Raw genomic sequence first — 72089 nt, forward strand, 5'->3', positions numbered from 1 at the left:
TCATGTGAATGTCGAACCAACTGTTTCTTGATCAATACAGACGGATATCTCACGTATGAACACCGTGTGCTTTGAGGGTCATTAACTTTTGTAATTGTCGCTTGAGGTCAAGCAACGGTTTAAGTTTGGGGGAGTTTGATCAATGGTTTTCACACATATATTTACCGTTGTTTTTAAGTATGTTTAAGTTATGCTATTGAGTGCTTTATTTCTTTATTCGACATTTTATGCTTTGGTTGTGTATTTTACTGTTTGCAGGCTTAAAGGAATAAATCGAGACAAATCAATGCCAAAAAGTACAAAAAGGGGAGTTTCGAAGGAAGTGAAAAGTCAAGCTACATGAGGTCTGACACGACCACCTGTGTCACCTGAAACTGGCCATGTTAGGATGAAGCGTGGCAAAGAAAATGCAAAAGAGATGAAAGTCACGGGGCTGACACAGCTCGTTTTAGCAACTGTGAGATATGGAAATTTTCAGCATGTTTCTCATCGTGATATGCGTGTAGTATTTTGATCATAACTAGAGCTTCTTAACTCGGAATGATGCGGTTCCGGTGGCAAAATTTCGCTAACGAAAAGGGCTACAACTTTGATGAAGTTAAGGGCTCACATGGACCGTGTTAATCAACACGTTCACGCGTGTTGAAATGTGGCTGGAAATGCGAGTTTGAACAAAAGTCAGAGGATCAGCACGGGCGCCCGTTTGCAGAAACACGGCCCGTGTTGATGAGCGCGGGCTGAATATGTGTTTATAAGCTTCCTCACTCAAATGGGATCATTAAGGGTATTCTTGGCATTTGGTTTCAACCGGAATGGAAGATTGATTTTAAAAACAACTTTAGGGCAAGAGAGAGGGGACTTTTTGACAGATTAGAGAAAAGAATACAAGAGAAGATTGGAGAAAGCAAGGGTTTGGAAGAGAAGAAGATCTTCATGACCGGAAGCAATTGAAGATTCAATCTCCTCCAATTTCTTGTAATGTCTTTATTCATTATTATGTTTTCTTTGAATACTATGAATAGCTAAACCCCCCAATGCTAGGGGGTGGCTCCGATTTAACTTTGTAATGACTTTGAGTTTGCAATTGCAATAAAAATCATTTTTTTCGTTGTTGATTTATTCTCTTGATGTTTCTAATGCTTTTCCTTTCGGACAAATCAGAATTGATTTATGATTATCATTTAGGTTGGACAACCATTGATAATGCTTTCATGAGAATATGCTATAATAGATATTACATAGGATTAGGAATACCTTATAGTAACCGGATATTCTTGATAACTTAATTGCTTGATTTCATTGTAAATGTCTAAGGACTTAGGGTTTAGGATGAAGGATCAAAGGTTTTTTCACTAAAGACTTAGGATCAAACAACCTTAAGAACCGGTAATTGATTATTGAAAATAAGTTGTTGCAATAGAAATTTCAGAGTTGTTACATTGTCAATCATCCACTATCCCTAGCATGTTACTCACATTTGTTACAAAGTCAATTTCATTTACTGCTTATTCTATTTTTCGTTAAGTTATAATTACCAAACAAAACCCCATTGAAGTTTTTGTTTAAATGAACCTTGAATTGAACTCATTATTCCTGCGCAACCCCTGAGATTGACATTCGGGGAATTTTCCCTATTATTACTACAGTGGCAAAATAGTACACTTGCTATTTTTCCGATCAGTAAACCCTAATTTACATTTTATAAGGTAAAAATAAATAATATTTAAAATAATAATTAAATAGAGACTTAGCTTTTTTGATTGGCATGGCGCGTAGTCGGAAAATTTTCGATTAACCCTGAAAAAATTAAGAATGAAGAAAAGAAAAAGGTTGGTGCATTGACTGATCTAAACCCTAATTGATTACAAACCCTAAAAGTTTACAAACCCTAAAAAGTTTACAAACCATAAAAAGTTTACAAACCATACCCCTAAACCTAACAGGTTTACTCAAGAAAATTATTGTGACCTATAGGGTTTTTAATGCTAAAAATGCGTTAATAGATAATACCTACCAATAGCAGTGATTAGTGATCATGATGAAAAGAAATATTAAAAATCAGGGTTTTAAACATTAAAAATATTAAATATAAAAAGTGAATATGTTTGAGAATTTAAAAATAAAATCGAAAGTTCGATTAAATAAATCAAAGAGTCATGAAAAATATTTATTTAACAAATAAAATATTTAATTAAAAAAAAAATTTACCAATAAAAATAACATAGAAAGAAAGAAACAAAAGGTATTATGTAATTAAAATAAATAAATAAATTGAAAAATACTTAGCCGGGATTCAGTGTGGTGGGCTTATGGGATTCCATGGTGGGCTTGCATTGTGGTCCCTCAGATTTGAAAGCATTGGAGATCCATTGGTCATTACTGGAGGGCGTATTATGTTCATCCAAACTTGAGGTGCGTGTGATCTGTAAATAGAAATTATGAAAACAAAAGATTACAAAGACCAGGGATCGAACCTGAGACACCATGGTCATGGGGCACACTAACCACTAGGGCATTTTGATTCTGCTGTTGTTGAAACGCATTCGTCGCATCAAATACCAACGTTGCTTCTACTTTTCCTTTCAACGCTGAACACACGTGGGCCCTTCTTCTTGCAGCGAACCAATAGAAATCAGAGGCAGGGGTGAGACTTATTGACCACCCAGTGGCGTGATTCCACGCGTAATGGGAGTGAGAGAGAGAAGTCAAACACACTGACTAGCGAATGGGATCCGTCCACGCGCGCGAAGAGAGAGAGTCATGGGGCCAGATTACTGTTCATCTTCTTCTCCATATTACCTGCGAAATTCTTTGTGGAAATCGCTGCAGATTTACCTGCGTTTTTCCATGGCTAAATTTTGGAAATTTCAAACTCATAAAAAAGCACGTTAGTAACCAATAAAACTTGCCCAGATACCCTAATTGGCACCTTACAAATTCAATGGTGCCATTAACTTGTTCTAAAAAGGGCCGGAAGTATGTGAATGAAAGCTCCGCGAATCCAAGCCCTAGCTGTCGCACCCCAATTTTTGACCCACGCATTCTCATTTATTTTTGATTTGTCGCATTTCATTTTGTATTCATCGTTCATACATTGCATCGTTGCATATTTTGAAAAAATTAGACTTTTATTAAAGTCGGAAAAAAAAAACATATTTTAGTTGGTTTAGTTTAGATTAATTTTAGTTTTAATAATATTTTGTTTTAGTTTAGATTTATTTTAGTTTTATTTTGAGTTTTTTTGGTATCATTTTATTTCAGATTTATTTATTTATTGTTATTATTTTGTATTATTATTATTATTATTATTATTATTATTACTATTATTATTACTATTATTATTATTATTATTTTTAAGTGTGTATTTTTTTTAGTTAATTCTTATTAAAAAGTCTTTAAAAAAATGATTAATTTTAGATTTTAGTTTAAACTTTGTTTATTTATTTTATTTTTATATCAATTTAGATTAAATTCTTTTTCTTCTTTTTTTTTTAGTCAAAATGTATAACAAAAATATTAGAATTTTGTGTATTTTGGGTTAGGCCCATTTCATCAGCCCATTTGATATTTTCTCAAGCCATTTTTTACAATAGAACTAATAAGACAAAAAAAAAAGCTCTTCATCTCTAAGGCATGCTCTCACGTTTCACCATCAGCCTGCAAAAAAATATCCTGCTTCACTATGCTGCACATAACAGTCCAAAATGTTCACCAAAATGATCATACCAAATCTGCTCAAGAAAAGTTCAATAAAACAGAAGATCAAAGTGGGAAACTTAGGCTATGTTTGGGAGTTTGGAGGGGAAGGGAGGGGAGGGCTTTAAAAAATAGGAAGAATTGGGTGAAAAGGCTAAAAAGATTTTGGGTAGGAGGGTTTTGGAGGATTTGAGTTTATTCATAACACCAAAAACCCCATAAAATGGGGGAACTCAAAAATTGTATTGTAGGAGGGTTTTGGAGGGTTTTGAAGGGCTTACATAAATTTTCCAAATATGTTATAGGTTGTTATAATATTATGAAAATTAAAAATTTATTAATTATAATGACTCTTTTATCATTCTAAACAAAATCATTTTTTCAAAAAATATCAAATATTTTCCTATATATTTTTAAAATTTTATTTTTGGAAGCCTTCCCCTCCCCTCCCCTCCAAACTCCCAAACATAGCCTAATTCTAGTGAACAAGGAGAGAATTTGAAATTCCCCCTCAATACATTTGAGGTGTATCTTAGTTCTATATAACAGGGCTTATTGCAACAATTGAAGAGGGGGACGAATACACAGCAGAGAAAAAACGCAAGAGGAAAGGTCACACAAATCAAACCTCTGCTAAATCTCCCACCACAACCATTCACCCATCAAACCTTCAACCTGCAACTGATTCACAGGTCCGATACACCCACACTTTTCGTAACGCACCATACTCAAACCATTAACACACAGACAGCCACCAACATTCATCCACAACAACTCAGAAGCAGCTGAAGCGGAAAAAGAAGAAAACCCAACGAAAACCTCTGCAGAAATCTCTCTTTAATCTTCAACCTTTACCCTCATAACTCAAATCCGATACAGTCACAAACAACACCACAAAACAACACTAGAATAACATTACCCCAAACAACTCTCAATACAGAACTACAATCAGCCACACAAACCTCACTCAATCCTCACCTTAAACTTCCTCCAAGTTCACCTCTCAGCTCACTGAGTACACAAAAAACCTCTTCATTCATAAACCTCTTCCTCTCTATCTTTCACGACACCCACACTCATTCAACAGCCTTTCACCATTCACTCTTCCTCAATTTCAGATCTAAACAATAAGCAACGGTTCGTTTTCATCAATAACGACCTTCATCGTGTCATCATCTTCAATCAACGACGCACCGCAAGAGAAGAAGGCGAGGCCGAAATACAGAGCAAAGAATCAGAAAGTCTACCAGTGTGCCATTGTTACCACAGCTTCTGTGTGGGCTATCTTTTTCTTCCCTGATATTGATTTTTATGTATTTTTTGATCATGCTTATTCCTTCCTTGTGATTCCCGAGTTTGTTTGTTTGAACCATGAGAGCAAAGCAACGCGAGAGAGAACGAGAGAGAAACCGAGCGTGATCGAGATTAACGGAGAGATTGAGTCGGGCCTTTCGGGAGTTGTTGTTGAACATCGAGAGACAACGAGCAAGAGAGTGAGATGTCGAGATAGAAGGAGAATTGAGAGGAAGAGAACGCGTTTGTTCTTCTCAGAATTGAGAGCTGTTTTGGCTCTTTAGGGTTTTTTAACCCGCTAAGCATTTAGTAGCTGGTATGGATCCTGGGTCTATTTGGCCCGACCCAGGTCTATCATTTTTTTTCATTTCATTTCGTTGGGCCTCATACTCACAGATCCGACCCAATGCATCATGTTTTCTTTTTTATTTTTATTATTGTCATTTAGGCCTTGTAATTAAAACTGACCCAGCACCTCTTTTATTTCCATGCACCCATGGTTATATTTTAGCTCATATTTTTTTATTGTTTTAGTTTTATTTTAATTATTGTTTAACTGTTGCTTTATTGTTATAAACAAAAATACAAAAAAACTTTTTTTTTTAGGTTAGATTTTATTTTTTATATAAAAATACCAAAAATATTAGATTAATTTTTCGATCCAATTAAATAAACCTTGGTCCAACGCCAAGTCGTCAAATAATTTCTCGATCCAACGTCGAGTTCCTTCTTTTAAAACTTTCTTAACCATACCGAGGGATCCTGTGACAAGGGGTGAACACCTCTTGAATACCTTGATCCTTTGAATCTAAAATACATTAACAAAACCGAAAGATCCTGTGACAAGGGGTGAACACCTCTTGAATAGCTTGATCTTTTGAATCAAAATACATTAATCAAACCAAGAGATTAAGTGACAAGGGGTGCACACCTCTTGAATACCTTGACCTTTTGAATCAAAACACATTAATCAAACCGAAAGATCCTGTGACAAGAAGTGCACACCTCTTGAATACCTTGATCTTTTGAATTAAAATACATTAATTAACTTGGACAACAAGTGACAATGGGGCTCGCACCTGTTCAATACCTTGGGTAAAGACGGGCTAGGTGCACACCTATGCTCAATCCTTTGCTAAACGTCCATAAACAAAACAACCTCAATTTCAATCAAACCTTTTTGCCTTATGGCTTTTAAAACTCTTTTCATAAACGAGACACTTATCCAATTTTCAATACGAACATACTTCCACGTGTGAAGATCGAATATCTTCCACTTGAATGCGATGATGGCCAAAATCATGTCCTATCTTGATTTAGTCATCCATTCTTGTAGTGATATCATATCCATGTGCGCGTAGTATTTCCATTTGAAAGCGATCGAGTACCTCTAGCTAAAATCAACCAACAAAATTTTCGTGGTTCTTAGCCTGAACTACGATTGCTCTGACTTTCCCATTGCACTAGGGAATACGTAGGCACAAGATATAAACGTCTTGGCGAGCATAATAATAAAAAATCTTTTCTTTTTCTCAATAATAATAAGACCCCTAAAAATATTTCTTTTATATTTTCTCGATTAATAAGCTAAAGAACACAAACATTGCCTAACACTCAAACACGAAACTAACTAAATGGGTCCCATCGAGTACGATGGAGGTGAGGGATGCTAATACCTTCCCCTTGCTTAACCGACTCCCGAACCCTAATTTGGTTGCGATGACCAACTTATCTGTTTCTTTTCTCTTCTTGGGTTTTATCGATATTTCCCCTTTCCTTTTGGAATAAATAAAGTTCGGTGGTGACTCCGTTGTACTTCGAGCGCGCGATAAACGCTCGAGTCACATTTTTACCGCTACACTAGCCATGGTAGAACTCGAACCAGGTATCAAACCCTAATCCCAGTGTCTCCAACCTGTCCTTTTCATCATGGTGAACTCATGTATGCCATTAGATTTCGCTTAAATCGATTCCATACGCAAAAACGATAACTTGAGAACAACATGAATATGAAGCAATTGATATGCATGTTATGAATAGCATGGACGTTAAGTAACACAACAAACCTGTTCAGTATTACCTTGTGGACGAGATTCAATGACTCAGAGACTTTGAGATCCCCCCAAGCTAAGCTACGAAAGTTGCTCTTTTCTTGATGTTTTTTGCATTCAAAACCCTAGTCTTTCTCTCCTCCTTTTTTTCGTCCCCCTCTGGCTGCACTTGTAGGATATATATATTATGAGCGATTAGGGTTGAAAGTTTGGAGAAAACTCAAATCTTTGATTGGAGAAAATATTGAGAAAAGGTTTGATTGAATTTTGCACAAAATCATACTAGATTTGGTTCAATCTCTTTCCAATCAATATATTTGATTTTCTTGAGCCCCAAGGATAATTTTATGATTGAGAGAAACCAAATCCTATATTAATTTGATTTTATTTTATTTTTCCTTGATTTAAAATGAATAAAAATAAATAAAATAAAAGTCCAAACTCTTCACCAACGAAATTCAATGGTTCTCTTGGTAGTTCTTGGGCTTTTATATGATCCAAAATAAACCCCCATGATTTAATTCATTATTTTTGGTATTTTACTTGATTTATTTGCTATTTAAATGAATAAACTTCAAATAAACATAAATAAAAATTCCAAAAACATGATAATGGTTTTATAGGTCCTTATTTGGGTCATGCAAATGTTGGAAGTCCAAAACCTAGGCCCATTAGCTTAAAAATCCAAAATTGGCCATTTTGCCTTTTGTGCATCTTCTCAAAAATCGCCCAGCTTGGACAAGCCATAACTCATTCAATAATTATCATATGGAGATGATATAGGACTTTTTGGAAAGCCCAAGATCTCCTCCGCAAGCCACTTTGTAAGCTTTTTTGCATTTTAGGATTTTATCTTGATGATATAGCTCTTGACAAAAAACAGCTTTTTGCGAACTCCTAGAAGGACCTGTAATGTTTTAGCTCATATCGCTTAATTGAAGCATTTTTAGCCTTGGCTTGTGAGTGACAAAGTTGTTGAGAATTCAATTTCCTTTAAATTGAGCTTTGGATGGAAAATTTCTGATGTTCCACGTAGGAGTTATGGCTGGTCAAAGTTCAGTTGACATTCTCCTATAAAAACCCTAATTTAGAAACTTTTGAATTTGTTGATTTCTGATCTTTCCTTGATGAACCATGATAAATTCTTTATCAAATGGTGAATGATACTTCAAAATAAGGATGTTGACAAAAAATCAGGATTTTTTACTATACTTTGACTACATTTGACTTTTAGGTTAGATCAGTCGACTGTTGACTTTTTGAGCAATTGAGTGATCAACTCTTTGAATCGAGCCCTGAATTTTGTCATGGACGTAGTTTGAAACATCATAAACAATATGAGATGCCTTGGATCCTTTGATTCATTGATTCTCTTCAGGAAGCCACAAACCCTAGTTTCTAGAGCCTTTGTTTAGGAGGGATGTCTCCGAGTTATTGTACCTTGATGTGAGTTTGAACAAGAGGAATGAAATGGGCAAATTTTGGGGTATGACAGACGTAAATGTGGATTATGACGAAGGAGGATTCATGAGCATTGTCCATTGCAATTTTAGCAAAGGAAATCACATATTATTCTGGTCTAGTTTATGGTGTGGATATCAATCTTTCCTATTGAGATTTTCGGATTTATTTGATATGTCATCTAATAAATTGTGTTTTGTTTATGGAGATTTTTCATGGACCAACGGTGCTGTTTGCTGGCAGAGTCACTGTTTCATGGGGACTGCCGATGCTGCACATTCAATTTTGTCCAGCACTGTTAACATGGGTGGGAGAAACTCAGTATCTTGCTGGCAGCGGCCAGGCCCATTAATGCCACTATTTATGCCGCTGCTGACTCTTTTATGTGGTCTCCGAACAGCAGAGGAGTCTTCTCCGTGGCGAGCGTTTCAACAATGGTTTCTAAGGCTAAGGATTGCGCCTGGTAGCCTCCGACGATATGGATGCTAAATGTTATGGGAAGCTATCGATCCCACCAAAGATTCAGATTTTCTCTTGGAAGCTTTTCACCGCTAGACTTCCATTAAAAGACTTGTTGTTATCAAGAGGATTTGTTCATATCACCTCTAATCCGCTTTGCGTGTTTTGTGGGAATCATACGGAGACATTGATTGATTTGTCTTTCTCTGTCATGTTTCCAAGACGACGTGCAGTAGGATTTTCTCGTGGTTGGGGGAAGATATTTCTTTCTCGTTGGAGGAGTTTATGGATTTTGGAACTTTGCAAATCAAGGTGAAGTCTCATAATGAAAGGATGAAGATTAATACTATTTGGATTGCAACAACTTGGAGTATATGGCTTATGCGTAATGCTATCATTTTCGAGCAAGTCCCTTATAGTTTTGATGTCGTGTCTTATAATGTAATGTTCTTTTCTAGGAGTTGGTTTGCTAGCAGGGAACCATTTTCTTCTTCATCTAGCTTTTTTGATTGGAACATGTTACCTTTAGTATGCTTTAAAGCCTTGTAGTCTCGTTGTAAGGGTTGCACCCCTAGTGCGATTTCTTAATATAATTGCTTATTGAAAAAAAATTCATTTGCAGCATCATAGTTTTATACAAAATATAGGATCATAGGATTTTTTACATGGTGGGCAAAAAAGTAACATACTTTACAGTCAAATCTACTATCTATCCATTACTATTAAATTGACCAATCTACCTAATTTACCCTTTCATCAAAATAATTTTACACTATAAAAAGGACAATTTCGTAACCTACTATGGCTTATGGCTTATGGTGGAATTGGTCTCCCTCAGCAATTCGTTACGTTGATTATGGCTTATGTAACAACGGTTTCATACAAATTTCTATTAACGGTGTTCCTCCTAGAACTCTTGAAGCCAAACCATGGCTGCTTCAGGGAGACCTTGTATCTCTGTTATTGTTTGTCCTCGTCAAGGAGTATTTTCACTGGGTATAGCGAAGGTTGATCCATAATCCCAACTTTAATTCATCCTAAATGTGAAAAACTAAAGATTCTCAATCTTTGTTTTGCGGACGATATTCTCATCTTCTTAAGACATGATATGATATCAATGCAGCTAATCATGGATAAGTTAAAAATTTTCTCTGCCTATGCCAGTCTCACCATGAACATCCAAAAATAGTTAGATTTTATGTGGAGGATTTGATAACAACATTCAAGAAATTCTCCGGAATGCGATTTGCTTTGTAATAGAATCGCTGCCGATTAAATACCTCAGAGTTCTGTTTGCTATTAGAAAATTATTGATTCATGATTATAACCCTCTGATTGATAAAATGTTGCAGTGGCTCAATCATTGGAGCATCAGGTTGTTGTCGTATGTGGGAAGACTCCAATTGATGAAGAGCGTAATGTTTGCGATTGCGAACTATTGGATGCAAATTTTTCCATTCCAAAAAATGATCAATTCTTATATTCATAGAATTTGCAAAGAATTCTTATGGACAGGAAAGAAAACCCGCTCTCTTAAGGCGTTGATATCGTGGGATCACATTTGTGATCTAGTTTTTGCTAGGGGTCTAAATTTAATCCCTCTGCGAGAATGGAGTAAAGCCTTTCTTGAAAAAATTGCTATGGAATGTTTATGCAAAAAAGGATAGACTATGGATCAATTGGATACACGCCTACTAATTGAAAAAAGAGACCACAATACCTTCATTCCATCGGGGCAGTGTTCGTGGATCATTAAGGATATGTTCAAGAACTAGGACATGCTAGTACAATCTACTATAGGGTGTGAGTTTCTAACCAAAGGGAGGTATGTAATCAAGCAAATATACAAATTATTTAGAGGTTTAAGCCAAAAGTTTGCTGGAGGAAATTGTTTTTTAGTAATTTAGCTAGACCAATAGCGAAGTTCAGGATGTGGCTAGCTTGTCATAATGGACTCTCCACGAAAGATCGGTTGGCTAATTTTGGAGTAGTCATGGATTGAAAATGTGTGTCATGTGGGATGCAGGAAAGTGGAGGCACCTGTTCTTTTCGTACGACACAACAAATGAAATTTGGGGTCAAATCTCGGCGTGACTGAAATATAATCATTAGTCGGGTGATAGGGACAAGGAAATGAATACTATATATCGGTGAACTCGTGGAAAAGGTGCAGTAGGCTTATCCTAAAAAAATGCTCTTACGGAGACAATCTATGCCATTTAAAAATGCGCAATAATAACGTTTTCCAACACACCAATATGAATTGTCTTCGAGCAAGCTTTATTATTGAGAGGATATTATGTATAGCGGAAACTAGAAAAAGATTAGTAACTTAATGTAATAAGCTAAGAGTAGTTCCAAGTAAGGGTGAAAATAGGCCAGGCCAAAAACAGGGGTCTACAGTCTAGCCTATACAGGCTCATGTCAGACCACAATTATTATTTTTAAATAGAAAAGCATAGGTTTTTTATAAGCCTATTTAGTTAAAAAGGCTAGGCCTTAGACTAAAAAAAACTCTTTTAAGCCTATCAGGCCTGCCTATTTAAATAAATATGAATAACTTTTTAGGGTTAATAGTAATTCACCCCTTGTAATGTTAGCGAATTTTGCTTTCCCCCATCCCTACCTTTTGGCAACGGTTTTTTCAAAAAAATCGTTGCCAAAACCTGCCTTTGAAACGGTGGGGGGGAGGGGGTAAACCGAAAGACGCTCATATTACAGGGAGTAAATTACTATTAACCCATTTTTTTTAGTATCATTATGTTATGTTTTGTACTTTGAATTAAAATACATAAATAAAACTTAGTTATCTTGAAGAACTTGTGTTGAAGAACTGAATGTCTGGATCTTCGGATCGGCTCTATACTTATTGGTTCTTGGATTACATAAATATTTATTCTTCTTCCAAAAAAAATATCATAGCAGATTTTTAAAACAGAATTTAAAGCGATAAATATCTCTATGCAAAAAGTATATTGACAAATTAAAAATGTGCTGTATTTTAGTTAATTTTAAAAATGATAAATAAAATTAAATAAAAAACTATTTTCGAATTCAATTTAAAACAAGCATCTAAAGTACAATCTATAAAGTGAAAAATAACAATACAAAAGAAAATAGAAAAGACAATCCAATAAAGCTAGAGTTCAACTAAAAACTATAAATAAAGCATAAAGAAACCTAGAAAATCAAAAACTAAAGACTCACCGTCCATATATATCAATTAATTGTTAATTATATAGTTTTTCAAATTTAATTTAATAAACACATTTATATTTTTTTGACTTGTTTGTTTTAATTTATATTAAAACCTGTCTAGATAAACACAACATTAAAATTGAAAATAGTGAATAAAATTAATTGTATTGTGTTAACATTTGCCTCTATATAACTCTAAAGCCTAAGGAGAAAATTTGTATAAAACAAGAGTGAGACTAAAATACCAACCAACAACTATGGCTAAATTAGTTTATGCATTTCTTCTAATGGCTGTCACAGCTTTTGTGATCCAAGATGTTTATGTGAGTGCTTTGATTTTTTCTATTTATTTAGTTTAAAAAATAATAATATCTACTTTCATTCTAGATATATGTTTTATAATTCTGAGTTTATTCATACTAACATCTGTTTATTAATTTTTTAAATAAAAATCTACAGGCTGGTGGAGAAGGATCTCTTCATCCTAATGGTATGAACTCTAGCTATTTTTTTTAACAATACTCTTTTAGTAATCATACGAGAAACACAACATTGCTCACCATTAAAATCTTGTTTTAATTTTTCAGAGTGTGCGGGAGCATGTAATGTGCGATGTTCAGCAACTTCAAATAAGGAGAGATGTTTAGAGTATTGTAACATTTGTTGTGCAAAATGTTTATGTGTTCCATCTGGAACATCTGGTAACAAGGAAGAATGTCCATGCTATAATGACTTGAAAAATGATAAAGGAGGACCCAAGTGTCCCTAGTTTTTTTTATGGTTTATGCATCCATAGATCTCTATGAATGTATTTCTCTGAAATATGATTATTAATAAAAATGTCCCTAATCTCTGAAATATAATTATTAATAAAAAGTTTCCTAATTTATATTGTGTGTATATTATTAGTCATGCGCTAATATTTCTATTTGATTATTAATGTTCAATGGAGCCATATGAAAATAAGAATGACAAATAAGTGATGACCATAAAACTAAAACAATGAAATAAAATTTATTAAACTATAATAATCCTTCAAAGTATTATCGTTTGTATTGTAAAAATATTTTGGTGGGTAATATTGGTCACCTAATAGTAGTGTATGATAGTATTTTTTGTCTGATTAACTTATTAAAAAAACTATTCTAGAATTTACAATAATTCGTTTTTTTAAGACTATTTTATTAATGATAAATATTTTTTAAGAAAAATCAACCTTAAATGCTACAAGGAGGAGAAAAGTACTACAAGTGCTCTAGTGACCTGAAAACAATTAATCAACTAAAAAAAATAAAATGAGAAATAATGAGAAATAGAGAAAATGCCACACACAAAAATGTCCACAACATCAACTAATTGAGAACAAAAAATACAAAGTTCACAACAACAACTAATGGAAGACCGAGGAAAAAACACCAACAAACATTTCAAAAGAAAAAAAAAACACCCATACTATATAAAGACCCTTTCACTACAGTTGGAAAATTGATATCAACATGGCTGATCAACCGTGATAAGGTACGGAGTGATAATAAGTATGATGTTTTTTACCACAGGTGTGTGACTCTCATGATAAACTAAGTAACATGCTACCTATCACAATGGTTATATTAAACAACCGTTGTAAAATATACATAAAGGTCATGAGTTCGATTCCCACTCATAGGCTCAACTGACCCATCAAACTTAGTTTTGATCTTGTATATCCAGTGAGACCCAATAACACGTTTTCCAGGAGAAAGAAGTACTAATTTCCAAGTATTTGCTTTATGTAAAGCAAAAGGTTCTTTTGTCATAACCCGCTGCCAAAGAGGGCCAAGAATAGTCTCTTTATAAGAAGAAGGATCAAAGAGGTTAGAAAAGAAGCAAAAGAAGCCGAGAAAGTGGAATAGACAAAATTAGGCAATTGAGTTGACTTACGATCACGAGAGGGATAATGAGGAGGCGGAGGATCAACAATTATAGGAGGTTCAACTTAACCTGAGGCATTCCATTTCAACTTGAAAACCAACGGAAAAATAACTTAATTATAATGAATACATAGCACATAATAATTAGAAGAACTTTAAACAATTATTTAGTCTTCCATAATTCAACTTCATTAAAATAACTGCAGCGGATTCACAATGTTAATACTTCAAAAGAAACATAGAATCTTTTAAACGACTTAATCAATACAACAACTTTTTAAAATAACAACTTTATTTCAACCAGAAAAAACCTAAAATCAAATAAGCGTTCAATCCCCACGAGTGCTACGTATCAGAGCGACGACACCAATAAGCTACTAAGTTCTTACTCCTCGCTACCTGCACGTTACCAATATAGAGGCAACGTCGAACAAATAAAAGGTGGGATATCGAATCATATAAACCAATGCATGATAAGTAATATATTAGATCAAAGGATTATACAATTACTACTTCAGAGCAACCCAATACACAACTTCAGTTCACAACATAGCGACTTATATAAATGCGACGCAAATGCAACTCGGACTATGCCTATGCATGTGGTGCCATTTGGAGTAGAAATCCTGATTTAAACAGATGTCAGGTTATTGAGGCATTTCAACAACTTGAAACAGGATGCCATCAAGCCCAACTTAATCAATGCAATGTTATACGGAGTTATGGACGACATCAGTTCAACAATATCACAACACAATCAATACAACAACAACAACTTAAACTATAACTTAATCAACGTTCAACTTTGACTATTTAAGCCTACGACCAAACCTGTCCAAATTTGGGACAAAACCAACATATTCTCAACAGTACCTCCAATTCAAGTATTCGCCATGATTTTCAACAAAAACAACCAATCAGAATTACCTAAAAATATATACGAACTACCCCGTCAATCTTCATTCGATTCCGAAAAACTAAAATACCGCTTAATTTAGCTAAGTTAACTAAATTAGTATTGTTTTCATCTAACTCTGCCACCATTAAAATGACTCTGCTACTATTAGCCAATACCTTGTCATTGATTTAGGATTTTGCTACAAGAACCTACCTTTATAATTTCTAATCTCTGTCAAGGTTTTATATACACTACTGCTACTTTAATATGTCATTGCTACAAAATACATTTCTCTGTTATTTATTATTACTGAACAATATCTCTGTCAATTCATACTAACATAGCTACTGGAAAATTCTATAATTTTATTGTTAGCTGGAGATTTCGACCAAAAGATCATAATGCTTTAAAGTGTTGTGTTATGAAGAAAAATGTTATCGTAAAGTTATTTTGAAATATTTTTCTTGGAGAGGAAGATTCGGTTCTGTCAAAGGTTATGATTGAAAATATTTTGGTAATCTTCACAAGTGATCTTCGACAGCAACGTTGGTAGAGTCGAAGCTTTGAGCGGGAAGATTTAAAATTCATATAGAACAAGTTTTGCCTGACAAACGCGTGGAAGCATCTGAAGCGAAGTAACATTTGAAATATTGAACTTGTCAGTAATCTATGTAGAGACCATTTGGGTCGAAGTAGTATAAATAGGAGTTTAAGTGTTTAGGTTTGGTGTGTTCGAATTAACATACAAAAAATTCACAAAATTACTCAAAGTACCGACGTAAGAGAATAGAGTTTTTACTAAAACAATGTATGTATGAAGAACACCATCTTTATCATTCATGTTATTTATTCAATGCAATTTACATTTACCGTTTATTTATTTACTACAATTTAAGTTAGAAAGACTTTACATTCAGTTTATTTACAATCCAGTCATTTATTTCCGGTATCATCGAAAACTCTTTTAAAAGATCATTTATCTTGTTTTTACATTCGAAGTTGTAGCAACCTGCCCTAAAAATTAGCTTTTAGAGTCGCCACCTATTCTGAAGGGCGAATAGGAAACCCTACGCAGTTAAGAGATCGAGGTAAGATTATTATAATCCGGTCGAGGAAAGGTGTTAGGCACCCTCAACCCTTTCCTAAGGTTTTGAATCTAAGGTCAATTTTTATGGATAAAATATTAGGATTTAATAGCTAAAGAAATGAAAAGGGCGAAAAGTGAGATTTGGAGGAATTGAGGTTTTAGGGATGGGGACTCGCCTTAGTTATTCAAGTGCCTACGTATCTCCTTAGGGAGAATCAGAGTCAACGTAGTTCGGGCACAGGGTTGTACGCCTTAGAATTGATTATGGAGGTGTTTGAAGGCTTTTTGAATGGCCTATCGTAGTTTTGAAATGCAAATGTTCACAAGGTATTTTGAATTAGCTTATCGAAGTTTGAACATCGCAGTATTGAAGAGATGAAAATCTGTAGTGTCGTGGTTTAGTGTGTTTTAGATTTGGGCGTACAATCCTGGTTTGATATGTCACCGTTAGATGCGATGATCAATAGATTTGATCATTATAGTTAACGGATTAATGGGGCATTGTTGGTTACTCTGATCGATATATTCGATCGTCGCGGGCAGCAAATTGAATGTATTTTAAATTTATAATTAAGTCTCAGGTTTTATTCTTTTATCTCTCGTATAATGCGACTAATAGCTTTAGTCGGGTCGAGGAGAGAATTATTCAAGAATTAATCGAATTAATATTTTTGCCAAATGGCAATGGGATTGGGCAAACCCTAATTTCTTACATCTTTATAGGGTTTTTGTGATTTGATATTAATTAAAACTAATTAAATCAATTAAGTCGAATAATCGACAAAATCGAATAATCGGGGAAAATGTTAAACTCCTAACCCTAATCCTAGTTTTATATTCTAATTCTAATCTAAATAATTAATTAAATCAAATATAATTAACTATTAATTAATCTAAATAATTAAATAAGAGATCCTGGGTAACGATCCTATGTTATGCGCCTGGGAGTGTCCATGATGGACTTGCGTATCTGGGGACGCTGGATCAAACAACATTGAGATCCAAGAGTCGTTGACTGATGGCGCATCGTATGCGCAAGTGAACTGCGCGTATGGGATTAACAGATGGTTAATGGGATAAAAATAAATGTCTTGCATGGGAATAGAACCGGCAACATTATGGTCGCTCCTCTCATTCTCCAACCACCTGCACTGCGTACTTGAATTGTTAACTTTATATAAAACAAATATTAAAAAGCATATTAATTGGAAAAAACAAAGATCAACGCGTGGGCCCCCTATTCTGTTGACCACCCAATCACGCTAAGAGAGAGGGTAGGGATGTGTTGACGACCAATAGCATGCAAGGGAACCGCCACGCCTTTGGTCAAACTTCCCATGCATACTGTCGTCCTCGGTTTTTCTCGTGGGATACGAACTGACTCTTCTTTGAGTTTTGAAAATCAGAGAGTCGCCACCGACTTTTATTTTATCCAATTAAGGAAAGGTTTATAAAAGAAACAAAAAAAGACCTTTAAGAGATTTTGGGTTCGGGGCTAGGTTATACAAAGGGAAGGTGTTAGCACCCCTTTGTATCCATGGTTATTTATGGGCTCTTAATTGCTTAGCTCACTTGTTTTGAATCATTTGTCTTGCTTTGAAATGCTTGTATGTGGTTTTAAATACCTTTGTAAATTAACTTTGTAATGATCCTTGTGCGGATGTATACAAAGTGTTTTATCTTTCGAAAGATGTTTTGAAAAAAAGATTTTTAACTTCGTAATGATCCTTGTTTGGATATAAACAAAGTGTTGTCTTTTTTTGAAAGTTTTGATTAGGAAAAATAGTGATATGTGAAACATTTGTTGTTTTGTTTGATTTGAGCAAGCAATTAGGAGATCTACCGTAGGTTTATAAGGTCCTTTCCTATTTTCTTTTAGAAAATTTTCTTTGACTGGATACAGAAAGAAATTATTTGAATTGCATTTGAAACAGTAGAATTGATTTTGGAAAGAGTAACAGAGGGATTACCCTAAGAGGTGCAAGTATGATTGTGTTTTATTTTCAGATATTTTTGTCTTTTGAAATTAGTGATCTAGCGCTTCAGTTATTATCTTTGACATACACGCGGTTTTATATGTACAGAAATTAAAATGTGGGAATGTAAAATGCGGAAAATAAATCTACGCTATTACATCGATTGTGCGAGAAATGTAAACTACGCTATTTACATGATTTTGACAATCTATACACTTATCTATGGATTTAAATTGTAATAAGATAAAAGGAAGAATATTTTTGGATTTTTTGGATGGTTGATTTTAATTAAAATTAATGCATGATTAATTTAATTAAAAAGGCTAGGAATTAGAAATAAAATTTAAACCTAAAAAATTAAATCTAAAATATGTCCAAATTGTGTGTCAATTAACTTTAAATTAAAATTATTCTTTTTGGGATTTTTGAAATTTGTTTTGGAGATTATTAAGCTAATTAATCAATAATTATGCAAATAATTATACAAATAATTTAAACTTAAAGAGAAAAATATTCTAATTATGTACAAAATTAGTTTATAATCTATAAACTTAACTTAATAAAAAGAAAATATTTTTTCTGATTTTTTGATAGGTTAGAAATAATTAAAAGATATATATAGCAATATTAACTAATTAATTAAACAAAATATTTCAATTATGAAGAAAAATAAAATATTTTCATGTCAAAAATTAATTAAGCATTTTATCAAATTAATGGTAAAAAGAAAATATTTTTTGTGTTTTGTGATTGATTGATTTTAAATTAAATACAAAAATTAAAATTATTTAATTAAATTAAACAAGGGGGTGTATTTTGCAGTTTGAAGATGAACTGATTTTAGTTCACAATTGCATATGGGCCAGAAACAAGGGGTGTGAATAACAAATATACGCAGGCCCAGTCTGATTCAAATGATTTTTATTTTTTTTTTAGTTTAAGTGAGTGGGGCCCAGATTTTAAACCATAGCCAATCACGTTATGTTGTTTTGGCATGCATACTGTCAACGCTTTAACCGGCCAATGAGAGGAAAGGAAGACGCCACGCAAGCTAGTCAGCCACCCTTGGACTTGCTGACCACCGAAACAGTAATTTCGGTCTTCTTCTCCTCGAGGTCTAGGAATCCATTGGTGGTATTAGTTTGTCTTGAAACGGCCTGGTTTAGAAGATTCGAAGAAGAATGTAAACACATGGTTAACAATGGCAACCTATGTTCTGGACGTTAGAGCTCTCATGCTAGGGTTCAAACCTGACCTAATGATCATTATAAACTCAACCATAACCATTAGACATGATAACAACGCATAAATGAAGAGTTTGAATTCAATGAAAATTTACCAAACCGGAGAGTGATGGAACTCGAGTTTCAGGTCCTTATGAACTTGGCTATTGATCCAAACTTACCCAAACAGGTCCCAAGAGATGATTTATGGACTTAGTTTGCTTTGAAACTAGCTGCAAAATCAAACACGAAATTTAAGGTTTTTTTTTGTAATTTTCTTAGTTTTGTGAAGTTTGTGAGCTATTCTCTTGATGGATCTTTGGGTGTGTTACTACTGAAGTGTCCTAAGTAATATATAAGCAATAGAGTGCTGCAAACTTAAGCTAAGAAGCTTTGATTGCTTTTGAACTTTTGGTTTTTTTAATATTAAAAAGTTTGAATTTCTTGGCCATGGCTTGATTTTCTTCATCCCTCTTGCTCTAGGCCTGCCATGTACTTCTATGATGCAGAGTTTGGATCAATTTTGATGGCTCATGCTAATTACAAAAGCCTTGAATCATTATCTTGCACCATTTCTCTTTTAATTTAACTTTAAATGGAATAAAATTAAATTAAAAAAGAAATAAAAATGCCATGGGCCTCAAGTTGGTCGTGGGAGCCCTTTAATATCATCAGAAACATGTTTGGATCATGAATACTTGGCCTATTTTGGAAAAAAAACATTTTTGATCAATGTTGGTTTCATGCATTTTCCTAAAAAATAGCCAACTTCAACAAGGCATATCTCCCTCAATTTTGATTATATGAAGGAGTTCTTGTACTTTTTAGAAACCTCAAGATGTTCTCTACCAGCTACTTTGGAAACTTTTTTGTATTTCGAGAAGTTATCTTGATGTTATGGCCTTTGACAAAAAACCACTTTTTGTTGACTTTGAAAATGACCTGTAATGTCCTGGCTCATATTTTTCAAATGGTGAATCCAATGACCATGGGATCAATTTCATTTGAAAGATAATTGAATTCCCTTCAAAACAAGCTTTTGTTGGAATATTTTGAATGAACGAGGAGAGATTTATGGCCGGTCAAAATTCAGTTGACTTTTTAGGAGAAAACCCTAATTTTGAAACTTAGGGTTTTATTGATTTCTGATCTTTTCTTGATGAATTATGATCAACCATTGATCAAATGATGAATCTTTTGACAAAATATGGATGTTGACATAAAAATTTCATTTTTGACTGTCTGTTGACTTTTCGGTCAAACTGGTCGTCTGTTGACTATTTGAGCTGCTGACTGTGCGACTGAGCGAATTGAAGTTTGAAAATTTGTCTGGGGGTACTTTGAGACATATGGAGATCCATGAAATCCATTTGAGGTCTCAAAAAGCTTGTTCTCCTGAAAAAAACAAAAACCCTAGTTAGGGACTGTTTGTGTAGGAGACAGTTAAGCGTACCTGATTTTTGTGCAGTGTTGAGTCTCTGCTGATCATGTGATTATCAGAAGACTTCTAGAACAAAAATCTTGAAATTTTGAAATGCAAAAGATTGATTTGAATGATGGTACAAACACGGAGAATTTTGTTCTCAGCGGGTTTGACTGTTAACTGGCTGTTCGGGCATTAACGTAACAGTTAAAGTGAAAACTCAACAGTTAAAGTTAATTTTTTCTTTTTGTTTTTTGTTGTGTTAATGGTGAAAATTTATTTACCTGAGTTGTTAGAAAAACAAAAACATAATAAATAAAAAAAATATACCGTACGCAAACGAAATTACCGATAATAATCTTGAAAAATATTTAATGCACAGAAAAATAAATATTTAACTAGCAGAAAACACACATAATATTATCTTGATAATTAAACGAAAGTACGATAGATAGTACGACATTTAATACTGACAGTACAAATATTACATAATATAATGAACAGTACGACAAATTTAATGAACAATGCATTATTTGAAAGCGAAAGATACGTCAAACTTTAAAAATGACGATTAAAAATCCATGCTATAAATAACAACATATAGATGACCGGTAGTGTAAGCAACCCAGGTCCGCATTTTTCAGGACTATGCAGACAGAAAAAGGACATGATCACCACCAAAACAGTGATGACCATAATATAAAACGTATCCATCCACTTTGCCATTTTTGCCGGGGAGGAAGAGAAAATAATTATGAGATAGAAGTTTGAGAAGTGAGTTGAAATTTGATGTGAGAATTTATGGAAAAAATGAGAGGTATTTATAGAGTGAAAAGAAGGATAGAGACGTTGGGGAATGAAGTGATACCGTACAAAAAAAGGAAAATTTGAGTGGTAGTAGGATTTGAAAGAAAGTGTATGGTAGGGTTTGAAAAGAGAGATGTATGGAATAAAGTTAGGATTTGATTTGAAAGAAAGAGATTTGAAAAGAAAGGAAGAGATTTGAAAATAAAGGAAGAGATTTTGAAAATAATAATATAGTACAAAAATTAGTGGGAAACAAAAACTAATAATAATTTAATTGTTACCAGTACAGTCTGAATCCCCGGACTCTGCGCCTGCAAAAAATTTACTTCGGTACCAATTGCGTCAGTACTATTTATCTGCAAATAAATCTCAAATAAACATCGTGTGTGAAGTGATAAACAGTACTTGGCGTTTGTGTAAGAATAAATTCAACAGCGAACCAAAATACCGTATAAGAAATATTCTAAAAACCGAGTATTCATAAAATCAGGATATTTGTGAAATAAAATCCAAGATTATATGAAACTCCAAATTTTTAGACAGAAGTCTGTTGCCTTCTTCTTAAAGAAGATGCGGGCAAATTTTGGGGTATAACCCATACTGTTCCCCATCTTCCCTGAAGATACTTGCGGATTTATATATGGGGTTTGCTGCGGATTTAGCTGCGGGTAGACCTTCGAATCTCAAAAACCTGCAAAACAACGTTAGTCGAAACGAAGAAAAGCACATATCTCATAAACCAGACATGGCGAGTTTAATGGCGCGATTTGTTTGCTTTAAAACCGGCTGCAGCCGTGAAAACAAAGAAGAAAATCTCAATGCCCTAACCATGGCAAAACATGAATTCCGCACCAAACTCTATCACCAATGGTTCAAATGTACTCTAAACAATTAGCGGTTGTTTATCAGAAATCACTGGTAAACATTTATTTACTAAGTTTGTGTGCATATTAGATTAAATAATTACTAGGACCTTACCATATAATTCTACAAACTCTTAATTTATTAGAACCAGTCTAATATAGTACTAAGATATAATACTAAGATAATGGAATATTGAAGTAAGTAATTAAACTGAAGCTAATTCATATATATATGGTGCCTATCGTCACACTAAAACAACATAAAATCACCTATTTCAACAATACAAACAAATGCAGGTCCCCCCCTTAAATAGCATGAGACGCCCACCGCCACTAGGGATGAGGCTCATGCCTCCAATTCACGCATCATTGGGGCGCCCGACCTCCCTTCCAAGGAGACCCCCCGTCCCCACTTTGATTCGTCAATTTTCTTTGTAACTTCCTGCAACTACTTATACGCATACATACTACTACTCTCCTTATTTTCAATTCCAATTATACCCAGGAACATTATATTTCAACACAACATAGGCAACGAAATGGAACCATGTTTAACATAAACAATTCATCAACGCAAATCAATTATATTAACGGAACGAATCGCAATTTTTAATACGCAAAAACATAAATATATACCCCAAAATGCTACATACTACCCATCATAAATTTTGACAACAACTTCTCCCAATTGATCTCCCTTCCACTTGGAGCCTCCAACCCTTATTCCTTTTCTTTCTCAATGCTACATACTGTTTCGTTTGGTTTTTGGTTGCTAGTTACAACTTATGTAACACATAACCTAATATAATAATAATAGGTCTCCTAATAAACTAATGGGCCTACTAATACTATCCCCAAAAATGCTATTCTCACCTATAACTCAAATCCATCGACTAAACTAATATTATTTCCAATAATATTTCTCTTCCGATTAAAATCCGACTAAATAATTTAATCGCTCTCACACATATATTAATATAACATATAAATCCAACTTCGATCGAATTTCCATATTAAATCGTTGAATAATTTATTTAATTAATTAAATAAATTTCCGTGTGTTACATTGGGAATCCATGGTGACAAGCGGGAAATCAATATCTAGAGTAGATATAGTATCAGTCTTGCAATTCTCAAAATTACAATCACAAGAACCATTATCATTATGACTAAAAGGATCAATATGAGTGAGTTTTGAACTGCTAGTAATATGAAAATCAGAAGAAAGAGAGTAAAAAGGATTGTGTTCAAGGAAAACCACATGACGAGAAACATACAATTTCTCTGCACCAGGATCATAACAATGATAACCCTTTTGAACATCTCCATAGCCAAGAAAAACACATATAGTAGAACAAGAAGATAACTTACTACGTTGTACTTGTCGGCAAAGAATAAAACAAGTAGAACCAAACACTTTTAAAGAGGAGTAATTAGGGATAAAGTTATACAATCTTTCAAAGAGAGACAAACCTAATGTGACGAATAATGGGATTCTATTAATAACATGAACGGTAGTAAGAATTGCTTCACCTTAAAATTCATTAGGAATCGAGGCAGACAATAAAAGAGAATGAGAAATCTCAATAATGTGACGGTGTTTCCTTTCAGTAACTACATACTATTCAGTACAATATGTTTGATGAATTATACCATTAAAAACAAGCAATTCAGAGAATTTATTAGAGGTATACTCAGCACCTAAATCATAACGGAAAGACTCTATAACAACATTATGTTGTGTCTTAACCATGGTACGAAACATACACTAAATGTCAAAAAATTCAGAATAATTTTTCATAAGATAACCCCAAGAATAACGAGTATAGTCATCAATAAACGAAACATAGTATCTAGATCCACCCTTAGTAAGAAGCGATAATGGACCCCATACATCAGAGAAAACTAAGTCAAATGGTGCATATGAAATGGAAATACTTTTATTAAATGGTAAAGCTGAAAATTTAGAAAGTATACAACCACAACAGTCTGAAATATCAGTGGCTTGTAACTTTTCTAAAGCTCGAGTAGAAGTCAAATACTTTAATCTAGAAGCAGAGGCATGTCCAACATAGTAATGCCATAAATAAAAACTAGAAGACGAATAATTCAAATGAAAAGAGGATAATAAATTAGTTGGGGTGCTAGAGGTGGAACTTGCAGTAACTGGGACTCTCAACTAATCCAAAACATAAAGTTTCCCTTGTCTACGGCCTGTCTCAATCGGCCTCCTGGAATGAGGATCCTGCACACAATAAGAACTAGGACAAAACATAATTGAGTAACCAGAATCGCATAATTGACTAATAGAAGCAAGACTCAAAGTGATTAGGAATATGATAAACATCATAAAATGACAAATTGGGTGTCGAGACAGAACCAATCCCTGATAATGGCATATGAGTGCCATCAACACTCATAACTGACATAAATGGTGCATTATTCAAAGAAAAATGATTTATCATCATATGACATATGAAATGATGCTCCATATTTTAGAATCAGCGTGGAAGAAGATAAACCTAACAAAAAAGAAGAGTGCAAACCCTTAATATAGGAGGAAGGCAGGACACGTGACTGAGTGGTAAGAAGCTTTTGAAGCTGCTATACAACATTAGATCTTTCAGAGGTAGAAGGAGCAGGAACAACAACATTGGATGACGGACTCCAGGAAATTATTGATCGTGCAAATATTCCTATTTGGTTATTATTGTTCAATGGAATTAGATGAAGAGATAAGAGTGACAAATAAGTGATGATCATTTAATTAAAATAATGAAATAAAAGAAATTAAAATAAAGTCATTTTCAAAGGCTTATTGTTATCATTGGTAAATTAAATGATTAATTTATCATAATAAAAAAAATTTAAAGATCCGTGCTGTAATTATGTCAAAAAATTATTATGTATTTATTTTGAAAATTCTAAAATTTATAATTTATTTTGAATTAAAACAACTTAAAAACTACAAAAACTAAAATTATGAATTTTTAAAAAATAAATTTATTCAGAAATTTAAATACTCGATTTAAAAGCCTCCTTAAAACTTAATTATTAATCAATAATTTTTTATTATAAATTAAAAAAAAATTTTATTATAATTTTAAAAGGTAGAAAAACTTAAACTGAAAAAGAAAAAGATATACAACAACTTAGGAAAAAATAAAGTAAAACTTCTTTGTAGTTGCCATTTCTCAAACGAAGTTCCACCTAAATGAGAAAAAGGCAACTATAACACATACATCTACTATCTATCTACTATCTACCCAATACTAATAAATTGACCAAAGTTACTATTTAACCCTTCTATCCAAATAAACTACCCCAAGCAAAAGGATGTTTCTGTAATTAACAAATTCAAAATTACATTTGGCCAAACGTGCTCTTTTCATTGGCCACCCATCCTAACTCTCTGTACTTTTCAACAACACTTTTTGTACTTAACTCAACCTTTTTCCCTCCTTCCAAATACACTCTTTTGCAAGTCTATAGAAGCAATCCTTTTCACTCTTCCTTCTCAACAATCTGCAGAACTCTCAAGCTCCGTGTTTCTCCGAACTCCAACGATTTCAAACGCTCAGGTATCATTCTTCCACCCCTATCTTCGCCGTATCGCTATCTCAGCCTAAACCGCTGAAATTGTTCTTCAACATCTTGCGAAGCTTACCGTATCTTTCATTGTTTCCAAACGTAAACATCTTATACAGTCTCTTTGATTTGCTCTTCCTTCAAAGTTTTGCGAAGCATACCGTTTTTCCATATGTTGTGATTTTTCTGAATGTTTGTGCTGTTGTAAATTTGTTTGTTTCATGTTTACATTTCATTTCCTCTTCCTTTTCACTCTCAAACCTGTTTGGTGTATTAAAGTTGTGGTTTTTCTGAATGTTTTTTTGAATGTTTTCTTGAATGTGTATGTTGTTGTATATTTGTTTGTTTCCAAACATTTGATTTGCTCTTCCTTTTCACTCTCAAACCGGTTTCCTGTCTTAAAGTTGTGATTTTTCTGTATTTTTTCCACATATATTTGTGAAAGTTTTGTGCTGTTGTATCTTTGTTCGAAACCAAAATATCTTTGTTTTGCTTTTCCTTTTCACTCTAAAACCGATTTTATTGCTTAAAGTTGTGGTTTTTATGTATATTTCTGATAAGCCACACTTGTCATTTAACGCAGGAACCATATCAAGGGCTCTGATTCTCATCAAAGATCTGGTGAAGGGAAACCAGATATGGAAAATGGCTATTAGGGTTGTTGATTTGTGGATTGTTATTGAAAAAAATGGTTATCAGCACATTTAAATGGTCATTCAAGATAGAGAGGTCACTTCGTTTGTTAATGTTGTTTATGGTTTTCTTTACTTCATAGATTATACTGATTTGTGTGAAACTAATATATTACTTTGTTCATCCTTTTGACAGGGTGATAAGATTCATGTCACCACCAGGAACAGAGACTTCAACCATTGGGTTCAACAGGTCAAGGAGCATGACACTTTTCTCCTTTATAATGGAGAACCTGTTAACAACGACGCACCTTTGAAAGTTTGCTCTAACCCACTCAAGCTCGTCTTCAACGGAGGAACTACGATGACGAATGTCGCCATACCCGAAATACCAACTCACAAATTCTGTTTTCACCCGATTGAAAACTTTCTCAAAGGGAACTTCAAACATGACTTGCTATATGGTCAGATATCATTTAATATGTTCTTTATACTATTTGCTCATTTTTATGCCTTTTTGTTTGCCATTGAGTTTATACTTTAGTTATGTCATTCTTTTTTGTCATTCAAATTTCCAGATGTCATTGGAGTGTTGCAAGATGTTGTTAAGACCCAACAGGGAGGTGGTGGTAGAAAATCTTGCGTCAACGTCACTTTACGTGATGTCGAAGGAAATATCATTGAGCTGGTCTTATGGGATGATTACGGCAAGCAATTCATGAACTACACTACCCCGGACAACATTTCTGGGCCTACTATCATCATACTGACACATGCCTGGTGCAAGCCAAATACAGTTTTCATTACCATTTCAATTTGTGTGTTTGTCGTTTATTTATAACTGCTTTTAAGGTAATGAAATTTACATGGGTTGTTTTCTATTTATCATCCACTTTTTAATGATTGTTTTATAATCTAACTATCTAACCATCAAATGTTTTGGCAGTTTTCTTTTAAGGTTAAAAAAAATTTACAAGTGTGGTTTACTAATTATCATCCACTTTTTAATGATTGTTTTATAATCTAACTATCAAACCATAACATGTTTTGGCAGTTTGCTTTTAATGTTATTGAAATATACATGGGTTGTTTATTTATTATAATCCACTTTTGAATGATTGTTTTATAATCTAACTATCAAACCATCACATGTTATGGCAGTTTCAGGTTTCCCGTGTCTATCTAATGCATGGAACGGCTCAAGGCTTTACATAAACTTGGAGCATCCACAAGTCGATGAATTCAAAGCTAGGTAATGTTATATGAACCTAATAAGGATCTTAATAAATTGATTACTATGATATTGCAGCATGTTAAATACTAATATATTATTCTCTCAGTTTTGGAGCAACAACTTTGTCCAATATACCTGCCCTTTCCCAATCACTAACCTGTGATTCAACCATTCAACCTGCTAACAACTTCTGGACTAGCTTGGGTGAGGTCAAGAGTATCCAAGCAATCTCTGATTTGGGAAAGGTCTGCCTTTTATTTCCATATTTGGATCTTTCTACATTTTTTATGTTATATAGATAATTGTTATCCAACTACCAAGTTTATACTGTTTTACGCAATAGGATTATTATGCAACTACGATTGGGACTACCGTCGGTTTAAGAGCCTCCAAAAACGGTTGGTATTTTGAGTCATGCACTGGATCCTCTGGGAATGCAAATCCAAAACCTGTTACCAAGTAAGAAGCCTCTCTTGCCATTTCAATACATGTAAATTATTACTGTAATGCCTTCATTAACTTTATATTGTACTATTCCTTTTAGATTCAAAGTTGAAGTTGAGGTGGTATATGATGGACACAAGGCAATCTTTGTTTTTTGGGATAAGGATTGTATTCCTTATACTAAACTGACTGCTAAGGAAATAAGAGAAGTTATGAAGACGGTGAGTTTGACATTGCCGCATAACTTTCATTCTTACGTCCAGTCTATTTGTTTAACTATTATTAACTATATTAGTTGTTGTTATCAATAGGCTGGAGAGGACAACCCAAAAATTTGGCCTGCTCAACTCGATGTCTTGCTGAATAGAGAACTCGCCTTTCGTATCAAGTATCAATCACAATACCGCCAATTCTCAGTCGTGAAAATACTTAATGAGGAAGACCTTTACAACAAGTTCCACAACTACCTCACCACAAATCAGGTATAATTATCCGTGTCATGCTAATTGCTTAAAACCTTTACATTTAATTCTGCGAACAATAACCATATTTGTGCCCATTTTTCAGAATCCAACCAATCCTCCTGTTCTAGTAAATTCCACCAATGCTCCTAATACAAACCAAGTAAGTTACTCATGTTTGACTGTTCCACCTCTGCTCCACAATAGTAGCATATTCATGCAAATCATGTTCCAGCCCTGCTCCACAAAATCTCCAATTTATCATATATAAACAACACTGGCCATAAATGTTGTTTTGCTTAGCAGTCTGCAAAAATTCATCATCTATAAGTGTTGTGAAGCAATTCTAGAATGCTGTGAGATTAACTTCATTGTTTTTACATCTAGCATATTTCAATCACTACAATCCCTTTGTTTATTTTTCATCCACAACATTTAAATGATCCATAATATTAAGATGTTTCAGAATTGTGTGTTAGCTTTGTAGTGGAAGAAATTGGAAAGGTTGAATTAAAATGAAGTTCTATTTTTCTGTTTGACATTGTAGTCATGCGGTTTTATAAGCAAAACTGTCTACGTATGATTCCATAGCTTCCAATGGTGTTTCTACATTGTAACTCCTTTGTATTTGGCATATGTAGGCCTCGCAAACATCTGAACAATCACTTTGCGCTAGAGCTGACTCGGCTGCTAACCATACTTCGAGTCCAGAAGCAAGCTCCAACACCACTCCTGCCAAGAGGATTGTTATGTCCACACCGGTTAATGATCTCATACTGGCTGAAGAGCTCACTCCTAAGCAATCGGCCACAAAACCCAAGCCTGGAAAGAAGATTAGGCATTTGAAGAAGGAGTAATTTGGTGGGGTGATCTCAGCTCTTTGTCTCATTTTTTGATGCTGTTTCTAGCATATAATCAGTTGTAAGGATTTAATCCAACTATTCCGTACTTATTTTGTTGCCCACTCTCAGTATGAGTGTTCTATGCCCTGATGCACTGTAACTTAAACTCCTTACTCAAGATAGTTCTATTTTGTGTTGTATTAATGATGGATGTTTAATTTTAATTGTCAAGGCATTTTATATATGCTGATGTTATTCTAGATCTCCATACATTGGCATTAATTTATCTTCCACTTGAACAAACAATAGTTTAGGATATGAACTTGAGCTATTATAGACTACAGCAAGATTTGACCAAAATTCAGCCCCATGAGTTTTAGGACACATACAACTCTGGGATTAGGCTCCATAATTTAAATTTCCAATTACTACCTTTCCACTGTACCAGATTTTTAGCAACCTTTTGAGTATGTTATCTATTCCTAGCCATATTATCTCCCTGCTACGATGGCAATCACAGTTCTGGACTATCCTTACACAACATCCCATCAACATTGAATACATTAATTAGCAAGCTTTGTTCCACTAAACCATTATTTATAAAACATTTGATTCCACAATTATTCAAGGGATCTTGGCTGAACACATATTAATATATTTGTCTTACCTAAATATTCCCAATGTATTATATTTATTCAACACATATTAATTCAACCCGTTTGAACAATAGATTTCTAAGGTATTGTTGTACCAGGTATTATAAGTTGTTGTTCTATTAAATTTAAGAGGAGATTGAAAATGATAAATGTTATTAGATTAGTTTTTACAAACTGTACATCTCTTTTACCTAGCTTTGCGTGTTTTATATGTGATAAGTTGTACAATGACCAGATTTTAGGAGTAAAGCATAAATGTACCGTGCGTTGGGAACTGCCATTTTGCTGCAAAAAGGACCTTGCCTGCCACGGTACATCAACTAGCAGCTACCAGGTCCATAGTTTGGGGAAATTATTGAGATGAGTGTCACTTCAACCTTAAATGCAAGCAGGATTTTCCCAAGGTCAGCTTTCATAGTACATACTTTCTGAACTTTATTTCCATTGTTTCCAAACATCACATTTGCTTTTCCATGGGCAATTTAATGTTATATGAGATTTGTCCTATATCATGGATAACTTTAATCATGATAGCAGTCCCTTGAACAGCTGGTACTTCAGAAAATTAATTGACCTACATCTAATGTCAGCCTAGCATGCTAAGTCTAAACATGTTATCTTTGTTGAATCAAATCCATTGCTTTCCAAGGATATCTCTTTTTAGTTCTTAAATCTAACTAGCTTTTGTAAGTCTCTTTTACATAACTTTATCCTAAATAAATAATTAGATAACATTTTATTGTGGCCTTAATCTCATGCTAATTTTTCGTCCCTGCTACGCAACATAAAATAAAACTAGTAACTAACCCGTGCGTGTGCACGGGGTCTTGTATTGGACGCGCATTTGTTTTAATTGTATATTTTTTTAGTAGAAAATGTCAGGTACCCGTAAAAAAAAAATAATTGAATGTATAGAAAAAATCTGGTACTCGTGAAAAAATAATAATTGAATGTATAGAAAAATGTCTGGTACCCGTGAAAAATAATAATTAAATGTTTAGAAAAATGTCTGGTACCCGTAAAAAAATAATAATTGAATGTATAGAAAAAATATGGTACCCGTGAAAAAATAATAATTAAATGTATAGAAAAATGTCTGGTACCCGTGAAAAATAATACTTAAATGTTTAGAAAAATGTCTGGTACCAGTAAAAAAATAATAATTGAATGTATAGAAAAAAATCTGGTACCCGTGAAAAAATAATAATTGAATGTATAGAAAAATGTCTCGTACCCCTGAAAAATAATAATTAAATATTTAGAAAAAGGTGTGGTACCCGTAAAAATATTTAGATCAATAAGACTATGGTAATATATCCAAAAATAAATACTAAAGAATTTAGTAATATAAATAATTATAAAAACAACAAAATTTATTTTGTGTTTGGATTGATACATTAATTTTAAATATATTTAATTTAGGATATTACAATTTTATATTCTTATTATTTATTTGAAACATATTTTTATTTATTAATTATGTACAATTGTATATGATTTTTCTCATATGATTGATTTGTTAAGTTAAGAGTCTTTGTTAAGAAAACTTGTATTAACTATTTTAATTTTGAAGGTATTATAATTTTTAAAAATAACTATTGTTAGGAAAAACTATTAAACACATACTATATAAAAATCACTTTTAAAATTAAAAAAAAAACAAAATATTACCCACGCGTGCGTTATTATGGAAGTTGTTATGATTACCCGTGCGTCCTCACGAATACTGGTGTGTTACCTGTGTGCTCAGATGAAATTTGGTCTGATTACTCGTGCGTTCACATGGTATTGGTGTGTTACCCGTACATTCGCACAGGTACTGCATTATTTGCCGTCATCTTAATTTATTTATCTTAACAAAATATATTAAAATCATTAGATTATTCAAATATAATCTTATATATATATATATATATATATATATATATATATATATATATATATATATATATATATATATATATATATATATATATATATATATATATTATCTATTGAATTATTTGATAAACACGTGCATTTTTATTTTTCCTTGAAATCAAAATTTTCATTTTCATTAGATTCCACTTACTAAACATGAATAAGACAATAGACAATTAAATGTATGTTCTAAATGTATATTCCACCCTATATCAGAAAAAATCATTTCATACACAATACATGTATAGCTGATTGTTATGTATGTTCTCATTTAATATGTCATTTTCAAAACACTCAGCTATATCACCGATGATCATAATTGCTTCTTTTCCACATTAGGCATAATCTACAACTCATTATATATATATATATATATATATATATATATATATATATATATATATATATATATATATATATATATATATATATATATATATATATATATATATATATATATATATATATATATATATATTGTGTGCAACATAATAGTTCATCTTCAAATATCAGTTAAATCAACAATTTATCTTTACAAACCATTTCAACAACACATAATAATTCAACTACATAAGCCACTTGATAAGTCTTAGGTGGCCCTCACAAAAATTGCTAGAAATCCACCCTCACCTCAGCTATATGATCCAATATCCCAGCCAAATTGCAGGAAAAACTTCATGATGCCATCCAGTATCTTTGAAATAGAACCAATGTCTAAGAAAGTATTGGAAATCAATGCTGATAGATACCTACATAAAACATTAAAATTATGTAAAGAGTATGATCCTTAGTGACAACTGTGGAACTTTAACATTCTTGTTAGTGGAGTACAATAATATGTCAATTTTGATGATTCAAAAAACAACAAAACAAAGATACCAAACAGGGGAGGAGAAGAGCATTGTTATTCTGGCAAATTCTTTATAGCTTCCTCCTAAAACAAACTTGTATCACGATCTACCTCACTTCACAGATCAACACATCATCTCTAATTCATACCAACTCACAATTTCATCATCATCTCCAATTCACATCATATTCATAACTTTCTTCATTGATTTGCACAATCACCGATGGACTAAATGACTAATTAACGGATCGCAGCAACAACTCACAACCATTCATAACCGAGCAAAAATCACCTCAGAACGACGGATCGCAACAACAATGACGCCAACTTTTAGCATACAACGGATCGACGCATATCATATCAACATCACCTCATCACCGACGAACACAACTCAGTAGCAGCACATCTGACTCCGAAGTTTCACAACACCGCACTGCTCTTCAACACAACAACCAGTTTATAAATCAATAAAAATATTGAAATTCGGTGGCAGACATGTCATCAAGCAGTTTGTAACATCAAGCCGCTTAGAAGGGGTATTGGTTGAACATGTCTTCGAACTCCAACTTTGTTGATTTGATAAGGATGGTTGGGCAGAGAGACTTAAATCCGCAGATAGAGAATGTTGATTACAGGAAAATATAACGTCAAATCCATTAGCAAACACTCAGTTAGTAATGGCATTTAAAAAAAGCTTGATGGAATACTTCTAAGCTTTGATTCATAAAAATTCAAAAAGAATGTAATTTTGCAACTGCGACCAGCGGCAACAGTCGCAATCAGCAGCGTAACAGAAACATAAACAATTGTTATATTTAGTTTCAAAAAGTATCTTTAGTTCCTCAAAATTATATGTATAGTTCAAAAGTAGAGCTTACTTGCAGCTACCATTGCTTAAAAAATACATAAAATCGTGCACAACAATAGAACATGATCACCTTCCTCTGCTTCGAACACAAAATTAGCCTGAAAGATCAATCAAACAATAATGTCATTAGAACCACAAAAAATGTATTCAAAACAAAAATGAGAAATCAAGAACATGCTAGAGAAACATGATTATTCCAATACTTTAGATTGGGCGATGGCATGTTTTTCTTGTTTCATGATCCAATATTTTTTTGATGAACCACCTCGCTGTGAAGTCTCTGCCAATGCTAATGCAATATTAGTAGTGACAACATTTGTATCATCCTTTTGTTTGGAGTCCATCCTAGTAGCTTTTCTATTAAAGTCACAATATCGAAGCCACATTCAGTTCAATTTATTCAAAATGAAGTCGAGTAAAATTAGGGCATACACATTACCTTAAACCATTTGAAGCCAACTTCAGCCCTGATCGCTGTCTGTAATTGAATCTACACCGTAAAAACGTAGATAGTCCAAACCGAGCTTATGAGTCCAAATACACCTTCAAGCTCCAAAACTCTCCAGAATTCTGGATTATAACATATCAACATAGAATCAAACACATGGTATGGTATGCTAACGTGAAACTGAAATACAAGAGCATCAACAAAATATTGATAGTGAAAATTTAAATAGTCTAAATAGCATAGCAAAAACCTGAATTCAATACAATACGTTTATCAGTCGCTTTACAATTAATAGTGAAACATAACATAAAACTTGAATATCAGTTGTTTCAAAAAACGATCAAGAACATATAACGTCTTACCTAAAGGGTTCTAAGCCAAAAGAGGCCTATTCCAGGTGCTCTATGAGTTAACTAGGTAATAGCAGCCGGGTTACTGCCGAGTTTTAGACCGGTACCCCATCCAGCAACACCGACTATGTAAGCTGTTTGAGAGGTATCATGGAGGGGAAACCAAGTAGGACCTGCATTTAGTATTCCACGATTTTGAAATAAAAAGTAAATGTTTAGAAACAACATCACATAGTTCCGCCTCATTATCTATGATTTCCATAACATCATTGAGTTCATCACATACCTACAAAACCCATAAAATATATCGCAGAACCATAACTGAATCTTCGGATCCTTAATCTTACGTAGTTTCTGAAATCCATATCTATAAAAATACGAATCATTTGGTAAAGAAAAGACTTACCATATGCGTTAGCAATATGAGTTAGATTTTTAAAGCCGACAATAACAGCAATGCAAATAATCATAAAGATTCATTGAGTATTGTGAAACAGCCATGAGCAAGGACTTGCATTAATAATTGAAAAGTTTGTTGTTATTGATGCATGTGTTGAAATATTGCTTCTAGTGTAGCAACACCAAATATTGGCTAATATATTTTTTTCTTTGTAAAAAAGGAAAACATAATTTTTACCAGATAGAAATCACTAAAAAAGAGGGAGAAAACACAAGAATGAAAAGAACACATGAGAAAACCTTGTACTCCTAAAAATGCAAAGTTGAGAGAGGGAGAAAACACAACAATCAATTCATCAATAATCTCCACCTTCACCATTGAAGGCCAAATGCATAAAAACCTGATAAACAAAAACAAAAACAAAATACAAAAATAAGGGCAGAGTTAAAAATAGATCATCAACAACATAAACTTCAGTTTCGTAGATCTAAGGTGAGATGGATAAAAGTAGCATTCTTGTCACACACATTGAAAAATAAATCACACAGACTTCAAATAATTTATGAACTACAAAACCAACAACATGAACATACCTTTCTTTAAGTTGAGCAGTAGATGAATCGGCCGTAAAACTCAGCGGTATAACTAAGATGAACATTCAAACATATCACGGTAACCATACAATCATTCACATTCAATAAAAGCATAGTAAAAAAAATTACCAATGGTATGGATAGTAGTGACGATATGAAAAGGGGATCTGAAAAGGTTCGGTACAACGAATCGCTATGGCAAACCATACGAACAACAACACAACAACTGACCAACTTAGTAACCCAAATAAAAAAGTTTATAACCAAATCTAGATGGAAAGGGTTAACAAAAATGTACAATAAAAATAACAAAAACCCTAGATGGAAAGCTATTTTGAAAAACAAATGGAAAGGGTTAACAGAAATGTTCACATACCTCTTTGTCTTGAAAGATCATCTCAAAGTGCTCCTTGTTGTTGGAGACTACCCTCCATTTATGGACAACTCTGACAGCCACTTTCCAAAGATCCTTAGTGTCGTTGATGTCCATAACTTTCTCCATCGGTCAAGCCATGTATACCAGGTACGTTCAAAATGGAAGACAACAACGTATTGAGGAGTGAGTAAGGTGGAATGCGAAGAAAGTTGACGGAGGTAGGTGGAAGACGAAGATATTCAAAACGGGCTTGGCGGCACCGTAATGAGGAGGAAGGAAGGTGGAAAGCGAAGAAATATTAGAGGGAGGAGGAGGGAGGAAGTTGGAAGGCGAACAAATATTAGACGGAGGAGGAGGGAGGAAGGTGGAAGACGAAGAAAGTTGTTTCAGAGAAAGAGACCTGTTTCAGATTTTAGGTAGCAGAATGATTAGACATGTTGAGTGTAGGAGTAAGCATAGTTGTTTTCAAGAAAGATAAAACAATTACAAAAGATTTTGTTTTTTCCAAACAGCTCAGAATAATAATACGTTGAAGAGAGATAGCAAAAAGGCAAGAATAAGAGAAATCCAATGGAGCTAGCCACGTGGCTCTCTAAAAAAGCAGAGGGACAAATAGGTCTTTTCCAGAACATCTAACTTTCTTATATTGTAGATAAAAATTATATGAAACAAAATAGTTAATATTTGGCCCCTGCTACGTAATATTAAACAAAAAATATAGTTAATGAAACATATTTTGTTTCCTGCCTAAATCTCATGCATATTTTGGAGATTTTTTAATAAGTCTAATTTATTTTAAAAAAAAATAAAAAACCCAGCAATTAAGTGCATACCTGGATCAATATGTGCAACTGCTGTGAACTGACTGGATGGAAATGAGAAAAAGCTAGGAACCACCATTCTGTTGCCTTCGACTTTTCATGCAGCAGGTGACCATCTTCATTGCTTATATTTGTAAAAGTTTAATTTACTTCTCAAGTTTATACTTTTGGAGCCACTCTTGCCAAACCACAACGACTATTTAGAATACCCTTTGTTGTCTAAAACATTAGAATATAGTTAAACAATCCATTTGCACTGTGTTGTCTCTGAAAAAATATTAGAACCTCATAATTTGTGGAATGAAATTATATATGTTGTGGAAAATGAATGTTGAAGATTTTGTTCTAACGCCTATTTAATTTCCGCATCCTAATAATGTGTAAGAACCTCTTAATTTGTAACTCACCTTAGTGCTGTTGAGACCATAAGTTAAGTATGTTAAACAATGTCACTCTATGTATTTGAAAGTTACTCATGGTTTGATGGAATATGCCTGTCTTATAGGATTCATTTGTTGAACTCATTTATGAATGAACTCATTTATGATGAAACAACCACCTCTTTAAAAGCATAAAGACTTTATAGGTTGAGGTATTAATTGAACTTTTGTCATTACATAAACATTAAGTATTAATTGAACTTTTGTCAAAATTACAGCAACTTTTATAGGTTGGAAGTTAATATGTTGGTGAACCAAAATATATTTGTTATGCATACTATTTATGACACAGTGGTGGTTATTAGATTACAACTTATACTGTCATTGGCTGTTGTAGATCAGTTATTTTTGCCAAATATGATCCCAGATGAGAAAATTGTGTCTGGAAAGAAGGCAAGAGCAAGAAGATCTTTGATTATGAAAGAAAACTGGTACAAACGTCACAAAATTAATCATCAGGACCTGCTTGGTGTGGATACAATGTACAATACTCCATGCCACATCACGCCGAGATAACCTTTGTCCGAGCTGACTCCGTCGTCTCAAAATAGTAATACAAGATCACAATTCAATGTACCGTCTATACAAGATCTCAATGTTGCCGGTTCAGAACCTAGCCTACCAAGACACAGTTTTAAAAGTAATTTGAAAACCTATCAAATTGGCAATCTAGGAAAAAATCTATTGTCAAAGTTTGCTACAACCTCAACCGTTGCAGAAAATGAGATGTACCCTCCTTCGATATTGCAATCTAAGCAACAATCATCTCCACTTTATGAAAACACGACCATTGAAGTTGGAAGTTCATCTAATACAAAGAAGTAAGTACTATGACTTTACATTCTTAGCCATATATCAACCAATCTTCAAAATTATTATATAAAATCTAATTATAATATCTTATTGATTAACAATGTCATCAGCGGTCCACCGATATCCAAATCAAGCAGGGGCAGGCCTAAAAATCAATTTGGAGTTCCAAATATGGTGTTGAACTTGTGCAGCAAGTTTCCTATACTAACTGGTGCTGGAGGTACCGCCACACCGAGTCAGACGCCCGGAGCATACTCACAAGCTAGGTACTTTTTTTTCTGTATCATCTTTAACTACATGGGAGAATCACTTATAATTGTTGCTACACACTGTATGAGTGTCCTGTTAGAATTGGCTTTTTCATCTTTATAATTCTCCATACTAAACTGCACACTGTGAGGATTGCTTATATATACAATTAAATTGTGGTCACAATGTACCGCGGTTTATTTTGTATATAGCACCCGACATGTAGACAATGTTCCTTATAAAGATACAAGTTCAGCGGGTGGTTTCACAGTGGTTGCGTTGCCGCTTGTGATCCAGACATCGCGGGTTAACCGAGTTCTACTATTAGCTGTGATATTGGAGTCTGATCCAATTATCAAAACAGTCATGCCGAATACAGAGTTTATAAGTCAATTGTTAATCTTTAAATGTTATTAAGTTTAATAATCTTTAATTACCTTCGAATGTACAGATGTCCAGCGATCCATAAACCAGGTAGGGGCAGGCCTAGGAAAACACAAACAGATCAAAATCGAGCCTTCAATTTGAATAAGCATGTCCCTAACCAAAGTTCAATTATGGGCAGGCAGTTTATACCAACAGAATCACCGGCTTCAAGGTAGCCAACATGGTACATTATGTTTTACTTCACTTATAATTATATAATATTCATTGTGAAAGCCATTGTTCAACAGCGTTCGCAGTACACCATTTTTCACTGGTCTGCAAACACCAGAGGTCATGAACCAAAATGTTATGCACGAAGCACCGCCGGTATCACAATTCACACATATTCCAAAGCAGAGAACAAAACCAACATGTCCTATATTTACACCTACGGTCAATATGGATTTTGATAGCGACTCCGACGATGATAGCGACTATGACCCTTTTGCAAGTAAGTATAATACTTTCTTCCAGCAATAATAACAATACATGGTTCTGTTTTTGTGTCACACTTTCTGCCTTGAAGCCAACCGCGCGATTACCTCTTTCTAATTGGTGTACATTTACTGTGCTTTAACACAACAACATATGAATCCGAAGATGAGTTCTATTCAGACTCGAAAAGAGACGGAGCACCATTTACAATTCATGCGAATGCAACCGGAAATTCCGAGGGTATGCAGTTTTTGATATATTTTGCTTCAATCAACAAACTCGTCCTAGGCTGCATGATTATTTTCTAAGAGTTGATTGATTATTTTGTTTCTTATGTAGAATATTACGATATCGGTTCCCCTCTTATCGAGTGTCGTTATTGTAAAGCAATGATGTGGTATCAAGAGAGGATGCACAAGAGTTCCCATTCCGCTAACCCGAAATTTATGCTGTGTTGTGGGAACGGGAAAGTTGAACTGCCACTGCTTAGACAACCTCCAGAAATACTTGCAAAGCTATTGTTTGATCACGAGAACGTTGTTAGCCGGAAATTTCAACAACACATCCGTGTTTACAACATGATGTTTGCATTTACTTCACCTGGAGCAAAGTTGGACAATCGTTTTAACGATGGACGTGGGCCTCCAACACTAAGGATACAAGGTCAAACCTGTCATCGAATCGGAAGTTTGTTGCCTGCTCAAGGTCAGAAACCGAAGTTTGCTCAATTATATATTTATGACACGGAGAATGAAGTTGAAAACCGAATGCATGGACTAAGGTTATTGCCCCTAACATACTACTGTGACTGTTAGTAATATGCTGTCATCTCCTTTTGTTGTGATATCTAATCATGTGCATTCATTTGTGTTAATATTAATGTTTTCTCATGTGAAGGAACAAAGAAAACTTTGATACAGTGGTTGTAAATCAGTTATCCAATATGCTGTATGAACACAATCCTCATGCTAAGAGTTTTCAAATGGCAAAGCAATGGTTAAATAATGGGGAAACTCCGAACTTGAAGCTGCGACTCATTTCTAACAGATCCACAGATGGGAGAGTGTATAATCAACCAACTATATCTGAGGTTGCAGCCTTAGTTGTCGGTGATATTGACACAGCTGAAATGAGGGATATCATAATGCAGACAAAGGGAGGGCGACTTCAAAGAATCAACGAACTGCATGCGGCTTATATGGCTTACCAGTATCCTTTGATATTTCCTTATGGTGAGGATGGATATAGACCTGATGTAGCACATAGAGACTTGCCTTTTAAAGAAAATAGCATAAGAAATAGACTCACAATACGCGAATGGCTTGCATTTCGCATTCAAACGAGGTTAACCGAAGCTAAAACTCTGTTATCTTCTAGAAGGTTGTTCCAACAATTCCTGGTCGATGGTTACACAATGTTGGAGTCCGAGAAACTAGAATGGCTACGAAAAAACCAACCTAAGCTTCGGGTTTCAAAGTACAACTCTTTAGAGAAAGAGGGCGATCATAGTCAACTTCCAGGTGTAAGCATAGGTAAGCGAGTTGTTTTGCCTTCGTCCTTTGTCGGTGGTCGTAGGTTTATGGATCAATTATACTATGATGGGATGGCTATATGCAGTAAAGTTGGGTTTCCTGATTTGTTTATTACTTTTACCTGTAACCCAAATTGGCCTGAGATTCAAAGAGTGCTTGGACCTCTACATCTGAAACCTCAAGATCGACCCGATGTCATTTCCAGAATTTTCAAAATCAAGTTTGACCAATTGCTTTCGGATCTAACCAAAAAGGGTGTTCTTGGCAAAGTGCTTGCTTGTGAGTTATTTATCCCTCTTTGCTCAAATTTTGTAGTACTATAACTAACATTGTTCATAATTCTGTTTTGCTCTTCCAATGCTAGATATGTACACCATTGAGTTCCAAAAGAGAGGATTGCCTCATGCCCATATATTGATCTTTTTGCATCCTTCAAACAAATATCCAGGACCCGAAGACATTGACAAGATCATAAGTGCTGAAGTGCCCGATCCGGAAACACACCCTCGGTTGTACAATTTGGTCAAAGCTCACATGGTTCATGGACCTTGTGGTTTGGCAAATGTCAAGTCATCTTGCATGAAAGATAACAAATGCACCAAGTTTTCCCCTAAGAAGTTTCAGTCTACCACTATAGTGGACCAAGAAGGCTATCCGGTTTATAGGAGAAGAAACAACGGACAAACAATTGAAAAAAACGGCATCAATTTTCATAGTGGTCATGTAGTTCCTCACAATCCAAGTTTGTTGTTGAAATACCAAGCCCACATCAACATGGAATGGTGCAACCAAAGTACTTCTATAAAATACCTTTTCAAATATATAAACAAAGGTTCGGATCACATTTCTGCAATCATACAAGGTCAGGACAAGAACAACGTTGACGAGATCAAGCAATATTTGGATTGCAGATACATCTCCCCAAGTGAAGCATGTTGGAGGATCTTCTCTTATTCTATACATGGCAGGAAGCCAGCCGTGGAGAGATTGTTTTTTCATATGGAAGGTGAAAACTCCGTGTACTACAAAGACAACGAGCAAGTTGGTGATGTTTTACTAAAACCAAGTGTAACCGAGTCTATGTTTACATCATGGTTCGAGGCAAACAAAACTTATGAAGAAGCAAGATCACTAACTTATGGTGACTTTGTTTCTAAATTTGTTTATCATAAGAGGAGCCGGAGTTGGAAACCAAGGAAACGAGGGTATACAATTGGTCGACTCATTTGGGTTCCTCAAAGCACTGGTGAATTGTTTTATTTAAGGATGATGCTCACCGTAACAAAAGGTCCTTTGTGCTATCAAGACATCAAGAAAGTTGATGGTAAACAACTTAAAACTTTTCGTGATGCATGCTTTGCAATGGGATTTCTACAAGATGATCGAGAATTTATCGAGGCAATCAAGCACATCTATGGGGTTCGGGTCTATTTTTACGCAAGTTATTTGTGACGATGTTGTTATCTTCATCCATGAATAGACCCGAACATGTCTGGAGGAAGACTTGGATGTATTTATCGGATGACATTCTTTATGATCAACGGTTATTGGCAAGAGATCAAGGTATTTTATCTTAATTGCTAAATTTGGTGTTCTTTATTTCAATATTCTGCAACATGTCATAGGAATCAGCCGTGCTGCATAAAACATGGAAATTCATATATTTCACTTCGGGGTTGTTACAAATTATTCATTATGACATGTTATTGTTGTAAGGATGACAACAATTAATGCTTAATGCTATATTATCATATAGTGTTCAAATGCTAGATAACTACGATGGAAAACCGTGTCCATCTTCGAACATGCGGTGAAAGAAACTAATATAAGAAGCCTGGTTTGTTTTATTAAATGCCGAGCACGGATTTTTTTGTTCATATACTATTGACAACATGTATGACACAATAGTGAATGAGGAAATATCAAGATCATAGCCACTGTTATAAATAGTATGCGGTTAATATTATTTAGTCAGCTTCTGTTTTCGATACGTAGGCATATGCCATTAGTTTTTTATTGAATTTCCTACATCCAAACATCTTTTTTACTTTAATGTTATGCATGGTGTTATATTTAACACATTTTCTCTCATTGCTTACATTCATTTGTTCTTAATGCTGTGATAAATGGTTACATATTTACATTGTTTTTTCGCTTTAATAACATAGGTCTTACAATGAGCGATGCCGAGCTAAAAGACCGGACTCTAATGGCAATTGAAACACTCTTACAAAATAATAATCGAAGCCAGAAAGATTTCAAGACAATGCCATATCCAAAAGATTATGTTCTCTCCTTTACAGGAAATAGACTACTCTATGATGAACGTCAATATGATGTTGTTGCTCAAAACACAAATTTATGAGAATTTGTACTCTTCTCTTACAGGTAATATCACTCTATAGTTGCAACGTCAAAAAATATTTGAATTGGTACTTTTGTTTAACAATCTCTTGGGTTACCCTTTTATACACAGATGAGCAAAGAAGCATTTTTGAGGAAATCATAAATGCAGTAGAAAAGCAACAGGGCGGAGTATTTTTTTTATATGGATACGGTGGGACTGGTAAGACCTTTATGTGGAACACCTTATCAGCAGCAATTAGGTCTAAAAAAAAATAGTCTTGCCCGTTGCTTCAAGTGGAATTGCAAGTTTGTTGTTACCAGGTGGAAGAACAGCTCATTCAAGATTTAAGATTCCTGTCCCTACCTTAGAAACTTCTATTTGCAACATTGAAAAAAAGGATGATCTTGCTGGGCTTCTCAAGATGACAGATCTAATCATATGAGATGAGGCTCCTATGGCTAACAAGTTTTGCTTTGAATCTCTTGACAAATCCTTAAAGGATATTATGAGTGGACCCACAAAGCCATCTGAAACTGTGTTTGGAGGTAAGGTTGTTGTCTTTGGTGGTGACTTCAGACAAATTCTCCCTGTTATACCAAGAGGTACAAGATCTGATATTATCCATGCCACAATCAATGCTTCTTATATTTGGGATCATTGTAGAGTATTGAGGCTTACAAAGAACATGTGCTTGCAAACTGGTCCACCTGATTCTACAGCTGATGACATAAGGAGCTTTTCTGAGTGGATTTTAAATATTGGAGATGGTACCATGTGTGAGCCAAACGATGGCTATGCTGATATTTGTATTCTAGATGAGTTCTTAATTTCTAACTTTTCTGATCCAATTAAGGCAATTGTTGAAGATACATACCCTGATCTCATTCATAATTATCTTGATTCCAACTATCTGCAAAGTCGTGCGATATTGGCTTCAACAATTGAAGTTGTTGATGATATAAATCAATATATCACAGACCTTCTTCCAGGTATTAAAATTGCACTTAGTACAATTTATGCATGTCAATATTATATACCTTCTGATTAGACAACTTGATCTTTTTTTTCCAGAAATTACTAACTAAATATACGTCTTTTTCAATTGTTGTAGGAGAAGAGAAAGAATACTTTAGTAGTGATTCTATTTGATAAATCTGATGCAACTACCTTTGATGCGTATGAGCACGTGACACCCGAGTTCCTAAATGCTCTTAAAACTTCAGGATTGCCTAACCATTCAATCAAGTTGAAAGTTGGGGCCACTATTATGTTGATGCGCAACCTAGATCAGTCTGAAGGATTGTGCAATGGTACAAGGCTTACTGTAACCAGGCTTGCTGCTCATGTCATAGAAGCTAAGATCATTTCTGGAAAAAATATTGGTAATCTCTTTTATATTCCTAGAATGTCTTTGTCCCCATCACAGTCCCCATGGCCATTTAAAATGGTGAGACGCCAATTTCCAATTATTGTTTCCTTTGCCATGACTATTAACAAGTCTCAAGGTCAATCACTTGATAATGTTGGACTATATTTGCCAATAGAGATTTTTAGCCATATATGTGGCTATTTCAAGAGTCAAATCCAAAAAGGGATTAAGGATTCTTATTCATGACAAAGACAAGGAACCTATGATCTCTACCACCAATGTTGTATTCAAGGAAGTCTTCCATAACATTTAAAAGGTGTGAATTGACCCTTAAATCTTATCATGTCATGAACAATTATAATTGACCACTTTGAATTTACAAATGTATAGAATATAATTTTGTTTCTGTTATTTTGCTATTTCAGGATGATTTCATTCACTTCATTGAGGAACGTGTGCGATACATTATAACTCCTTCACAAACCTTTTGGAGATTTTTTTTTTGGTTTCGGTGTAACCCTTTGTAACACGTTTTGTATTGTACTACTAATTTAAAAACAAATCTTTTGATTCATACATTAAAACTCCTTCATTTGTATGACATTTAACAATACTAATGATATATCATTTTGGTCGTTGATTTCTTGGTGTTGTACACAACATCATTAGAAAATTACCCGTGCGACAGCACGAGTCTCTGACTAGTTTACACATAACCAATCATATTTTTTTATTAGTTAAAAAATTAAAATAAAATTTTCTTTCTCCTCTATTAAACCAACCACTAAATGATGGCAATTATAAACGAAATTTAATTTTAAATAATTTTTAATTTTCTCATCTTTTATTGGTTGTTCCTGAAAATATAAATTTAAGTTCGTATCCATACAAGTAATTCTCATGAATTGAAAGAAATTAACGTGACCTCTCCAAAAACTTAAAAAGAAAACAAATTATGAAAACTTAAAAAAGAAAACACAGGTTTCAGTATTCTATTTCTAGAACTAATTAGACCAAAAAAAATTAAAAATTATTAAAACAAAAGAAAAATGCAGTACACGTTCTGTTCCAGCTAACCAACATTTCTAAAACTGTCATTGCTCCAAATTTCTCTCTCAAGCCGCTTTTGATTCTTTCTCATGCTTTCATTGATTGCTTCTTTCTTGGTTTCGTTTGCAGGCTTTATTTTCTACACTTTCTCTCTTCACAAATTGGCAAGCTCTTCTTCTTTCTTCCTTGCTAGTTTTCCACCATTCTCTCCCTCTTTATCTATTTTTTCTTCTTTTCATCAACCTTAATTTTATAACTCTTGTTTCTAATTTAACAATTTGATTTCGTTGTTGTTGTTGTTATCATTTTTTGTTTTGGCCATGTTTTTGATATCGTAATGGTTAACTAGTCAGAGACCCGTGTTGTCGCTCGAATGTATTATTTGTGGTGTAGTGTTTTATGAACGATATGAAAAATGTGAAGTAAAAAAGTGTAATTAAATTGTATTTATAAAATGGAAATTAGCCATATAAAATTATTTTTTACTAATAACATATTAGTAGTATGAAAATTATGTTCTAATTTAAAATAATTTCACATGTGAACATTTCAGAAAGACATGAAAATCTATTTTGTGCACTCCTTTCTCAGACTAATTTCCACAGAAAAGATACTCGTGCATCCGCAAGGTGAATTTATTTTAATTTTGATGTAATAATTATTTTATTTATACAATGAAAAATTATGAAATCATGTTTATGTGATTATACAAAATATAATGATAAACTTGACAAATGATGTATTTAGATACACATGTTAATTTAAATAGAATTACATCATTGTAAAATAAATAATTACTATATAAACTCAATTGTATTAAATAATAATAAAATACTTGTGACATGGAGAGAGAAAAAAATGACATTTAAAAATAAGAATTTTATTTTCAAATAAAGATAATAATTTGAGAGTGACCCATAAGATAAAAAGTTAGTTGTTTGAATGACCATGCAGTATTATTCAATTCAATAAAATATATTTTTAATGATAATAAATAAAAAATATTGAATTATTACATTTTAAAATAAAGTAAGAGAGAGAATAGGGAAATGGTGGAGATATAATGAAGTAAGAGAGAGAATAGAGAAAAGTGACAATGGATGGTAGAAGTTTTGGTAGTGTCAAGTGTTCAATATTGATTGGAAAATATAAATGTGGTAGGATGATTTTGTTAGTTACCATTTTGTCCAATTTGCAGTGCAAATTTTTTTTTAGGAAAGGGCAATAATGGAAATTTGGGCAATTTTCTAGAAAAGGATAGATAATAGGTAGTGGGGTGTGTTGATGTGCATAAGGTATATCTTATGCACGATTTTTGAAAAATACTCAATTATTGTTTATATTACTCAAAGTATTATATTTATTACTCAAAATAATATACAGATTACTCAAAATAGTATAAATATTACTCAGAACAATGAATATATTACTCAAAATAATTAAAATTCGATATTACTTAGAATTGTGTAAATATTACTCAGAATAGTGTACTCATTACTCACAATTAATAATTACTCATAATTAATAGATGTGTACAAATAATGCATATATTATTCATGGATTATGATATTATTCTCGTTTCTAACTAAAATGTTACTTGAAACAATTTAAATATTACTCGTTCGAGACTTATGTACCGTGCATAAGAATATACCTTATGCACATCAACCCGACCCGTAGGTAGTAGATTATTGTTTTGTTTGGGTACTATTGACTTTTTTTCCAAGCGATCATTCTTAAAAACAAAATTTAGAGGTGTTATTATTCTTGTCTACATTGTAATCCTATTGTTAGTTGTTATGATTTAATGGGTTAAATATACAAAAACTGTTGTAATATAGGCGAATTTCTTTTTCTTCTGTAAATATTTCTTTTCAGACACTCCTTTTAAAATATAAAAATACTATGTCTTTTGCCCCTTAAATGTAAAGTTTACTCTTGTAATATTTTTTTGTTTGATTTCCCCCCTCAGATTTGATGTTTAAATTGCTTGCTTATGGGGTAATCCAAACAAAAAAAATATTAAAGGGGAAATTAAAAAAAAAATATTATCAGAGGATAAAATGAATTTCGACTATATTAAAAGGCATAAAATGGTATTAACCTTAATTTAATAATGTAGTTTGTTTGGTAGGCATGATATGAAATTATTAGAATTGTGAAGAAAACATACTTTTGTTACAAATTGCAGGGTTGTACTCAACATAACAGATTTATAAAAATAATTTTAAAGTACAACACTAATTTTCATTTGCAGCATCATAGTTTTTTTACAGAATGTAAGATCATAGGATTTTTTACATGGTGGGCAAAAAAGTATCATACTTTACATTCAAATTAGTGTTGTAAAAAAAGCTTATTTTCATTGCTATGTTGTAAACACTGCTATGCTGTAAGTATATCATAGCAGACGGAGAAAAGGAGATATGGAAAGCTGTTTCCAGTATAGGTAATACCAAAGCGCCCGACATAAGCAGATTTAATGCATATTTCTATAATATAACTTGGCAGACAGTAAAAAAAAGTGGTTGAAGCTGTATCAGAATTTTTTAATATAAGTCCTATGTTCAAAGAGTTTAAGTGCTTTTTGGTAACTTTGATCCCCATGTCTCCTATAATCAAGGATATGAAGCCCACTGCTTGTTATAGCATTGTGTACAAGGTGATTTCTAAAATTATCAAAGCAAGGCTTGGAGAGGTGATCGATACTATTATTGATGACAACCAATAGGCTTTTGTATCTGGAAGAGTGATTCATGACATGATCCAAATGGATATACATAAAGCTTACGTTACGGTGGAATGAGAGCCTCTGTGTCACATTATAGTGGAATTTGGTCTCCCTCAGCAATTCCTTACGCGGATTATTGCTTCTGTAACAATGGTTTCGTACAAATTTCAATTAACGGTGTTCCTTCTAGAACTCATGAAGCCAAATCAAGGCTGCGTCAGAGAGACCTTGTATCTCTGTTATTTTTTGTCCTCGTCATGGAGTATTTTCAGTGGGTGTGGCGAAGTTTGATCCATAATTCCAACTTTAGTTTTCATCCTAAATGTGAAAAATTGAAGATTCTCCATCTTTGTTTGGCGGACGATATTCTCATCTTCTTGAGACGTGATATGATATCAATGCAGCTAATCTTGGATAAGGTAAAGCTTTTCTCCGTCTATGCTGGTCTCACCATTAACATCCCGAAAAGAGTAAGGTTTTATGAGCTGGAATTAATAACACTCGGGAAAATTTCCGGAATGCGAGCGGCTTTGCAATAGGGCCGTTGCTGATTAAATACCCCAGAGTTCTGTTGGCTAGTAGAAAATTATCGATTCATGATTATAACCCTCTGATTGACAAAATGTCGCAGCGGCTCAATCATTGGAGCATCAGGTTGCTGTCGTATGTGGGAAGACTCCAATTGGTGAAGAGCGCAATGTTTGCGATTGCCAACTTTTAAATGCAAATTTTTCCACTCCAAAAAAAAGCATTTCTAATATTCATAGATTCTGCAGAGAATTCTTATGGACAGAAAAGTAAACTCGCTCTTGTAAGGCTGGTATCGTGGGATCACATTTGTGATCCAGTTTTTGCTAGGGGTCTAAATTTGATCCCTCTGCGAGAATGGAATAAAGTCACTCTTGAAAAACTGCTATGGAATGTTTATGCAAAAAATGATAGACTATGGATCAATTTGATACATGCCTACTAACTAAAAAAAGAGACTGCCAATACCTTCAATCCATCGGGGCAGTGTTCGTGGATCATTAAGGCTATGTTCAAGAACCGGAACATGCTAGTATAATCTACTATGTGGTGTGAGTTTCTAACCAAGGGGAGGTATGTAACCAAGCAAATATACAAATTGTTTAGAGGTTATAAGCCAAAAGTTTGCTGGAGGAAATAGTTTTTTTAGTAATATAGCTAGACCAATAGTGAAGTTCACGATGTGGCTAGCTTGTTCTTAATAGACTCCCCACGAAAGATCAGTCGGCTAATTTTGGAGTAGTCACGGGTGGAAAATGTGTGTTTTGTGGGATGCAAGAAAGTGTGGACACCTGTTCTTTTTGTAAGACACAACAAATGAAATTTGGGGTCAAATCTTGGTGTGGCTAAAATATAATCATAAGCCGGATGACAGGGACAAGGAAATGAATACTATATATCGGTGGAGTCTGGCAAAGGTTGCAGTAAGCTTATTCTAAACAAATGCTCTTACTGAGACAATCTCTGCCATTTGAAAAATGCACAATAATATCATTTTCCAACACACCAATTCGATTTGTCTTCGGGCAAGTTTTATTATTGAGAGGATATTATGTATAGCGGAAACTAGAAAAGATTAGTAACTTATTGTAATAAGCTAAGAGTAGTTCCAAAATCCTAATGTGTGGCTTGTAATTTGTTCGATATGAATGATTGGATCTTCTTATTGGTTCTTGCATTATATAAATATTTCTTCTTAAAAAAAATATCATAGCTGATTTTTAAAACAGATAAATATCTCTATGCGAAAAGTATATAGACAAATTAAAAATGTTTATTTTAGTAAATTTTAAAAACGAAAAATAAAATTAAATAAAAAACTATTTTCTAATTCAATTTAAAAGAAGCATCTAAATTACAATCTAAAAAGTGAAAAATATCAATAAAAAAGAAAATAGAAAAAACAATCCAACAAAGGTAGAGTTCAACTAAAAACTATAAATAAAGCATAAAGAAACCTAGGAAATCAAAAACTAAAGACTCACCGTCCATACATATCAATTTATTGTTAATTAATTGTATAGTTATTCAAATTTAATATAATATAACATTAAATCTTTTTGACTTATATTAAAACCCGCCCAGATAAACACAACATTAAAATTGAAAATAATAAATAAGATTAATTGTATTGTACATGTTAACATTTGCCTCTATATAACTCAAAATCCTAAGGAGAAATTTTTTATAAAACAAGAGTGAGACTAAAATACCAACCAACAACTATGGCTAAATTAGTTTATGCATTTCTTCTAATGGCTGTCACAACTCTTGTGATCCAACATGTTTATGTGAGTGATTTGATTTTTTCTGTTTATTTAGTTTAAAAATAATGATTTATAATTCTGAGTTTATTCATACTAACATCTGTTTATTTATTTTTTAAATAAAAATCTACAGGCTGGAGGAGAAGGATCTCTTCAACCCAATGGTATGAACTCTAGCTATTGTTTTTTAACAATATTCTTCTAGTTATCATATGAGAGAAACTCAACATTGCTCACCATTAAAATCTTGTTTTAATTTTTTCAGAGTGTGCGGGAGCATGTAATGTGCGATGTTCAGCAAGTTCATACAAGGAGAGATGTTTAGAGTATTGTAACATTTGTTGTGCAAAATGTTTATGTGTTCCATCTGGAACATCTGGTAACAAGGAAGAATGTCCATGCTATAATGACTTGAAAAATGATAAAGGAGGACCCAAGTGTCCCTAGTTTTTTTTATGGTTTATGCATGCATAGATCTATGTGAATGTATTTCTCTGAAATATGATTATTAATAAAAATGTCCCTAATCTCTGAAATAGAATTATTAATAAAAAGTTTCCTAATTTATATTGTGTGTATATTATTAGTCATGCGCTAATATTTCTATTTGATTATTAATGTTCAATGGAGCCATATGAAAATAAGAATGACAAATAAGTGATGACCATAAAACTAAAACAATGAAATAAAATTTATTAAACTATAATAATCCTTCAAAGTATTATCGTTTGTATTGTAAAAATATTTTGGTGGGTAATATTGGTCACCTGATAGTAGTGTATGATAATATTTTTTGTCTAATTAACTTATTAAAAAAACTATTCTAGAATTTACAATAATTCGTTTATTTAAGACTATTTTATTAATGATAAATATTTTTTAATGAAAAATCAAACTTAAATGCTACAATGAGGAGAAAAGTACTACAAGTGCTCTAGTGACCTGAAAACAATTAATCAACTAAAAAAAAAAAAAAGAGAAATAGAGAAAATGCCACACACAAAAATGTCCACAACATCAACTAATTGAGAACAAAAAATACAAAGTTCACAACAACAACTAATGGAAGACCGAGGAAAAAACACCAACAAACATTTAAAAAGAAAAAAAAACACCCATACTGATAGGAAGTTAATCCTATCAAAACTGTAATCTAGGGTTTGTAATAGAGAAGGGGAAGAACACTAAAAATAAAGGGACTTAAAATAAAAGATAAACATAAACTTTGATTTCTTTGATTGATTCCCTAATGTCTCATTGAGACTACAATATATAATGTCACTAGTGGATAACAAACTACACAGCCCAAATATTATTAAGGCCCAAATAACAATACCAATAAAATTACTACTTATATAAATTCTTAATAAACTTAAATACTAAATACTAAAATTACTTCATGATCCTATCATTGCCTACCCCTTGAAAATCAACATTGTCCTCAATGTTGTAGACTCATACTGTTAAAACAGGAAGAAAAAAGTTAGATCTTTGGCATATTGTTAGCTTCACTAAATCACAAAGATGGCAAAAGGTCTATGTTCTTGAACCAAAAACAACCATCTTCACTATTAGTATCAATGATAAAGTTGATGGAGAGATTCCAGTATTGCAAAACTCTTGAGATTCAACTACTCTTCCAAATCAACAATTAAGCTTCCAACATGAGATATTCCAACAACATTCCATGTACCCGAACACACTCCAAAAACCAAGCTATCAACCATTCCATCTCAATATAGTAATTATACTCAGCAAGTGTCTTGAAGAGCAAACCTGCCTGTGAAACAAAAGGTGTTAGAGTACTCTCATATTTTTCTACTTCCTCATTTGTTCTTGCATCTGCTTCAAAGCATGCTACTCCAACACCGATGATGCGGAAACCAAAACACTGTATGTAGCACAATACAAAACCTCTTTTTGTAATTACTATAATATTATTTTCAGGAATAACAAGGCATCTTGCTATAGTAGTATGTGCGAACTCAGGGCCTTGACTTGACAAGTATACAGTAACAGTTATGCAATTGTCCTCATCTAGTACAATAATGGGAGAAGCCTTAAGCAAATTAATATCATCATAGAGGTTTCTAACACTCAATAACTTTCCTGCTAAAAACTCCTCTGTAGATTTGTCTCTGATTGAATGCTTATTCTTAAAACCACCAAAAGACAACCTTAGGTGTGCTGTCTTTGTCTTTAACATTGTTGAGGAAACTATAACCGTGTTGTAGAGCATAATTTTGGAGGAATTAGAATTAGCTTCAACAAAAGAGAACAAAAGAAAATCTTCAATGTTCCTGTAGATTGAATTGGTAATGCTCATTGTGTCTTCCGTCAATGTCAAGCCATATTCAACACGGCAATGTCGCGGGTGGCGTGGTCCATGGTCAAAAACTAGAGTAGCCGTTAGTAGCAGATTTGCAAAGTTCAGACAAAATTTCTTGAGCTCAACCCCTATGAGATGTGTTAAATTGGACATCATGAAAATGATATTTGAAAATGTTTCAGTTGTAGTTATCAAGTGACCACTCTTGTACTCAGATACTGTCCCATTATAATAGTTCTTTAAGGATGGTACTTCAACAGTATCAAAGCCAAAATGTGAGAATTCCATCAGTGTTACTTTTAAACTATGAGATTGCAAGGCACCAACTTCTTTCCATGAACCAAGCTGCCAAACCCATACCTCGGCTACAACAGTATATTGGACCTTATATGAAGAAACAACAAGCTTGCCCTTGTGTTCACAGTATAAAGAAAATAACTTATTTCCATGACTTTGCAAAACAGATAAAAGCATTTTAGCAAACAGGTGGAGGGCGACAATTGAGAACCGAGTTTGAAAAATTCCAACAATAGTAAGCTTCTCAACAGGTAAGAGTACAACAATAGGATCAACTATAAGAATTTTATGCATAGCACAATTACCTTTAGTCTGATCTGGATTACACAAGTTGGGTTTCCTTTCCAATCCTTGTCCTGCAAACAGAAGAAGAGAAACCCCTGATTTTTTTGGATTTGCCGTTGTTGAAGGTAATAATGACTCAAGTGGACCTGGATCATAAGGGATGGTGTTGAATAGTCGTGCATCTCCTATAGTGGTGGTAACGCCGTCGAGGATTTGAAAGGGATTGGAGCAACAACGAGTGAGCTGAGAAATGCAGCGAGTTTCGATACCAGAAATGAAATTGTTGTCATAATCTTGGTGTGTTAATTCAAAGTAAGGGGGTTGTAGAGTCTTCAGTACAGTAACACAGTGGTCGAAACATGTAGCAAAGCTACAATCGGATGGTTTCGGCAGCGATGGCGGCAGCGGCGACGTCGATGCTGGTGCTTGCAACAACGGTGTGTTAAATTCACATAACAATGAACACTTATCAGTTGATAACAAAGTGTTTAGATCTGGTGGTTTAGGAGGAATTATGAAATCAGCACCATTGTGAAAATCTTCATCATTGGAAAAAGTATCAACAGGAACTGTTACACCTACATAATCTGTGATTTTAGCACGGGGTGAAGATGAAGATGACACGGGAGAAGGAACTCGAATATGTTTCTGCTTCACAGTGGATGAAGGATTGAGAACTCCTTGGTCACCAACATCAAGGGCATGATCATCAACAGAATCTTTACAGAGGGAAGTTACAAATTGTTGAACTTCGATCTCGTCAACTTCTGTTGTCATCGGAGGAGGTGATAAGGGTTGCTTCAGTGGTGGTGATGTTTCTTCCGGGATAGTTTTAGGGATTGGATCTATGTAATTCAATGATTCATAAGTTGGTTCTATTTCTTCATCTAAATCTTGAAAAAGGTGTCTCCATTCAGGTTTAAAATACCAAAGAAATAGATCTGCAAATGTATTCCAGGACATCGACGGAAGAGATTGAGAGCGCCATTTCCACCATTTGAGTGCACGACCTTTCATTGCAATTTCAACCACCTTCATCTTCTCCTCATCTTCTACAATATGTTTGGCTCTGAAATATTTCTCAGTGGAAAGGATCCACCAATATGCTTCTTCTACTCCATAAAAATTCATAAATGGCATCACAAACTCCATAGGAGGGTTTGAGTACATAGATGAAAGCACCAATTGATAGGAAGTTAATCCTATCAAAACTGTAATCTAGGGTTTGTAATAGAGAAGGGGAAGAACACTAAAAATAAAGGGACTTAAAATAAAAGATAAACATAAACTTTGATTTCTTTGATTGATTCCCTAATGTCTCATTGAGACTACAATATATAATGTCACTAGTGGATAACAAACTACACAGCCCAAATATTATTAAGGCCCAAATAACAATACCAATAAAATTACTACTTATATAAATTCTTAATAAACTTAAATACTAAATACTAAAATTACTTAGCAGCACCGTTCCCAACAACCACCGTTCCAAGGGGAGTCAGATTTGGAGTTGCAGCAAGGTTTCACTTTGAAAATCATAGCGAAACCTCCACGACCTCCTGAACCTCTAGTTGAGTTGAATGCCTCAGTAGGCTCATATATTAGCGCCGAGACAGAATCGATATGTTGTGATTTTTCTGCAACATTATCACCAAAAGTCCCTTTGACTTCTCAAGAATTCACACCTTCACCAGCAGTAGAATCAAGTTTTGAACCCCCGGGTCAGATCAATTCACAAACAGAAATAGAAGAAGGCGAGGAATATCTTGAGGTTCAGAATTGTGGCGTGGAAACAAATGATCATCCACACGCAATCTCTTTGGAGTTGCACGACCCTACCGGTTCTACGACTAACAACAAAACCGAAATTATGAATTTTGATTCTGCGGCAATAGAAATAGTTATAGAATCACTGATATCAGCATGGCCAAATTTTATGATGAACACAAACGCACTGAGAAAGATACATTTTGTTATTTTGGCTCTGCTTAGTGCTTTTCTAGTTCAAGCTGAAGATGGTCTAAATGATTTTCAAAGCTACAAGAATCACATTGATGAAAAATTGCATGGAAAAGCTACTACTGTTCGATTCAACCATGGCGTGTTTCATGATGTTGCTGATCTTGCGATTCCACGTAAACCACCTGATTCACCACTTCCGAGCGTTTACAATACAGTTATTGGAATAACAGTTAGTGGCGACGTAAACTTCGGAATGTTGAAAGGAGCTGAAAGATATGATGAGGGACGAACAGAAAATAAGGGACACGTTGAATCGGAAATTGGAGTTGTTGCAGCTGATGATACTCAGTGTTCGGCTGTTGGTGTTTCAATGCTTAGGCTTGGTGGGCATGTTGTCCATGCTGAAGTGGCTGCTACGTTACGCGCTGGTGTTATTTTTCAGGCTTCAAGTGACATAGGAGGTGGTTCTTTCATGGTTGTGAAATCATCTTCTAGCTCTAATGCAGAAGCTTTTGATATGAGAGAAATTGCTCCTATTGTTGCTGCACAGAGTATGTATCAGAGCAATCCCGAGGCAAAGGTCTTTGGTGCCTTGTCAGTCGAAGTTTCTAGTGAGTTGGCCGACCTTCATGCATCATGGGTGAAACATGGAAGATTACCATGGAAGACCTTATTACAACCAGCCATGGAAGCTTGGATAGTTACGGTTTTTCAGTTTAAGCAATGGGATCCGGGAGTAATTTTGGAACCTTGAGGACAAGGTTCAAGTGAACCCCGCGGCAATGATAGAAGGGTAATTTATGAATTATTAGTAGTATTGTTATTGTTAGAAGGGTAATAATAGAACTTATATTATTAGTATGGTTATTGGGCATTTAGTAGTGTTTGGGCTTTTATATTATTAGTATCCATTTAGAATGTTATATAATGTAGTCTCATAGAGACATTGAGAATCAATCAAAGAAAACAAGTTTATCTTTATCTTTTATTTTAAGTCCTTTAATTTTAGTGTTCTTCCCCTTTTCTACTACAAACCCTAGATTATAGTTTTGATAGGATTAACTTCCTATCACATACTATATAAAGACCCTTTCACTACAGTTGGAAAATTGATATCAACATGGTTGATCAACCGTGATAAGGTTCGGAGTGGTAATAAGTATGATGTTTTTCACCACAGGTGTGTGACTCTGATGATAAACTAAGTAACATGCTGCCTATCACAATGGTTATATTAAACAACCGTTGTAAAATATACATAAAGGTCATGAGTTCGATTCCCACTCATAGGCTCAACTGACCCATCAAACTTAGTTTTGATCTTGTATATACAGTGAGACCTAATAACACGTTTTCCAAGAGAAAGAGGTACTAATTTCCAAGTATTTGCTTTATGTAAAACAAAAGGTTCTTTTGTCATAACCCGCTGCCAAAGAGGGCAAAGAATAGTCTCTTTAAAGAAGAAGGATCAAAGAGGTTAGAAAAGAAGCAAAAGAAGCCGAGAAAGTGGAATAGACAAAATTAGGCAATTGAGTAGACTTACGATCACGAGAGGGATAATGAGGAGGCGGAGGATCAACAATTATAGAAGGTTCAACTTAACCTGAGGCATTACATTTCAACTTGAAAACCAACGGAAAAATAACTTAATTATAATGAATACATATCACATAATAATTAGAAGAACTTTAAACAATTATTTAGTCTTCCATAATTCAACTTCATTAAAATAACTGCAGCGGATTCACAATGTTAGTACTTCAAAAGAAACATAGAATCTTTTAAACGACTTAATCAATACAACAACTTTTTAAAATAACAACTTTAGTTCAACCAGAAACAACCTAAAATCAAATAAGCGTTCAATCCCCCCGAGTGCTACGTATCAGAGCGACGACACCAATAAGCTACTAAGTTCTTACTCCTCGCTACCTGCACATTACCAATATAGAGGCAACGTCGAACAAATAAAAGGTGAGATATCGAATCATATAAACCAATGCATGATAAGTAATATATTAGATCAAAGGATTATACAATTACTACTTCAGAGCAACCCAATACACAACTTCAGTTCACAACATAGCGACTTATAGAAATGCGACGCAAATGCAACTCGGACTATGCGTATGCATGTGGTGCCATTTGGAGTAGAAATCCTGACTTAAACAGATGTCAGGTTATTGAGGCATTTCAACAACTTGAAACAGGTTGACATCAAGCCTAACTTAATCAATGTAATGTTATACGGAGTTATGTACGACATCAATTCAACAATATCACAACACAATCAATACAACAACAACAACTTAAACTGTAACTTAATCAACGTTCAACTTTGACTATTTAAGCCTACGACCAAACCTGTCCAAATTTGGGACAAAACCAACATATTCTCAACAGTACCTCCAATTCAAGTATTCGAGATGATTTTCAACAAAAACAGCCAATCAGAATTACCTAATAATATATACGAACTACCCCGTCAATCTTCATTCGATTCCGAAAAACTAAAATACCGCTTAATTTAGCAAAGTTAACTAAATTAGTATTGTTTTCATCTAACTCTGCCACCATTAAAATGACTCTGCTACTATTAGCCAATACCTTGTCATTGATTTAGTATTTTGCTACAAGAACCTACCTTTATAATTTCTAATCTCTGTCAAGGTTTTATATACACTACTGCTACTTTAATATGTCATTGCTACAAAATACATTTCTCTATTATTTATTATTACTGAACAATATCTCTGTCAATTCATACTAACATAGCTACTGGAAAATTCTATAATTTTATTGTTAGTTGGAGATTTCGACCAAAAGATCATAATGCTTTAAAGTGTTGTGTTATGAAGAAAAATGTTATCGTAAAGTTATTTTGAAATATTTTTCTTGGAGAGGAAGATTCGGTTCTGTCAAAGGTTATGATTGAAAATATTTTGGTAATCTTCACAAGTGATCTTCGACAGCAGCGTTGGTAGAGTCGAAGCTTTGAACGGGAAGATTTAAAATTCATATAGAACAAGTTTTTCCTGACAAACGCGTGGAAGCATCTGAAGCGAAGTAACATTTGAAATATTGAACTTGTCAGTAATCTATGTAGAGACCGTTAGGGTCGAAGTAGTATAAATAAGAGTTTAAGTGTTTAGGTTTGGTGTGTTCGAATTAATATACAAAAAATTCACAAAATTACTCCAAGTACCGACGTAAGAGAATAGAGTTTTTGCTGAAACAATGTATGTATGAAGAACACCATCTTTATCATTCATGTTATTTATTCAATGCAAGTTACATTTACCGTTTATTTATTTACTACAATTTTAGTTAGAAAGACTTTACATTCAGTCTATTTACATTCCAGTCATTTATTTTCGGTATCATCGAAAACTCTTTTAAAAGATCATTTATCTTGTTTTTACATTCGAAGTTGTAGCAACCTGCCCTAAAAATTAGCTTTTAGAGTCGCCACCTATTTTGAAGGGCGAATAGGAAACCTTACGCAGTTAAGAGATCGGGGTAAGATTATTATAATCCGGTCGAGGAAAAGTGTTAGGCACCCTCAACCCTTTCCTAAGGTTTTGAATCTAAGGTCAAGTTTTATGGATAAAATATTAGGATTTAATAGCTAAAGAAATGAAAAGGGTGAAAAGTGAGATTTGGAAGAATTGAGGTTTTAGGGATGAGGACTTGCCTTAGTTATCCAAGTGCCTACGTATCTCCTTAGGGAGAATCAGAGTCAACGTAGTTCGGGCACAGGGTTGTACGCCTAAGAATTGATTATGGAGGTGTTTGAAGGCTTTTTGAATGGCCTATCGTAGTTTTGAAATGCAAATGTTCACAAGGTATTTTGAATTAGCTTATCGTAGTTTGAACATCGCAGTATTGAAGAGATGAAAATCTGTAGTGTCGTGGTTTAGTGTGTTTTAGATTTGGGCGTACAACCCTGGTTTGATATGTCACCGTTAGATGCGATGATCAATAGATTTGATCATTATAGTTAACGGATTAATGGGGAATTGTTGGTTACTCTGATTGATATATTCGATCGTCGCGGGCAGCAAATTGAATGTCTTTTAAATTTATAATTAAGTCTCATGTTTTATTCTTTTATCTCTCGTATAATGCGACTAATAGCTTTAGTCGGATCGAGGAGAGAATTATTCGAGAATTAATCGAATTAATATTTTGGCCAAATGACAATGGGATTGGGCAAACCCTAATTTCTTACATCTTTATAGGGTTTTTGTGATTTGATATTAATTAAAACTAATTAAATTAATTAAGTCGAATAATCGACAAAATCGAATAATCGGGGAAAATGTTAAACTCCTAACCCTAATCCTAATTTTATATTCTAATTCTAATCTAAATAATTAATTAAATCAAATATAGTTAACTATTAATTAATCTAAATAATTAAATAAGAGATCCTGGGTAACGATCCTATGCTATGTGCCTGGGAGTGTCCATGATGGACTTGCGTATATGGGGACGCTGGATCAAACAGCATTGAGATCCAAGAGTCGTTGACTGATGGCGCATTGTATGCGCGAGTGAACTGCGCGTATGGGATTAACAGATGGTTAATGGGATAAAAATAAATGTCTTGCATGGGAATAGAACCGGCAACATTATGGTCGCTCCTCTCATTCTCCAACCACCTGCGCTGCGTACTTGAATTGTTAACTTTATATAAAACAAATATTAAAAAGCATATTAATTGGAAAAAACAAAGATCAACGTGTGGGCCCCCTATTCTGTTGACCACCCAATCACGCTAAGAGAGAGGGTATGGATGTGTTGACGAGCCAATAGCATGCAAGGGAACCGCCACGCCTTTGGTCAAACATCACATGCATACTGCCGTCCTCGGTTTTTCTTGTGGGATACGAACTGACTCTTCTTTGAGTTTTGAAAATCAGAGAGTCGCCACCGACTTTTATTTTATCCAATTAAGGAAAGGTTTATAAAAGAAACAGAAAAAGACCTTTAAGAGATTTTGGGTTCGGGGGTAGGTTATACAAAGGGAAGGTGTTAGCACCCCTTTGTATCCATGGTTATCCATGGGCTCTTAATTGCTTAGCTCACTTGTTTTGAATCATTTGTCTTGCTTTGAAATGCTTGTATGTGGTTTTAAATACCTTTGTAAATTAACTTTGTAATGATCCTTGTGCGGATGTATACAAAGTGTTTTATCTTTCGAAAGATGTTTTGAAAAAAATGATTTTTAACTTCGTAATGATCCTTGTTTGGATATATACAAAGTGTTGTCTTTTTTTGAAAGTTTTGTTTTGGAAAAACAGTGATATGTGAAACATTTGTTGTTTTGTTTGATTTGAGCAAGCAATTAGGAGATCTACCGTAGGTTTATAAGGTCCTTTCCTATTTTCTTTTAGAAAATTTTCTTTGACTGGATACAGAAAGAAATTATTTGAATTGCATTTGAAACAGTAGAATTGATTTTGGAAAGAGTAACAGAGGTATTACCCTAAGAGGTGCAAGTGTGATTGTGTTTTATTTTCAGATATTTTTGTCTTTTGAAATTAGTGATCTAGCGCTTCAGTTATTATCTTTGACATACACGCGGTTTTATATGTACAGAAATTAAAATGCGGGAATGTAAAATGCGGAAAATAAATCTACGCTATTACATCGATTGTGCGAGAAATATAAACTACGCTATTTACATGATTTTGACAATCTATACACTTATCTATGGATTTAAATTGTAATAAGATAAAAGGAAGAATATTTTTGGATTTTTTGGATGGTTGATTTTAATTAAAATTAATGCATGATTAATTTAATTAAAAAGGCTAGGAATTAGAAATAAAATTTAAACCTAAAAAATTAAGTCTAAAATATGTCGAAAATGTGTGTCAATTAACTTTAAAATAAAATTATTTTTTTTGGGATTTTTGAAATTTTTTTTGGAGATTATTAAGCTAATTAATCAATAATTATGCAAATAATTATACAAATAATTTAAACTTAAAGAGAAAAATATTCTAAATATGTACAAAATTAGTTTATAATATATAAACTTAACTTAATAAAAAGAAAATATTTTTTTCTGATTTTTTGATAGGTTTAAAATAATTAAAAAATATATATAACAATATTATCTAATTAATTAAACCAAATATTTCATTTATGAAGAAAAATAAAATATTTTCATGTCAAAAATTAATTAAGCATTTTATCAAATTAATGGTAAAAAGAAAATATTGTTTGTGTTTTGTGATTGGTTGATTTTAAATTAAATACAAAAATTAAAATTATTTAATTAAATTAAACAAGGGGGTGTATTTTGCAGTTTGAAGATGAACTGATTTTAGTTCACAATTGCATATGGGCCAGAAACAAGGGGTGTGAATAACAAATATACGCAGGCCCAGTCTGATTCAAATGATTTTATTTTTTTTGAGTTTAAGTGAGTGGGGCCCAAATTTTAAACCATAGCCAATCACGTTATGTCGTTTTGGCACGCATATTGTCAACGCTTTGACCGGCCAATGAGAGGAAAGGAAGACACCACGCAAGCTAGTCAGCCACCCTTGGACTTGATGACCACCGGAACAGTAATTCCGGTCTTCTTCTCCGGCTAGGGCATACTCTTACCTGCGAAAATAGGTCAAATAAATACCAAAGAAAGACCCTACCCCCCTAAATCGAGGTCTGGGAATCCATTGGTGGTGTTAGTTTGTCTTGAAACGGCCTGGTTCAGGAGATTCGAAGAAGAATGTAAACACACGGTTAACAATGGCAACCTATGTTCTGGACGTTAGAGCTCTCATGCTAGGGTTCAAACCTGACCTAATGATCATTATAAACTCAACCATAACCATTAGACACGATAAAAACGCATAAATGAAGAGTTTGAATTCAATGAAAATTTACCAAACCGGAGAGTGATGGAACTCGAGTTTCAGGTCCTTATGAACTTGGCTATTGATCCAAACTTACCCAAACAGGTCCCAAGAGATGATTTATGGACTTAGTTTTCTTTGAAACTAGCTGCAAAATCAAACACGAAATTTAAAGTTTTTTTTGTAATTTTCTTAGTTTTGCGAAGTTTGTGAGCTATTCTCTTGATGGATCTTTGTGTGTGTTACTACTGAAGTGTCCTAAGTAATATATAAGCAATAGAGTGCTGCAAACTTAAGCTAAGAAGCTTTGATTGCTTTTGAACTTTTGGTTTTTTTAATATTAAAAAGTTTGAATTTCTTGGACATGGCTTGATTTTCTTCATCCCTCTTGCTCTAGGCCTTCCATGTACTTCTATGCTGCAGAGTTTGGATCAATTTTGATGGCTCATGCTAAGGACAAAAGCCTTGAATCATTATCTTGCACCATTTCTCTTTTAATTTAACTTTAAATGGAATAAAATTAAATTAAAAAATAAATAAAAATGCCATGGGCCTCAAGTTGGTCGTGGGAGCCCTTTAATATCATCAGAAACATGTTTGGATCATGAATACTTGGCCTCTTTTGGAAAAAAAGCATTTTTGATCAATGTTGGTTTCATGCATTTTCCCAAAAAATATCCAACTTCAACAAGGCATATCTCCTCAATTTTGATCATATAAAGGAGTTCTTGTACTTTTTAGAAACCTCAAGATGTCCTCTACAAGCTACTTTGGAAACTTTTTTGCATTTGGAGAAGTTATCTTGATGTTTTGGCCTTTGACAAAAAACCACTTTTTGTTGACTTTGAAAATGACCTGTAATGTCTGAGCTAATATTTTTCAAATGGTAAATCCAATGACCATGGGATCAGTTTCATTTGAAAGATAATTGAATTACCTTCAAAACAAGTTTTGGTTGGAATTTTTTGAATGAACGAGGAGAGAGTTATTGCCGGTCAAAGTTCAGTTAACTTTTTAGGAGAAAACCCTAATTTTGAAACTTAGGGTTTTATTGATTTCTGATGTTTTCTTGATGAATTATGATCATCGATTGATCAAATGATGAATCTTTTGAAAAAATATGGATGTTGACAAAAAATTTCATTTTGACTGTCTGTTGACTTTTCGGTCAAACTGGTCGTCTGTTGACTGTTTGAGCTGCTGACTGTGCGTCTGAGCGAATTGAAGTTTGAAAATTTGTCTGGGGGTACTCTGAGACATACGGAGATCCATGAAATCCATTTGAGGTCTCCAAAAACTTGTTCTCCTGAAAAAAAACAAAAACCCTAGTTAGGGACTGTTTGTGTAGGAGATAGTTAAGCGTACCTGATTTTTGTGCAGTGTTGAGTCTCTGCTGATGATGTGATTATCAGAAGACTTCTAGAACAAAAATCTTGAAATTTTGAAATGCAAAAGATTGATTTGAATGATGGTACAAACACGGAGAATTTTGTTCTCAGCGGGTTTGACTGTTAACTGGCTGTCCAGACATTAACGTAACAGTTAAAGTGAAAACTCAACAGTTAAAGTTAATTTTTTCTTTTTGTTTTTTGTTGTGTTAATGGTGAAAATTTATTTACATGAGTTGTTAGAAAAACACAAACATAAAAAATAATTAAAATATACTCTACGCAAACGAAATTACCGATAATAATCTTGAAAAATATTTAATGCACAGAAAAATAAATATTTAACTAGCAGAAAACACACATAATATTATCTTGATAATTAAACGACAGTACGACAGATAGTACGACATTTAATACTGACAGTACAAATATTACATAATATAATGAACAGTACGACAAATATAATGAACAGTACATTTTTTGAAAGCGAAAGATACGACAAACTTTAAAAATGATGATTAAAAATCCATGCTATAAATAACAACATATAGATGAACGGTAGTGTAAGCAACCGAGGTCCGTATTTTTCAGGACTATGCAGACAGAAAAAGGACATGATCACCACCAAAACAGTGATGACCATAAGAAAAAACATATCCATCGACTTTTCCATTTTTGCCGGGAAAGAAGAGAAAATAATTATGAGATAGAAGTTTGAGAAATGAGTTGAAATTTGATATGAGAATTTATGGAAAAAATGAGAGGTATTTATAGAGTGAAAAGAAGGATAGAGACGTTGGGGAATGAAGTGATACCGTACAAAAAAAGGAAAATTTGAGTGGTAGTAGGATTTGAAAGAAAGTGTATGGTAGGGTTTGAAAAGAGAGATGTATGGAATAAATTTAGGATTTGATTTGAAAGAAAGAGATTTGAAAAGAAAGGAAGAGATTTGAAAATAAAGGAAGAGATTTTGAAAATAATAATATAGTACAAAAACTAGTGGGAAACAAAAACTAATAATAATTTAATTATTACCAGTACAGTCTGAATCCCCGGACTCTGCGCTTGCAAAAAATTTACTTCGGTACCAATTGCGTCAGTACTATTTATCTGCAAATAAATCTCCAATAAACAGCGTGTGTGAAGTGATAAACAGTACTTGGCCTTTGTGTAAGAATAAATTCAACAGCGAACAAAAATACCGTATAAGAAATATTCTAAAAACCGAGTATTCATAAAATCAGGATATTTGTGAAATAAAATCCAAGATTATATGAAACTCCCAATTTTTAGACAGAAGTCTGTTGCCTTCTTCTTAAAAAGGATGCGGACAAATTTTGGGGTATAACACATACTGTTCACCATCTTCCCTGAAGATACTTGCGGATTTATATATGGGGTTTGCTGCGGATTTAGCTGCGGGTAGACCTTCGAATCTCAAAAACCTACAAAACAACGTTAATAGAAACGAAGAAAAGCCCAAATCTCATAAACCAGACATGGCAAGTTTAATTGCGCGATTTGTTTGCCTTAAAGCCGGCTGCAGCCGTGAAAACGAAGAAGAAAATCTCAATGCCCTAACCATGGCAAAACATGAATCCCACACCAAACTCTATCACCAATGATTCAAATGTACTCTAAACAATTAGCGGTTGTTTGTCAGAAATCACTGGTAAACATTTATTTACTAAGTTTGTGTGCATATTAGATTAAATAATTACTAGGACCTTACCATATAATTCTACAAACTCTTAATTTATTAGAACCAGTCTAATATAGTACTAAGATATAATACTAAGGTAATGGAATATATATTAAACTGAAGCTAATTCATATATATATATATATATATATATATATATATATATATATATATATATATATATATATATATATATATATATATATATATATATATATATATATATATGGTGCCTATCGTCACACTAAAACAACATAAAATCACCTATTTCAACAATAAAATCACATAATACAAACAAACAAATGCAGGTCCCCCCCCCCTTAAATAGCATGAGACGCCCACCCCCACTAGGGAGGAGGCTCACACTACAAAAAATATGCTCTGCAGCGACGTGGGAAACACGTCGCAACATGAAATATCACGTGGCAACAAAAAAGTAGCGACGTGAGCCACCACGTCGCAGGAGACAAAGTGGCAACTTGTAGCGACGTGGAGACCACGTCAGAAAGTAGCGACGTGACTCCCACGTCGCAACAAGGAAACATGGGGAACATCCATCTGCACACACAGCAGGCGTGGCAGGTGTGGGGCAGTGTGTTTGCTGACCAATGTAGCGACGTGATTACCACATCGCTACATTAAATGCTTTTTTTTTTAAAATTTATTCACGCTAGATTTGTTTTGTTTTATATATTTTTTATAATTAATTAATATATAATAAAATATATATAATAAAATATATATAATAAAATATATATAATAAAATTTATATAATAAAATTTATATAATAAAATTTATAAAATAAAATTTATATAATAAAACCTATAAAATAAAATTTATATATTAAAATCTATAAAAACTAATTTATATAATAAATTTGTATAAAATAAATTCATATAATAAACGTTATATAATAAATTCAATTAATTAAAACTAAAAATTTAAAACTAATACTGTAATGAATTAAAATGTAGAATATTTTACATAAAAATAAATTAAAAATAAATAAAATACAAAATGTTTTCAAGACGCATCATCCGGAAAATAATTATCCGGATTAAAATCATCAGCCACCCCGTCATCCTCCGGCTCTTGAGGAGGAGCATTACTGTAATTTCCACCTCCTTGCATAAACCGTCTCATCTGCTCCTCCATCTCAGCTTGCTTCTTCATAATGCCCTCCATCTGTCGCGCATGCTGCTCCTCCATATCAGCCTGCTTCTTCCGCATCATCTCGATCTGGGCCTCACTTTCGCGTCTCGCCAATTGCCTTACTAATTCAGTTTGTTCCTGTGTCAGATTTGGTTGACGCGATCCACCCTCTCCATCCTGAAGTCTTTGAAACAGATTGCGGTCACCACGTCTATAGCTGGCCGCCAAATTTCCAGCACCAAAAAAGCAACCATTAGGTCCTTTTTCTTTAATAACCTCACACCATATATAGTGATCAACATCCGCATTTAGCGGCTCCCCCTCTGCTGGCATGAATTGAGGATTATTTTCCAGAAAAATGGCAAGTCGCCTATCATAATCTTCCTGCACAGATATTCAATAAAAAATGTAAGTTAAATATTTAAATGCATATTTAATTAGTCAATTAAAATATATTAAAAAGTTGCCACGTGATTTTCACGCCACAACTTATGATTTGCCACATGATTTTAATGTGGTAATTTATCAATTGCCACATGAAATTCACGTCACAAATTTTGTATTAATTTAAAAAAAATAAACAACGTAAATTTCACTTACAAGATACAACTTCGTGCGCTCGTCGACAAAACCTCCCGATCTCCTTGTCCGGGTCCTCGAAATCAGCTCAGGCATCAATGGTTTTCTCCCCAACTCCTTAGCCTAAATAATATAATTAAAAATAATTAGTAAAATATATTATGAATAAAGATGTAACTTAAAAAATTTAAAATTTTTACCAATCGTCGGGCATGCTCGGCGGTGCTAATACTTCCAACTGTGTTGACACAACCGCCCTTTTCAGATGCCCTCATCTTCTTAAAAGTTTCTGATTTAGCCCGGAATTCTGGACTCCTCCAATATGTAACAAGATCATGAAAAACCTCCTCGCCTATCCAGTTAGGACGGATGCCATGAAGCTCATGATTCTCCCTTACTCTCCGCAGCATATCAGACATTCTTTTAGAGCATCTGGTGTTGAAAACTTTCTGAACACTTTTTTCACTCAAAGGATCCCACACACATTTCTCCTGCAATAATGTATGACATTAAAATAAAATGTTAAGTAATTATAATGAGAATTTTATTTAAATAACTAAAACTAAAACAATAAATTAAATGCATAACATATATAAATAACAATACCTTAAACATTCTAAACCATTCATCTTTATTTTTGACGTCCCCATAGCTCTTAAAAGCTGATTTATACATCTGCTGAATTATATAGCTAACAACCCTAGCAGCTGTCCGACTCGGCGTAAAACTGAAACAAAAAATGAAAATGTTAGATATAAATTTATTAAAAAAATGAAAAAGTATACATACTATAAAAGTTTTTAAATAGGAAACTTACTTGCTTCCTTCGGGCTGAATCCAAAATCTGCCGTCAATCACATGAATCTCATCAGGATCATCCCTCCCACGAAGATCAGCTCCATCTATCTCATCAACTGCCTCATCAACCTCACGTGCTGGTACATGTGTGGGATGTGGGGTGCGTGAGCCTCCAACCTGTGTGGGGCGTGGACTAGGAGATCGTCCAGCCTGTGTCGGACGTGGACGGGGAGATCGTCCAGCCTGTGTGGGGCGTGGACTAGGAGATCGTCCAGCCTGTGTCGGAGGTGTACTACTGGATCCTCCCGTATGCTGAAAGGAGGAAGTCATCTGCATGGGATATGAGAAACCAGATCCTCCAGTATGCTGGAAGGATGAAGGCATGCCAGTATGGGCGAATGGAAAGCTGGGCGGGGGCACACCAGTATGTGTGAATGGAAAGCTAGGTCCTGCCGCCTGCTGGAAGGACGGGGGCACACCAGGATGCTGGAAGGATGGCGGTACCGCTGAGTACTGGAAGGATGGCGGTACCCCAGACGGGAATGTGTGGGAGGAGAGTAATGGGGTAAAAGCCTGAGTACTGGCTAAAGACATATGATCAACACTCTGAGGGCGGGAAGACACGGCCATGGGAGGCGCCTCACATACTACTATCCTCGGACGTTGGGACTTCTTACCACTATCTTTACTCTTAGGTGGCATTTTACCTATTTTATTATTCATCAACACATAAATATTCATCAACACATAAATATTCTTTTTAAATTTTATATTAATATTTATAATAATCTATTTTATATACTGTAAAATATTATAATATATATAATAATTTTAATAATAGTTTTAATATATCAATATACTAAAAACAACTTTAATAATTTTAATGTTTGTATAATATTAATAGTTTTAATATATAATATATAATAATGTTTGTATAGTTTTAATAAAAATATTAATAAAAATTATACTAAAAACAATTTTAATATATCAATTTATTTAAAACACATTATAACAATTTTAATATATCAATTTATTTCTAATAGTTTTACAATTTATACAAACACATTATAAATCTATTTTAATAAATGTATCCCAAAAATATATACCATATATCTAACCCAAAAATCATTATAAATTACACTAAAAATATATTTTAATTACTTACCTCTTCTTCAATCTACTCCTCCTTCTTCAATCTACTCTCCTCCTTCTTCAATCTACTAAAACTATACCAAAAAAAATCAAAAATTAATAACAGAATAAAGAATAAAATTATAACATAATACTTGTTCAACCTCTTCATTACCTTTGATATCAAAAAAATATTTGGATTGATGCAATTGGAGTTGGATTTTGGGAGATTGAAGTTGTTGTTCTTGTTCTGGTTTTGGGTTTGGGGATGAATTGTTGTTCTTGTTCTGCAACGAAGGTGTGGTGGAGTGAAGTGAATTGCATTGATTTATACGCAATGTAGCGACGTGAAATTAATTTCGCTAGTTGCCACGTGGTAAACACGTCGCAACAAGCAAACGGTAACATTTAATTAATGTCTCTGCCATAAATCCTGTCACCTAGTCAATTCAATATAACGTTTTAAATGTTGCGACGTGTTTACAACGTCACTACTTAATTTTTTAAAATTTGAATCTCCCCCCAATCTCCCCCCATGTGAACGTTATTGCTTTTTAAATTTATAATTTATACATTTAATGTAGCGACGTTTGACCCACGTCGCAACTTTATTCACGTAACCCAACGTCTGACTCATCCTTACTTTATGTTTATAAAGTTATTTTATAATTAAAAACATGTGGCGACGTGGTAGTCACGTCGCTAGAGGCAATAAATACCCATGTGACAGCCACGTCGCTAATATGTGTCGCTGGGGAGCACTTTTTTTGTAGTGTCATGCCTCCAATTCACGCATCATGGGGGCGCCCAACCTCCCTTCCAAGGAGACCCCCCGTCCCCACTTTGATTCGTCAATTTTCTTTGTAACTTCCTGCAACTACTTATACGCATACATACTACTAGTCTCCTTATTTTCAATTATACCCAGGCAACATTATATTTCAACACAACATAGGCAACGAAATGGAACCATGTTCAACACAGACAATTCATCAACGCAAATCAATTATATTAACGGAACGAATCGCAATTTTTAATACGCAAAAACATAAATATATACCCCAAAATCCTACATACTACCCATCATAAATTTTGACAACAACTTCTCCCAATTGATCTCACTTCCACTTGGAGCCTCCAACCCTTATTCCTTTTCTTTCTCAATGCTACATACTGTTTCGTTTGGTTTTTGGCTGCTAGTTACAACTTATGTAACACATAACCTAATATAATAATAATAGGTCTCCTAATAAACTAATGGGCCTACTAATACTATCCTCAAAAAATGCTATTCTCACCTATAACTCAAATCCATCGACTAAACTAATATTATTTCCAATAATATTTCTCTTCCGATTAAAATCCGACTAAATAATTTAATCGCTCTCACACATATATTAATATAACATATAAATCCAACTTCGATCGAATTTCCATATTAAATCCTTGAATAATTTATTTAATTAATTAAATAAATTTTCGTGTGTTACATTGGGAATCCATGGTGACAAGCGGGAAATCAATATCTAGAGTAGATATAGTATTAGTCTTGCAATTCTCAAAATTACAATCACAAGAACCATTATCATTATGACTAAAAGGATCAATATGGGTGAGTTTTGAACTGCTAGTAATATGAAAATCAGAAGAAAGAGAGTAAAAAGGATTGTGTTCAAGGAAAACCACATGACGAGAAACATACAATTTCTCTGCACCAGGATCATAACAATGATAACCCTTTTGACCATCTCCATAGCCAAGAAAAACACATAGTAGAACAAGAAGATAACTTACTACGTTGTACTTGTCGGCAAAGAATAAAACAAGTAGAACCAAACACTTTTAAAGAGGAGTAATTAGGGATAAAGTTATACAATCTTTCAAAGAGAGACAAACCTAATGTGACGAATAATGGGATTCTATTAATAACATGAACGATAGTAAGAATTGCTTCACCTTAAAATTCATTAGGAATCGAGGCAGACAATAAAAGAGAACGAGCAATCTCAATAATATGACGGTGTTTCCTTTCAGTAACTACATTCTATTCAGTACAATATGTTTGATGAATTATACCATTAAAAACAAGCAATTCAGAGAATTTATTAGAGGTATACTCACTACCTAAATCATAAGTGAAAGACTTTATAACAACATTATGTTGTGTCTTAACCATAGTACGAAACATACACTAAATATCGAAAAATTCAGAATAATTTTTCATAAGATAACCCCAAGAATAACGAGTATAGTCATCAATAAACGAAACATAGTATCTAGATCCACCCTTAGTAAGAAGCGATAATGGACCCCATACATCATAGAAAACTAAGTCAAATGGTGCATATGAAATGGAAATACTTTTATTAAATGGTAAAGCTGAAAATTTAGAAAGTATACAACCACAACAATTTGAAATATCAGTGGTTTGTAACTTTTCTAAAGCTCGAGTAGAAGTCAAATAATTTAATCTAGAAGCAGAGGCATGTCCAACATAGTAATGCCATAAATAAAAACTAGAAGACGAATAATTCAAACGAAAAGAGGATAATAAATTAGTTGGGGAGCTAGAGGTGGAACTTGCAGTAACTGGAACTCTCAACTCATCTAAAACATAAAGTTTCCCTTGTCTACGACCTGTCCCAATCGGCCTCCTGGAATGAGGATCCTGCACACAATAAGAACTAGGGCAAAACATAATTGAGTAACCAGAATCGCATAATTGACTAATAGAAGCAAGACTCAAAGTGATTAGGAATATGATAAACATCATAAAATGACAAATTGGGTGTCGAGACAGAACCAATTCCTGATAATTGCATATGAGTGCCATCAACACTCATAACTGACATAAATGGTGCATTATTCAAAGAAAAAAGATTTATCATCATATGACATATGAAATGATGCTCCATATTTTAGAATCAGCGTGGAAGAAGATAAACCTAACAAAAAAGAAGAGTGCAAACCCTTAATATAGGAGGAAGGCAGGACACATGACTGAGTGGTAAGAAGCTTTTGAAGCTGCTATACAATATTAGATTTTTCAGAGGTAGAAGGAGCAGGAATAACAACAT

The 72089-nt window shown here is 33.7% G+C and overlaps 5 protein-coding genes and 1 long non-coding RNA gene across 6 annotated transcripts; 5 read left to right on the forward strand and 1 right to left on the reverse strand.

The window, feature by feature from the left end:
• The first annotated feature begins 12415 nt into the window (after positions 1-12415).
• LOC131646337 (peamaclein-like) lies at positions 12416-12927 on the forward strand. Its single transcript, XM_058916403.1, has 3 exons — positions 12416-12481; positions 12618-12648; positions 12746-12927. Exons 1-3 carry the CDS (start codon positions 12416-12418, stop codon positions 12925-12927), a joined length of 279 nt encoding a protein of 92 aa, XP_058772386.1.
• An 11346-nt stretch (positions 12928-24273) lies between these two features.
• LOC131649434 (uncharacterized) lies at positions 24274-28554 on the forward strand. Its single transcript, XM_058919198.1, has 7 exons — positions 24274-24405; positions 26762-27029; positions 27144-27272; positions 27727-27817; positions 27906-28044; positions 28143-28258; positions 28344-28554. The coding sequence occupies exons 1-7, from the start codon at positions 24274-24276 to the stop codon at positions 28552-28554; spliced, it is 1086 nt and encodes a 361-aa protein (XP_058775181.1).
• A 5521-nt stretch (positions 28555-34075) lies between these two features.
• Positions 34076-34805, reverse strand: LOC131646338 (uncharacterized). The gene is made up of 3 exons (XR_009297422.1): positions 34651-34805; positions 34280-34410; positions 34076-34197 (listed from the first exon to the last, which is right to left on the reverse strand). It is a non-coding gene; the product is annotated as an uncharacterized LOC131646338 (long non-coding RNA).
• A 5800-nt stretch (positions 34806-40605) lies between these two features.
• On the forward strand, positions 40606-43088 carry LOC131649435 (uncharacterized). The gene is made up of 5 exons (XM_058919199.1): positions 40606-41002; positions 41088-41281; positions 41339-41585; positions 41655-42164; positions 42892-43088. The coding sequence occupies exons 1-5, from the start codon at positions 40606-40608 to the stop codon at positions 43086-43088; spliced, it is 1545 nt and encodes a 514-aa protein (XP_058775182.1).
• Positions 43089-43524: 436 nt separating this feature from the next.
• LOC131649436 (uncharacterized) lies at positions 43525-44685 on the forward strand. Its single transcript, XM_058919200.1, has 2 exons — positions 43525-44088; positions 44182-44685. The coding sequence occupies exons 1-2, from the start codon at positions 43525-43527 to the stop codon at positions 44683-44685; spliced, it is 1068 nt and encodes a 355-aa protein (XP_058775183.1).
• A 5787-nt stretch (positions 44686-50472) lies between these two features.
• Positions 50473-51031, forward strand: LOC131646339 (peamaclein-like). The gene is made up of 3 exons (XM_058916404.1): positions 50473-50538; positions 50648-50678; positions 50780-51031. The coding sequence occupies exons 1-3, from the start codon at positions 50473-50475 to the stop codon at positions 50959-50961; spliced, it is 279 nt and encodes a 92-aa protein (XP_058772387.1). The 3' UTR covers positions 50962-51031.
• The last annotated feature ends 21058 nt before the right edge of the window (positions 51032-72089 follow it).

The sequence above is a fragment of the Vicia villosa genome, linkage group LG2 (assembly GCF_029867415.1).
Source record: "Vicia villosa cultivar HV-30 ecotype Madison, WI linkage group LG2, Vvil1.0, whole genome shotgun sequence".
Classification (NCBI taxonomy): Eukaryota; Viridiplantae; Streptophyta; class Magnoliopsida; order Fabales; family Fabaceae; genus Vicia; species Vicia villosa.

Excerpts from the sequence above, each read along its gene's own strand:
- LOC131646337 (XM_058916403.1), top strand. The coding sequence starts at position 12,416 with ATGGCTAAATTAGTTTATGCATTTCTTCTAATGGCTGTCACAGCTTTT. Across the intron at positions 12,482-12,617 it reads TTGTGATCCAAGATGTTTAT|GCTGGTGGAGAAGGATCTCT; the intron begins GTGAGTGCTTTG and ends AAAAATCTACAG. Across the intron at positions 12,649-12,745 it reads AGGATCTCTTCATCCTAATG|AGTGTGCGGGAGCATGTAAT; the intron begins GTATGAACTCTA and ends TTAATTTTTCAG.
- LOC131649434 (XM_058919198.1), top strand. The coding sequence starts at position 24,274 with ATGGAAATACTTTTATTAAATGGTAAAGCTGAAAATTTAGAAAGTATA. Across the intron at positions 27,273-27,726 it reads GGTCTTATGGGATGATTACG|TTTCAGGTTTCCCGTGTCTA; the intron begins GCAAGCAATTCA and ends ATGTTATGGCAG. Across the intron at positions 28,045-28,142 it reads CAATCTCTGATTTGGGAAAG|GATTATTATGCAACTACGAT; the intron begins GTCTGCCTTTTA and ends TTTACGCAATAG.
- LOC131649436 (XM_058919200.1), top strand. The coding sequence starts at position 43,525 with ATGGCTAACAAGTTTTGCTTTGAATCTCTTGACAAATCCTTAAAGGAT. Across the intron at positions 44,089-44,181 it reads TTGCACTTAGTACAATTTAT|GAGAAGAGAAAGAATACTTT; the intron begins GCATGTCAATAT and ends CAATTGTTGTAG.
- LOC131649435 (XM_058919199.1), top strand. The coding sequence starts at position 40,606 with ATGTTGGAGTCCGAGAAACTAGAATGGCTACGAAAAAACCAACCTAAG. Across the intron at positions 41,586-41,654 it reads CATTTCTGCAATCATACAAG|CATGTTGGAGGATCTTCTCT; the intron begins GTCAGGACAAGA and ends CCCCAAGTGAAG. Across the intron at positions 42,165-42,891 it reads TCGGGTCTATTTTTACGCAA|GTCTTACAATGAGCGATGCC; the intron begins GTTATTTGTGAC and ends TTAATAACATAG.
- LOC131646339 (XM_058916404.1), top strand. The coding sequence starts at position 50,473 with ATGGCTAAATTAGTTTATGCATTTCTTCTAATGGCTGTCACAACTCTT. Across the intron at positions 50,539-50,647 it reads TTGTGATCCAACATGTTTAT|GCTGGAGGAGAAGGATCTCT; the intron begins GTGAGTGATTTG and ends AAAAATCTACAG. Across the intron at positions 50,679-50,779 it reads AGGATCTCTTCAACCCAATG|AGTGTGCGGGAGCATGTAAT; the intron begins GTATGAACTCTA and ends TAATTTTTTCAG.